At 46.3% G+C, this 62,428-nt stretch overlaps 2 protein-coding genes and 1 long non-coding RNA gene across 6 annotated transcripts in view; 2 read left to right on the top strand and 1 right to left on the bottom strand.

Annotated features, from left to right (window-relative positions):
- The first annotated feature begins 4,895 nt into the window (after positions 1 to 4,895).
- LOC138748884 (transcription factor MafK-like) lies at positions 4,896 to 34,543 on the top strand. Of its 3 annotated transcripts, none has more exons than XM_069909754.1 (4): positions 4,896 to 5,005; positions 29,498 to 29,539; positions 33,210 to 33,272; positions 33,971 to 34,543. In XM_069909754.1, the coding sequence occupies exons 3-4, from the start codon at positions 33,240 to 33,242 to the stop codon at positions 34,376 to 34,378; spliced, it is 441 nt and encodes a 146-aa protein (XP_069765855.1). In that variant the 5' UTR covers positions 4,896 to 5,005; positions 29,498 to 29,539; positions 33,210 to 33,239; the 3' UTR covers positions 34,379 to 34,543. The 3 variants fall into 3 exon arrangements, with proteins under 3 accessions (XP_069765855.1, XP_069765853.1, XP_069765854.1); XM_069909752.1 differs by lacking the exon at positions 29,498 to 29,539 and adding an exon at positions 23,365 to 23,414; XM_069909753.1 differs by lacking the exon at positions 29,498 to 29,539.
- A 6,792-nt stretch (positions 34,544 to 41,335) lies between these two features.
- Positions 41,336 to 48,896, top strand: LOC138749028 (uncharacterized). Its single transcript, XR_011348373.1, has 2 exons — positions 41,336 to 42,172; positions 42,386 to 48,896. It is a non-coding gene; the product is annotated as an uncharacterized lncRNA (long non-coding RNA).
- An 11,387-nt stretch (positions 48,897 to 60,283) lies between these two features.
- The window catches only part of LOC138747891 (transmembrane protein 184B), a 45,856-nt gene continuing 43,711 nt past the window's right edge, over positions 60,284 to 62,428 (bottom strand). For both annotated transcript variants that reach the window (XM_069907487.1, XM_069907488.1), the window contains one exon: positions 60,284 to 62,428. This exon is cut by the window's right edge and continues 1,523 nt beyond it. The gene's annotated coding sequence lies outside the window, so the exon portion shown is untranslated.

Here is a 62,428-nt window from a genome sequence, read left to right as displayed (position 1 = left end):
CTGTCTAAGAGTCTCTTAAATGCCCCTAATGTTCCAGCCTCCACCACCACCCCTGGCAAGGCATTCCAGGCACCCACCACTCTGTGTTTAAAAAAAAATTATCTCTCTAAACTTTCCTCCCTTCACTTTGTACAGATGTCCTCTGGTGTTTGCTACTCTCGCCCTGGGAGAAAGGCGCTGGTTATCCACCTTTTCTATGCCTCTATTAAGTTTCCTCTCATCCTTCTTCTCTCCAGAGGGAAAAGTTCTAGCTTCTTTATAACTGGATGTACCTAGATGCTAACTTCCCATGTTTCTCATCAGAAGGCATCCAGATACCTCCATATCTCCCTATTCTGCTTCACATTCCAGATTCTTTGGCACAATATAAAAATATTGTGGCAAGAATCTGGGCAAGCACTATTTAATTAGCTTAAACTTGTACACACCAGTCTTTGCTGCCTCCACGTGTCTGACTGTCCCTGAAGGGGCCGGCTCGAGGCTTCATACGGGTCGGTGATTGACAGCCGGCAGGTGGGGTCAGACGCCCGGGTCGCCTACCTGGAGGTACAGTGGTTTCCCCCCATGAAATTGGCCGGTAGGAAGGCAGCCAGTGTAGTGGTTGTATCACCACATTTTTCTTATTCCATATTCTGATTCTCCAGTCGTTTGCCCAGTATAATAATATTGAAGGAAGAATCTGGGCAAGCACTGGTGACACCAAGGCAGAAAAGGCTGCAGAGTTGAGAACTCAGCCAGCGCCATCGCGGGCATAATTGAGGATATCTACAAGAGGTGGTGCCTTAAAAAAGCAGCCTCTATCCTCATGGACCCCCACCACCCAGGCCATGCCCTCTTCTCAGGGAAAAGGGTCGGGATCCTGAAGACAAACACCCAGCGGCACAAGGAGAGCTTCTTCCCCCTCCGCCATCAGATTCCTGAACGACAATAGACCGCAGACTTTCTCTTCTTTTTGCACTGATTTATTTATTTTTAAATGTAATTTATAGCAATGTTTGCACCTGTAATGCTGCCTCAAAGCAACAAATTTTATGACATGTTCATGGGGTGGCAAGGTTAATGCGACACTGTTACAGCACCAGTGACCAGGGTTCGAGTCTGAAGCTGTCTGTAAGGAATTTGTACATTCTCCCCAGGTCTGCGTGGGTTTCCGCCCACCCTTCAAAAATACGTACCGTGGGTGGGTGTAATTGAGTGGTACAGGCAGGCTCGTAGGCCGAAAGGGCCTGTTTCTGTGCTGTATGTCTCAAATTTAAACTTTAAAATAAATTCTGATTCTGAGATCACAGGCTGGTGAATGAGAAGAGTAGGTAGGGGTACTTGGCTATCAGTGTGGACATGGTGGGCCAGAGCACCTCTTCCTGTACTGAGACTATGATTCTATGCCATTCAGTCTGCTTCCAACTCGTTATGATCATAATTGATCCCTGATCTCAATACCAAATGTTGGTACTGCCCTCCAATCCCTGTGTGCCTTTTGTCATAAGATGAGAGAGATACAGCATGGAAGCAGGTGATTCGATCCACTGCCACGTTTACCCATTTTCACCAATCCTGCATTAACTCCACATTTAAATTTAAATTCAATTAATTGATTCTTGCCTCATTCTGATCATCTACTCCCAGGTTCCACCACTCACCTGCACTCTCGGGAGAATGTTCAGCAGCATGTGAACCAGCCAATCCACACAACTGGAGCACCTGGGGGAATCCCAGGCCATCACAGGGAGAGCGTGCAAACTCCACCCAGATAGCAGCTGAAGCCGGAATCGAACCTGGGGTCTCTGGTGCTGTGACTATTGGTGTTACCAGCTGTGTCAACTTTTGGGGCCTAGAAATCTGCCTCCTTAAATTTATTCAGCAACTTAATCTCCGTAGCCTTTTGTAATGGCAAATTCCACACATTTGCTCTCCTTTGAGAGAAGAAATTTTATTTTCATCCCAGCGCTAAATGCCTTGCCCAATATCCTGAGGCTGTGGTCTCCTGTACACTGGAGAGACTGGACGCAGACTGGGGGATCAGATTTGTTGAACCAAAATCGGCTCTGCCTGTCTCATAGCGTGGATCTCCCAGAGGCCACCCATTTCAGTCTCTCATCCCATTCCCTTGCTGACATTTCTGTCCATGGTCTCATGCACTGCCAGACTGAGACCACCCACCATTTGGAGGAACAACATTTTATCTTTCGACTGGGTACCCTCCAACCGGATGGCATTAACATCACCTTCTCCAGTTTCTGTTAAACCATACCCTCCATCTTTGTCCTCCTGTCTCCTTTCCCCTCTTTCTCTCTCTCTCTCTCTCTCTCTCTCTCTCTCTCTCTCCCTCTCCCCCCTTACCCCTCTGTCTCCTTTCACAGAGTCAAAATCAATTCTCACTTCTCCTCTGAACATGTCCAATTAACACCTTTTGTTTGTTGGTCTGGTCTCCTCCCAGGAGGAGATTTCAAAATTTCCTTCTTAGTCTTTATTGAGATGCCCTCCTGCTTTTTGCTTAAACCTTGAGGAAGGGCTCAGGCCCGAAACATCGTTAATGTATTTTTACCTCCTACGGACACTGCGGGGCAGGCTGAGTTCCTCCAGCATTTACTGTGTGTTTTTACTACAAGCACAATGTCTGCAGACTTCTGGGTTTCGCTCCTGAGTCCATGACCCCGTTTGCAGCTCTCGGCCCCCAAATTCTGACCCCCCTCCAAGGGGAAATTCAATCCTCTGTCAGATATTAGCAGATTCAAGTGCTGATATTTACAGCGAAAATAAACACAAACAGTTGGGGGAACTCAGTCCTGGGCCTTGAGCCAAAATGTCGACCAGTCTCCTACCTCCATAGGTACTGGCTAACCTGTTGAGTTCCTCTAGCAGTTTTCTTTGTTTTGCTCCATCAGATATTTACCCTTCAACTCTAAACGCCCATGACTGTCTGGCTCAGTACCACAACACCCACAAATTTGCTGACGATACCACAAAAGTGAGTTGTACAGAAAGGGGCGATGAATCAGGAGGAAGGTTGAAAACTTGGCTGAATGGTGCACCAACAACAACCTCACACTCAACGTCAAGGATCTGACTGTTGACTTTAATGAATGGAAAACCGGAGGGGTATGAACCAGTGATCATTGGGGAACCAGAGGTGGAGAGGGTGAGCAAATTTAAGTTCTTGGGAGTCACTGTCTCAGAGGATCTTTCCTGCATCCAACACGCTAACGGCAATGTGAAGAAAGCACGTCAGTGCTTCTACTTCCTCGGGAGTTTGCGGACGTTTAGTATGACACCTGGCAAATTTCTGCAGAGATGCGGTGCAATGTGTGTTGACTGGCTGCATCCCGGCCCGGTATGGGGATAGCCTAAAGTCCTGAAAAACATAATGGACACACCTCAGGACATCACAGAAAAATCTCTCCCCACCATCAAGAACATCTACAGGGAACGCTGCCATTGGAGAGCAGCAGCGATCATCAAGGATCCACACCCCCCAGCCCACTCTCTGTTCTCGCTACTGCCGTCAGGACAGAGGTGTCGGTGCCACAAGACTCGCACCATCAGGTCCAGGAACAGCTGCTGCCCCTCCACCATCAGACTCCTCAACAACAAACTCAATCAGGGGACTCAATGAAGGACTCTAACATGCACTTTATTGATTTTTTCTCTCTTTATTTGTTTACATATGTATATTGAGTACAGTTTTTTTTGCACTACCAATAAGTAGTAATTCTGCCTCGCCCGCAGGAATAATCTCAGGGTTGTATGTGATGTTGTGTATGTATTCCGACAATAAATCTCAAAGATGGCGGCGCTCGCAGAGCCCCAGCACCTGCTGCTGGTGTGGACCTGCAGGGACTGAGGGAGTGAAGATGCAGCACTCCTGCGGTCTCCAGCTGCCTAGTCGTCTGCTGTTGGCTCTGCACGGGCTTTGACAGTGGATTTAGTTGAACTCCCGCGACTGCGGGTCTGCGCCAAAATTGGCGGCGCCTATTAATCGGCAGCAGCCACGAGGGAAGTGGAGGGACTGGAGCAGGGCACCCGAGGACGGGAAGATCACGCACCGTCCGAGAGGGAGAAGCGGAGGAGACGACCATGGCTGAGCAGCGGGCTGCTGGCGACTCGAGGCAAGGAGCCCGTGGAAGCTGTGGGCTGCTGTCGGGTGGCTGCGGACTGCTGGAGACTGGCTTGAACTGGCTGGAGAGGTAGCAGGTACCGGAACCAGGATGCGGGGAGGTACCAAGGGATTCCTGACCACGTCAGGTGTGGAGCTCGGGCCGCCAATGTTTTGGTCCGGACCACGGAAGTGCTGGAGGTGAATCTACGGACACTCGCTGACTCTGGGGGGGGGGTGGGTGGATGGACACACTCTTTTTTTGCTTCTCTCTCTGACTGTAAGAGGTGCTTGGACAATTCCTGCTGGCGGCGAATCTGGAGCAGGCAAAAAAGAAATTTAATGCAATGAATGGATCAAATCGGACAGATCCCCATCTTGGTGAGATGTTCTAGAAAAGCTCTGCAGTAAATCTTTATTATGAGCCTCTCTGGGGCCTTTGCAACCGAGAAAGCTGAGAGGCGAGTTCCTTTCTTTTTAAAATATTTTTTTATTGAGTTCAATATAATAATCTCATAGACATGTTGCATTAAGATAACATCAGAATGCATACATAATATATCACTGGTAAAAATGCTCTCATGAACAATTTCCCAAGTGGGAAAGAACTCCAAGCACCCTTGCCCCTCAGCCACAGTGGCTGCATGCAGGCCCCGCACAAGCATGGCTCCCCACCCCCACCGAAGGTTACATCATTCTTTTGACCGGATTGGCTGACGTCATGGCTTTACCAATTATGGTCATCCAGCCAGTGACGTGCGCGCCGCCTGTGTGTTTTTTTATGAATGAAAGGCATCTGCGTGTGTGAGTATCATCTGACCCTGGAATTCCAGGAACTGACTTGTTTTCAATAATAGGCAACAAGCGAAAGGCTGAAAGCAACGTAACTTGCAGAGGAGCCGTGAAAGGACAGTAAGTAACCACCGTGATCTCTCCAACTCACCTCTTTATTGTTGGGCTATTTAATCTGGCTAATGAAGATCAGGTCTGTTTCCTTGAAATAGAAATTGACAGAGCCAACGTTGTTGGGGCTGGCTGTTTTCGTGCTGAATCACCATGAGTTTACGAGCGTGCATTTTTAAGGTCGAGCTCAGGACCGAAACTAGTTCATGTCTAACGGGGGAGGGGATTGATTTAAATCCACGACCCGTGTCTCCTTTGAACGCGTAGCCCCCTCGTTTGCTTTCAGACCTCTTTTCCCCACCCCCCCCCCCTCCCACCCCACCCCACCCCACCCCACCCCGAGGAGGGAGGATTTGTTGTCCAAAAAGGAGAAGCGTTCGCTGGGATTGTTTTTTCCCCCTGTCTGGGAAGCTCTCCCTCTCTCTCCCCAATCTGATCTGAACCAGGGTGGAGAAAACGAGGAAGGATTGGGGGGGGGTGGGGAGGTGGAGGTGGGGGGGGGGGGGTGGGGGGGGGGGAGAGAGCCAATTTCACCTCGAAGGGACCAGAGATTGAAGGGACAGTGTCAGCAGGCCCGGAGAGGTTCGCTGCATTCCAACAGGTAGGTCGCGCTAATTCTACTGGAAAAGGCACGAACACAGCTTTTGGGGGGGGGGGGGGGGAGTATTAAAGTCCAACACGAGATATTGGGAAGGAGGGGTTGGAATGGGAAGTATTAAGTTCAACCCGAGATATTGGGAAGGAGGGGTTGGAATGGGAAGTATTAAGTTCAACCCGAGATATTGGGAAGGAGGGGTTGGAATGGGAAGTATTAAATTCAACACGAGATATTGGGAAGGAGGGGCTGAAATGGGAAGTATTAAGTTCAACCCGAGACATTGGGAAGGAGGGGTTGGAATGGGAAGTATTAAGTTCAACCCGAGATATTGGGAAGGAGGGGTTGGAATGGGAAGTATTAAGTTCAACCCGAGATATTGGGAAGGAGGGGTTGGAATGGGAAGTATTAAATTCAACACGAGATATTGGGAAGGAGGGGCTGAAATGGGAAGTATTAAGTTCAACCCGAGATATTGGGAAGGAGGGGTTGGAATGGGAAGTATTAAGTTCAACCCGAGATATTGGGAAGGAGGGGTTGGAATGGGAAGTATTAAGTTCAACCCGAGATATTGGGAAGGAGGGGTTGGAATGGGAAGTATTAAATTCAACACGAGATATTGGGAAGGAGGGGCTGAAATGGGAAGTATTAAGTTCAACCCGAGATATTGGGAAGGAGGGGTTGGAATGGGAAGTATTAAGTTCAACCCGAGATATTGGGAAGGAGGGGTTGGAATGGGAAGTATTAAGTTCAACCCGAGATATTGGGAAGGAGGGGTTGGAATGGGAAGTATTAAATTCAACACGAGATATTGGGAAGGAGGGGCTGAAATGGGAAGTATTAAGTTCAACCCGAGATATTGGGAAGGAGGGGTTGGAATGGGAAGTATTAAGTTCAACCCGAGATATTGGGAAGGAGGGGTTGGAATGGGAAGTATTAAGTTCAACCCGAGATATTGGGAAGGAGGGGTTGGAATGGGAAGTATTAAATTCAACACGAGATATTGGGAAGGAGGGGCTGAAATGGGAAGTATTAAGTTCAACCCGAGATATTGGGAAGGAGGGGTTGGAATGGGAAGTATTAAGTTCAACCCGAGATATTGGGAAGGAGGGGTTGGAATGGGAAGTATTAAGTTCAACCCGAGATATTGGGAAGGAGGGGTTGGAATGGGAAGTATTAAGTTCAACCCGAGATATTGGGAAGGAGGGGTTGGAATGGGAAGTATTAAATTCAACACGAGATATTGGGAAGGAGGGGCTGAAATGGGAAGTATTAAGTTCAACCCGAGATATTGGGAAGGAGGGGTTGGAATGGGAAGTATTAAGTTCAACCCGAGATATTGGGAAGGAGGGGTTGGAATGGGAAGTATTAAGTTCAACCCGAGATATTGAGAAGGAGGGGTTGGAATGGGAAGTATTAAATTCAACACGAGATATTGGGAAGGAGGGGTTGAAATGGGAAGTATTAAGTTCAACCCGAGATATTTGGAACGGGGGGGTTGAAATGGGAAGTATTAAGTTCAACAGGAGATATTGGGAAGGAGGGGTTGGAATGGGAAGTATTAAGTTCAACACGAGAAGTTGGGAGGGAGGGGTTGGAATGGGAAGTATTAAGTTCAACACGAGATATTGGGAAGGAGGGGTTGAAATGGGAAGTATTAAGTTCATCCCGAGATATTTGGAACGGGGGGGTTGAAATGGGAAGTATTAAGTTCAACCCGAGATATTGGGAAGGGGGGGAGGCTAAGTTCAACACAAGATATTGGGATGGGACGGGGAGAGGGGTTGAAATGGTAAGTGTTAACACAAGATATGGGGGGGGGGGCAAAGTTCGTTTACCGCATTGAAGCTGCGAATTGCCTGAAGCGTATGAGTTGTTTTGAGACCATGCTCTCATGCACTGCACCTTCCTTCCCCCCCCACCCCACCTCCAGCATCTGTTTAATATGCTTGTATTTTCCATTTAAAAAGGGACAGATGACCAAAAGTCAAATTTGGGAGAAGACACTATGGGTGTTGGTACTTCTGGGCTTGGCAGGGCAAAAAAAAATCCAATCCCTGGATATAATTGAAAGTTGTATTAGATAGAACAGATTTGTATTTTTGTCGTACTTTTACTGCCTCGTTTGAAGATATGTCACTGAAATAATTTGGTGGGTTTTTTTTTTGGAAATATGGCAGCCAATTTATGCATAAAAAGCTCCAGCCCGTCTGGTAATGTGATCTGTTTTCAGTGATATTGAGGGAGAAGTATTGCTCTGGACACCAAGAAGTACTCTCTAGCCAGTAGGTCTTTTCTGTCACTGACCGTACAGCCCCTCCCTCAGTACCCCCTTGGGCTGGGGCATGAATTCCGAGCCTTTGGATTCCAAGGAAAGGGCCTAGTGTCAATGTTTATCAGCTAGGCAGGGAAATGTGGTCATTCAGGACACAGAATGTGGCTTTCACATTCTACACCAGTGGTTCTCTACCGTTTTCCACTCGCGTCCCACTTTAAATAATCCCCACACCATAGGTGCTCTGTGATTAGTAAGGGATTGCTTAAGGTGGGATGTGGGTGGAAAGACAAAGTTTGAAACCCACTGCTTTAATCATCCCTGATTGGCTCGTTGTGTGCACGAACTCCAAAGGAAATGGACCAATGACAATTTTTCTCAAACAAAAAAATTCCATAACAATTGGGTCGAGAGCATTGATTCTCAACCTTCCCTTCCACCCACATCCCACCTTAAGCAATCCCTTACTAATCACAGAGCGCCGATGGCACAGGGATTACTTAAAGTGGGATGTGAGTGGAAAGAAAAAGGTTGAGAACCACTGGTGTGTACACACACACACACACACACACACTCTGTCCACCTTTGTAACTCTTAATTGATTGTTAAGAAGGTGAAAAAAATTTTTTTAGACACCATAGTAATTGAAAGGTATGGGAAAGTGGGGTGGGGGGTTGGTGGTGTGGGGTGGGGGGTTGGTGGTGTGGGGTGGGGGGTTGGTGGTGTGGGGTGGGGGGTTGGTGGTGTGGGGTGGGGGGTTGGTGGTGTGGGGTGGGGGGTTGGTGGTGTGGGGAGAGGGTTGGTGGTGTGGGGAGAGGGTTGGTGGTGTGGGGAGAGGGTTGGTGGTGTGGGGAGAGGGTTGGTGGTGTGGGGAGAGGGTTGGTGGTGTGGGGAGAGGGTTGGTGGTGTGGGGAGAGGGTTGGTGGTGTGGGGAGAGGGTTGGTGGTGTGGGGAGAGGGTTGGTGGTGTGGGGAGAGGGTTGGTGGTGTGGGGAGAGGGGGAATCTGCCATGATCCTATTGTACAGCAGCGTTGGATCACGTAAGGGAGACCTGATGTTTGTAAGTTAACGTGCGCATCAAGCTGCTTCAATGAGATACAATGATGTGAATTGCGCCATTATTCCTACTACAAGTTGTGTAACTGCCGGAAAAGCTCCACTTGCACCCAAGCATCCTCTCTCACCACCATTCGGGGCCCCAAAACAGTCCTTCCAAGTGAAACAACACTTCACTTGGTCTTGGTTCCGTGTGTCTTTGCTTCCAATGGATGTTGTGTGAACTGCCGAGTTCCTCCAGCATATTTTGTGTTATAAACATCTAGCTTTGCTATCCACACTTGCAGCTTTCATCTGCTCGATTAATGAGCCAGCGGATGGACCCAAAGGAATTCAAACCTTCTGAAGAAGGGTTTTCAACTTGAAACGTTACCCCTCTCTCAACAGTGAATGTAGGATAAGTGTGCAGATAGTTGAAGGTCAGCACGTAGTCATTGGGCTGAATTGTGCTAGCTCATTTTTCATAATTCCAGGACATAAATGATCACTTAGGTCAGAATTATAAAGAGAGAGACTTCGCAGTATGGAGAAAATGCCAGAACACGCCGACATGGTTGGCATAGCAGTTAGTGCAATGCCCTTGCAGCGATCAGGACAGTGCTGTCTATAAGGAATTTGTACGTTTTCCCTGTGACTGTGTGTGTTTTCCACGGTGGGGGGGGGGGGCGGGTGGGGGGGCTCCAGTTTCCTCTCACTGTTTGAAACCAACCGGGGGTGGGGGGGGGTGTAGGTTAATTGGGTGTAAATTGGGCGGTGCAGGTTTGTGGGCCGAAATGGCCTGCTACAGTGCTGTATGTCTAAAGTTTAAACAAAACAATAGAAGTGGTGTAAAGCTGAAGAGGGTTTTGCTTGAGATAGGGAAGATAAGAACATTCTTTCTTATCACTTTCCTGTGCTATTAGGTATAGTTTCTGTTAGTGCAAAAGGTAGTGGACACAGCTCAGGACACTACAGTCAAAACCCCACCCACATTTGCAAACATCTACAGGGAAAGCAGCAGACCCTCACCACCCTGCACGCGCTCTGTTCTCGCTGCTGCCATCAAGGAAGAGGTATCGGTGCCACAAGACTCGCACCCACCAGGTTCAGGAATAATTGCAAATCAATCCTCCACCAGTGGACTACTCAACAGCAAACTCAAGACTCATTTAAGGAATCTTGCGTTGCACATTATTTATCATTGAATATTTATTTTCTGTATTGCGCAGTTTGTTTACATGTCTTACTCTGTTTACATTTTTCTCTTTTAGTGTCTTTTCTGGAGTACAGTTTATTTTTGCACTACCAATAAGTGGAAATTCTGCCACGCCCGCAGAGTAAAAAAATCTCAGGGTTGTATGTGACGTCTGAAAATAAATCTGAACTTTGGTGCTTTAAAATTGTCTCTGGTGGACATTTGGATCTCATTTGAATGGAAACTGCTCTCAGAATCAGAATTTATTGTCAAGAACAAGTCACGAAATTCATTGTTTTACGGCATCTTGGTGCAAACGTTCACATAAACAACCGTACAAAATAAACAGTAATAGTGTATGAAAAGTCAAAGTGAGGCAGTGTCTTTGGTTCAGTGATTATTCAGGAATCTGATGGCGGCGGGGAAGAAGCTGTCCTTGTGCCGCTGAGTGCTCGTCTTTAGGCTCCTGTACCTTTTTCCCGATGGTAGCAGAGTGAAGAGAGTATGGCCTGGGTGGTGGAGGGGGGGGGGGGGTCTTTGAGGACAGAGGCTGCCTTTTTTAAGACACCACCTCTTGTCGATGACCTCAACGGAGCAAAGTCTGGTGCCCGTGATGTCGAAGGCCTAGCTAGCAACTCTCTGGAGTTTATTCTTGTCCTGAGCATTAACACCTCGGTACTAGTCAGTGAAGCAACCAGCCAGAATGCTCTCCACAGTCCACCCGTAGAAGTATTTGAGAGTCGTCAGTGATTCTTCTCAAACATCTCACAAAGTGTAGCCACTGGCTGGTCTTATTTGTGATTGCATTGACATGGAGGCTCCAGGACAGATCCTCGGAGATGTTGACACCCAGGAATTGAAGTTCTTGACCCTCTCCGCCACTGAGCCCTCGATGAGGACTGGGTCGTGTTCCCCTGACTCCCTCCTGAAGTCCACTATCATCTCCTTGGTTTTGCTAACGTTGAGCACAAGGCTGTTGATGTGACGCCACTCAACGAGCCGGTCCGTCTCCCTCCTGGAGATTTCATTATTGCCTTTCGTGATTTTGCCGACAACCGTAGAGTTATCATTCCCTCCCTTAAAACCTGCAGATGCCACATTGGGGGAAAAAAGAGGTCAAGGGATGTGATGTTTCCACCTCTGATGGAGAGGGTGAACTTGAAAACAAGGGATCTCAAATGGTTTCTAATAAATTTCAATGTCGAAGAAATATTTTATGACAGTTGGTGGCCAGAACTCATTACCATGGAGAGTAGCTGAGGTAGAGACCTAAGACGTTTGAGCAGAAGACTGACCAAGCCCAAAAGGAAGAAAGTTGTAAAAGCAAAAGGGTGGGGGGAGGATTATTTGAGATCAAGCAGCACGTACGTCTTTAATTAAATGGCCTGCTTGTGTGGTAAATTGAAAGTAGAAATGGTTTTGTTCGTCGAGGAGAACTTTATTGTGGAGTTGTAAGGTTAGGTGAGTTACAACCCAAAGAACATGGGTGAAAGGGGAGAAGTTTAGGAGAAATTTCTTCAAGCAGAGCGTGGTGGGAGTGTGGAATGAGCTGCCCGCTGAATTGGTGAATATGGGCACAATTTCAAGAAAGATGTGAACAGGTACATGGATGGTAATGATAGGGAATGGTGCAGATCAGAGGAACTAGGTAGGGTAATAGTTCGGCACAGACTAGAAGGGCTGAAGGGTCTGCTTTCCGTGCTGGAACGTTCAATGGTTAAAGTTGTGAAAGAGTAGTTGTGTCGATACTTTTAGGGCTTCCGTCGTAGAAGTGGTTAGCTATTGCAGTGCTGACATCCCGATTTCAAACCCAGCTCCGTCTGTAAGGAGTTTGTGTGTTCTCCCTATGTCTACGTAAATTTGTAGGTCAATTGGTGTATTTGGGCGGCATGGACTCATGGGCCTGTTACCATGCTGTATGTCTAAATTTTAAAATTTAATGGCATAAATGATCAAAACAGTTGGGCTTGACTTGGTCATCAATGATCTGCCAATTCGATTGTGATTTTTATTTTTAAGAGCTTCAAACTTTTGGGAAGAGTTTGCGGCAGAGGGATTCCTGTGTGTGAAGTGACAATGAGTGCATATTGCCTAACAAGTGGATTGCCCATTGTTGCTATAGTTACAAGCCTACAGCTGAAAATGGCCATTTCTATTGAGTACAAATGTACCGGTTTCCCAGGCACCTCTATCACAGTTCGGATGACCCAAGCCATCTCCCCAACTTCATCATCAGCCCCATGTTCATGGGATGCCATTCATTACACTGGGCCTGTCCAGGGCAGAAATAGAAGGGTGTTGCTCTAACTAATAACAATGGTTTGACCAGCCCTGTGCTTGCATCTGTCTTAACTTGTACAGATATTTTTCATCCCTTCAAAGGGCGGGGACTGGCCGTAAGTCCATGGGTAATATGAAAACCTGACAAAAATCATATCAGAATTTATTGTCAAGAGTCCTCATCATCATGGTCCATCCCTTCACAAGTGAAGATGAACACGGTGCCTTGTAGCTCTTCTGTCCTCATAACTTTTGTTCTGTTTTCCATGGAGCTTTAGGCACCATGTGCCGGGGCAAGGACTTGGAGTTGAGTACTTGCCCAGGACAAATGCCTCCCTCTGGGTCCCACACCACTGGGCCTGGTGGAGTGTGAGGCATGGACAGCCAGAGTGACGCGGGATTGCCCCGCAGTGGTCTGTTCCAAGACTGTGCTCGGTGGCTGTTGTATCCTTCGCCTGCCGAGTTTGCTGCTGCAGACCGCTAGGGAAACTGTTTCCCACGCTCGGTCACAGCTGCCAGCCCCTGCTGCCAGACTGAAATGTGCTTCTTGCCCATAGCTGGGGCCCTTTCCAGGTACTGACGGCTGGGCGAGTTGAGCCCAGGGATTTGAAGTCCGAGTTACCTTCTCCTAGCCTTTGCCTGAAGAGGCAAAACCTACACGTACAGGACAGGACATCACATACAACCCTGAGATTCCTTTTCCTGCGGATGAGGCAGATATATTGGTAGTGCAAAAGAATTACACAAGGTAGACATATAGACAATTTTTTTTTTAAAGTGACTGTGCAACACTCGTGAAATTTGTTAGTTTTGCGTCAGAAGTGTTGCGCAAAATTGCTATAAATTGCATTTCTGTAAATACAAGTATACCCTGCTTTATGAAACTAGAGCGTTCCTATGAAATTTTATGTAAGCTGAAATGGCGTAAAGCGAAGACCCATTCGCTCCTACTGAAAGCTATTTTCGTAAAAGCGAAAACCCATTCAAATCCTTTTGTAAAAGGGGATTTTAATATAGCGAGTGTTTGTAAATCGGGCTATACCTATACACCGTTATTTTAAAAAAATTAGTGAAAAAGTGAGGTAGTGTCTGTAGTTCATTGTCCAGTCTGATTGGTGGAGCGAAAGTTTTGGTCTTCAAGCTCCTGCACCTCCTTCCTGATGGTAGTGTGAGAAACACAGCTCACTGATTAAATAATTTTGCAGAGTCCATAGATTATATTCAACGTTCGGTGTCCTTCAGAGAAGGCACACACACTGATATTCAACATCCTTTTTTTAGACATTTCTTTGTGTTAATAACTACTCCTTTATTAATTTAATTGGTTAGTGAACTGAGTAATTGATAGGTTAGTTTAACCTATCAAAAGCTGTTCCGCTCCTCGTCTTAAAGCCCGCCCTTGTTTACTTTTCCCATTCCCGTGATTTTTGCGACCCCACCCCACCCCCCCCCCAACTTTTATTTATTCTTATTCTTATTTGGTATGATGCTTTGTCACATGTTCCCGTTCTTTTGCATTTTTTTTTAATATATAAAGTTGGCCTTGGTTGCAATCTCTTGCAGGAACTGTCCTTCCTTTATATTCTAGCAGACACTCCCGCCCCCACCCCCCCCCCCCCCCCCACTCCGCCTTCCTTCTCTTGCGTCTCATCTCTGCTTTCTCTATACAGCCATTGTTAACCCTGATTATTACCTTGAACTGCAACAGCACTTTGGATAATTCTCACCATAGCAAGCGTGACGAGGGCATGGCCTGGGTGGTGAGGATCCTCGATTTATAGAGGCTGCTTTCTCGGAGGCACCGCCTCTCGCAGAGGTCCTTAACGGAGTGGAGCTTGATGGCTGAGATCGCAACTTCGCGTCTCGAGCAGTGCTCTTTCTGCGCAAAACCAGCGATTTGGGCCCAACCCGTTCATCAAGGTATGAGTAAAAAGCAGGCAGGCTTATTGAATACGTCATGTTCACGTCATGTGAAAAGTCACTAACAACAGTGAATGTTGTTGTTTGTACCTGATGCCCCCAATAATATACCAAGCAGTATTTATTTTAGCTGTGCAACGATCGCTCAGTCTCTAGAGCCATTCTCCAAATGTAAACCCCTCTGTAGCCCCTCCACCTATCTTTGTATCATTCCGGGAATGAGAAGATGTTTCCCCCTGTTTTGCTTTAATACACCCCATTTACACACTGCTCACCTTCCCTTTTCTTTTTTTAAATACCTTGGGGCATTGTTTTTTTTAAATTTTTTATTTTTCACACCATAAACCACATTGACCATGATACATACATTTTCCTTTTCAAATATATACAGTGCCATTTTCTCTCCCCCTCCCTCCACCCATCCCACCCTCCCTACCTCCCATCCCACCCTCCCTACCTCCCCCCCCCCCATCCATTTAAAGTACAAAATCTAAGATACATTAAACCAGTCAAACAATGTTGTCATTCAATAAAAATAAACAAGAAATTCCACTGAGTCAATTCTTTTCATTTCCTTCTCCTTTCGTTAATTTAGGTAGTGAATGTCCCCGGTAGGTTTTCTCTATTGTGTTTCATGTAAGGCTCCCATATTTGTTCAAATATTTCAATATTATTTCTTAAACTATATGTTATTTTTTCTAATGGAATACATTTATTCATTTCTATATACCATTGTTGTATTTTCAAATTATCTTCCAATTTCCAGGTTGACATAATACATTTTTTTGCTACGGCTAGAGCTATCTTAACAAATCTTTTTTGTGCACCATCCAATTCAATTCCAAATTCTTTGTTTTTTATGTTACTTAGGAGGAAGATCTCTGGATTTTTTGGTATATTGTTTTCTGTAATTTTATTTAATATTTGGTTTAGATCTTCCCAAAATTTTTCTACTTTCTCATTGTCCAGATTGCATGAATTGTTGTTTCCATTTCTTTTTTACATCGAAAACATCTGTCAGATACTGTTGGGTCCCTTTTATTTAACTTTTGAGGTGTAATGTATAGCCTGTGTATCCAGTTATATTGTATCATACGTAACCTCGTATTTATTGTATTTCTCATCGTTCCAGAACATAACTTCTCCCATGTTTCCTTTTTTATCTTTATATTTAAATCTTGTTCCCATTTTTGTTTAGTTTTACCCTTTGTTTCCTCATTCTCCTTTTCTTGCAGTTTAATATACATATTTGTTATAAATCTTTTGATTATCATTGTATCTGTAATCACATATTCAAAGTTACTTCCCTCTGGTAAACTCAGACTGCTTCCTAATTTGTCCTTCAAGTAGGATCTCAATTGGTAATATGCCAGCACTGTATCTTGAGTTATATTGTATTTATCTTTCATTTGTTCAAAGGATAATAATCTATTTCCTGAAAAACAATTTTCTATTCTTTTGATCCCTTTTTTCTCCCATTCTCTAAAGGAAAGGTTATCTATTGTAAAAGGGAGTAACTTATTTTGCGTCAATATTAGTTTTGGTAATTGGTAATTTGTTTTATTCCTTTCTACATGAATCTTTTTCCAAATATTGAGTAGATGATGTAATACTGGAGAACTCCTACGTTGTACCAATTTTTCATCCCATTTATATAATATGTGTTCAGGTATCTTTTCCCCTATTTTATCTAATTCTAATCTAGTCCAATCTGGCTTTTCCCTTGTTTGATAAAAATTTGATAGGTATCTTAATTGTGCGGCTCTATAATAATTTTTAAAGTTTGGCAGTTGTAAGCCTCCTTGTTTATACCATTCTGTTAATTTATCTAGTGCTATCCTCGGTTTACCCCCCCTTTCCATAAAAATTTCCTTATTATTTTCTTTAACTCCTTGAAGAATTTCTCTGTCAAGTGTATTGGCAATGCCTGAAATAGGTATAATATCCTTGGGAAAATGTTCATTTTAATACAGTTTATCCTTCCTATTAGTGTTAATGGTAAATCTTTCCAATGCTCTAAATCGTCCTGTAATTTTTTCATTAGTGGATAATAATTGAGTTTATATAGTTGGCCGAGATTTTTATTTATTTGTATACCTAGGTATCTTATTGCTTGCATTTGCCATCTGAATGGTGATTCCTTCTTAAATTTCGAGAAATCTGCATTATTCATTGGCATTGCTTCACTTTTATTTACGTTAATCTTGTAACCCGACACTTCTCCATATTCCTTCAATTTCTTATATAATTCTTTTATTGATAGTTCTGGTTCTGTTAAGTATACTATAACATCATCTGCAAATAAACTGATTTTATATTCCTTGTCTTTTATTTTTATCCCTTTTATTTTATTTTCTGTTCTTATCAATTCTGCTAGTGGTTCTATAGCTAACGTGAACAATAAAGGTGATAGTGGGCATCCCTGCCTCGTTGACCTGCTTAAGTTAAATTGCTTTGATATATATCCATTTACTGTCACTTTCGCCAATGGCCCCTTATATAATGCTTTAATCCAATTAATATACTTCTCTGGTAAACTGAATTTTTGCAATACTTTGAATAAATAATTCCATTCTACTCTGTCAAAGGCCACCTTGGGGCATTGTTAACTCGAATTTCCATCTCCCATTCCTTCCAAAACTGGTATGTTGATTTCCCTTTTACAGTCGTTTTTTTTAAATTAGACATGCGGCACGGTAACGGGCCATTTCGGCCCACGAGTCTGTGCTGCCCAATTTACACCCTTTAACCTACACTCTGCCCCCCCCCGATACATTTTGAAGGGTGGGAGGAAACCGTTTCCTCCGGGGGAAAACCCACGCAGACACGGGGTGAGCATACAAGCTCCTTGCAGACAGCGTGGGATTTGAACCCCGGGCCCGATCACTGGCACTGTGAAGGCGTTGCGCTAACTACCACCCAATCTGTAAGTGGCTATCTACAATTATTGACCGGTTTTGTGAAGGAGCCCACTGTCTCAGCGAGATCATCTCCCACAACTCGTAATTTTTTATTTTTTAATTTTTTTTGTGAATCCTCACCTCCATCTGATTCCATCTTCTCTTTTCCTACTCCTGTATTTACTTTCCTCTCCAAAACAAGATTCCTTCATTGTCATGGAATAATAAAGAACAAGCAAAACGGTAAAGCCCCTGGTACGTGGCACCAATGGGGATTGGTAGCTCCCAGATAAGTGAATATTCCGGTTACTTGAGATTTTGCATTGCATGTATTGGTGATCTAATGGTGAGACGTGCCAATTTTAAATTTTACTGTATAGTTATTTTAGCCTATTTATTTTCTGCTTTTTTTTTATTTTGCCGGTTGCTTGATGCTGCCAGTCGCTTGAATTCCGTATAACTGGGGTTTTACGCAAAACAAAGTGTCGCCCAGATCCCCTACCAGTAAAAGGGAAAGAGAGCAAAATTCCGCCCCCCCCACAACTTTCTCTCTCACGCCTTCTGTCCAATGACCTTTTCCCTTTGCTACCCCCTCCCCAGCATCTTTCCCCCTTCATCTACACAATTTTCACCTCCTTTATTCGCGCTTTAGGCTTAGTTCAAGGGTCCTGACCCAAAACATTGATGGACCATTCCTCCCCAGGGATGCAACTTTCTGCAGCTCGTCGCTTGCTTGAGATTCCAGCTTCTGTGCTTCTCTGTTTTCCCACCGTCCACCCTCTGACACCCACCACCACCCAGGGAAATCGTCACTCCCCCTACTGGCCCATCATTGCACAATTCCTTCTGTATACGAAAATCCCACAGCCGGCCTCCACAGTAGATATTGCACAATCTCCAGGGGTTACAAACGCCCTGAAAATGGTGCTAAACTAATTTAGTAGTATACATGCTTTAAGTATCTAGATCATATATTAGCAGTAGTAGAACGTGAAAGTCTGCAGACACCATGATTGCGGTAAGTCTGGAGACTTTCAAGTAAATTTTACTGCAATCATGGTGTCTGCAGACTTTTGTGTTTTTGCTCCTGTCTAATGCAAAACTCGACAAAATCTCTTTGGGGGAGATCTCCACGGTCAGATGGAGCAAGCGGAGGCTCCTAGAACTGCTGTACCTACCCCCCTGACCCAACCTGCTTGCTACCCCTTATCCTGAGACCTGCAGATAATGCTCCAAGTCCCCTTGTTCAAGTTTATTATTGTCTGATTGTACATCTGCAACTCAAGGAAACAGTGTTTCTCCAGGCTGCAGTGCATACACATACACAGTACATGATATTCCGATATTGGACCATAAGATATAGGAGTAGCTTTAGGCCATCCAGCCCATTAAGTTCACTCTACCATTCCATCATGAGCTGATCCATTCTTTCACTCCGCCTTCTCCCCACAACCTTTGATGCCCTGACTGTTCAGATCACTGTCAATCTCTTACCTTAAATGAGGCCAACAACCTGGTCTCCAGAGCTGCCATGGTTGCAAATTCCACAGATTCACCAATCTCTGGCTTGAGAAATGGACGCTCTTCAATCCTGAAATTGTCCCTTCTTGTCCTAGATTCCCATGCCATGGGAAACAACTTTGCCACATTTTTTCAGTCCAGGCCTTTCAATATTTGAACTGCTTCTATGAGATTTCTGCGCCCCCCCCCCCCACCCCATTCTAAACTCTAGGGACTATAGTACAACAGTCATCAAACATCTTCATTCCAGGAATCATTCTTGTGAATTCTCTCTAAACCCTCTCTAACATCTTCTTAAACTTCAAAACTGTCCCCCGTACTCCAAGTGAGGCCTCACCAGTGCCTTATAAAGCCTTAACATCACATCCCTGCTTTTGTATCCCAATTCCTCTCGATGTGAAAGGCAACTTCGGTCGTGCATTTTGGTCGAGGAAATCAATGATCAGATTATTACTTGGATGGGGAGAAAATTCAAACTTCAGAAGAACAAAGGGACTTGTGGGGGGAGGGGGGGGGGGGTCCTCATTCAGATAACCTGAAAGTTGATCAGTGGTAAAGAAGGCGAATACTATGTTGGGATTCGTTTCAAAGGGGATTCTGTATCAGAATAGAGGTGTTGATGAGACTCTATGGGGCACTGGTGAGACCTCATTTGGAGAACTGTGTGCAGTTTTGGGTCCCATATCTTAGAAAGGATATTAGCAAGGTTGGAGAGGTTTACGGAATTATTCCAGGAATGAGAAGGATAACAAATGAGGAACAACTAGCGGCTCTTGGACTCTATTCATTAAAATGTAGAAGAATGAGAGAGGATCTCATAGAAACTTTTGAATAATGAATGGATTGGACAGAGTAGATGTAAATAAGTTGTTTCCCCCTGTTGGGTGATTCCAGGACAAGAGGGCAGAGTCTTTAAAAAGTACCAATTTACCACAGAGATGAGGAGAAATTTCTTTAGCCAGAGGGTCATGGATTTGTGGAGTTCGTTGCCACATGCAGCTGTGGAGGCCCGATCATTGGGGAAATTAATAGGTATCTAATTAGTCAGGGTATCATGGGATCTGGGGACGAGGCCAGAACTTGGAACCAGATGTGGGAACAGTTTAGCCTGGGGAGGTTTCACAGAGCAGACTTGATGGGCCAAATGGCCTGCTAATATTCCTTTTTCTTATGATCTTGTGAACATTACTTTTGCCTCCTTCACCCTTGGCTCAACCTGCAGGGTATCCTGCACAAGAACACCCAAGAACCTTTTGAATTTTGTCTCCGTTCAAACCTTTTACCCCTTCTACCAAAGTTCACGACTGTATGCTTTCCAACAGTGTATTTAATTTGCCACTTCCTTGCCCATTCTCCAAATCTAAACCCCTCTGCAGCCCCTCCACCTATCTTTGTATCATCTGCAAACTTAGCCACGGAGCCATTTATTCCACAATCCAAATCCGAGCCAGGTTTATTGTCGTGAAAGTATCACAAAATTTGTTGTTCAGCATTACAGTTGCAATAACAGACCCATAAATACAATATTTTAAAAATAGATAATTAATGTGAAAATATGGGGGGGGGGGGTGGGAAAAGTGAGGTTGCGTGTATAGGTTCATTGTCCATTCAGAATTCTGATGGCGGAGTAGAAGAGGCTGTTTGGTTGGGTTGCGTCTTCAGGCTCCTGGCCCTCCTTCCTGATGGGGACAGTGAGGAAAAGGGCCCTGGGTAGTGAGGGTGCTTGCTTTATTGAGGCTCTGCTTCTTAAAGATGTCCTTAGTGGAGCAAAGACTAATGTCCATGAGGGCTCTGGCCAGCATGCACCGTAAAAAGAAGTGGCCCCAACACCGAACTCTGCGGAACACCACCGATAGCCAACAAGAATGGATCCCTTTATTCCCACACTGTTTCCTGAGAAAATGCCCTTACCCATGCTGGCATCTTTCCTGTAATTCAATGGGCTCTCATCTCACAAATGTGTGGCTTTTAAAAATAAATATGTTGAAATATTTTGGGAGGATTTGCTAGGTTTCAGGATGCTGTTCATCAATCGCTTGGCCAACGGGAAGAAGCCATTCCTGAGCCTGGCGGTCCTGATTTTGGGGCTCCTGTACCACCCAAAGATGCTGTGTGTGGGATGAAAAGGATCTTCCATGATTCTTTAAGCTCTATTTAAACAATGCTCCCAGTGAATGTTGACAATGGAGAAAAGAAAGACCCCTGTGATCGTCTTGGCCGATTTGCTGATCCTCTGTTTTGATTTCCAGTCCGATGCTTTACAGCTGCCACCCCACACATTGATGCAGGACACTCTCAATTGTGTTCCTGTAAAATGTTGTCAAGATGGGGGCGGGAGGGGGGCAGTAGCCTTGCCCTCCTCAGCACAGTTCCCTCTAAGCCACCACACACTTTGCCACCAGCGCACAAAGGCAATTAGTGTGCGCACAAACGAGGAGTGACTTAAACTAATAATCATACTTATTGAAAATAATCTCTTTGCTAACTGTTTCTTAAAATGCAATCATACTTGTATTACGTGCCAGTACAGTTTTATCAGCCGTGAGAGATCAGCTGGGCCAAAATGATCTTGAAACAACTTCAAGTTTACATTTGCACAAGCATTCAGTGCACACTGACGACTTTAAAAATTGGGTAGCTGTTCAGCCTCCTGAAGGAAGTGTTGGCACTTCCTGACTAATAAGGGGTGGTGTGGGTCCAGGATCCGCCATCCTTTATACACCCACCAAGGACGTTTGTTCTCTCCACGACGGAACCCTTGATGTGTGATGGAGAATGGTCAACCTTCGTCCTCGTAAAGTCCATGATCGTAGGACGATTGAATAAAAATCAACAGCATAGGGGGATGGGAGATTAGATGGGAATTTGATGGTCACAGGGCGGCACGGTTGGTGTAGTGGTTAGCACAACGCCTTTATAGCCCCAGCGATTGGGTCCGGGGTTTGAATCCCCCGCTGTTTGCTCATCCTCCCTGTGCCTGCATGGGTTTTCCCCGGGGGCTCCAGTTGCTTCCTACCTTTCAAAATGCACCGGGGTGAAAGTTAATTAGGTGTAAATTGAGTGGCCCGAGTTCATGAGCTAAAATGGCCTGTTACTATGGTGATTTATGCTGGCATGCACATGGTAGGCCGACAGGCCTCTATCGGTGCTGCATGACACTGAGATAGAAAGTTGATAATCAAAGCGTTCGCTTGGTCTATGAATTGGGGGTGGGGGGGGGAAATGAAGTGGAGGAAGTGCAAAATGTTTAAGATAAGAAGGGTTGCTCAGCCATAGGAAGGATGTTATTAAAGTTGGAAAGGTTGCAGGCAAGATCGACAAGGAACTGAAGGCCTTGAGTTATGAGTGGTTCTCCTTGGAGTGTAGGAGGCCAAAGAGATGCATCAAATCAGGAGGAGCACAGATAACGAGAAAGGTCACATCTTTTTCCCCCCCAAGTACAGAAGTCTAGAACTAGAGGGCATAGGTTAAAGGTGAGAGGGGAGATATTTAAAAGAGACTGGAGGGGCCACACAGAGGGTGGCAGATGTATGGATGGAACAAGCTGCCGGGGGAAGTGGCAGACGCAAGTATATAGATACTATTTATTGTCATGTAATAAAAGAAATACAACAGGAAATGGTCTTTAGTTGCCATAAGGCGGACAAAGGTTCTCCATTAGCATTGCCCTGTCGCCCCTTACAGTCAGAAGAAAGAAAAGCAAAAGAGAGGCCCCCCCCCCCCCCCCCCACCAATTATCGAGCATCCGTGGATTCGCCGCCGGTGCTCCCGCAGTCTCTCAGAGTCCAGTCCAAACCTTCGGCAACCTGAGCTCCGGGTCCAAACCTCTGGCCCAATCAGGAAGCCTTCAAGGGCCTAGGGCCCTTGGGGGAGCCCTTCTTGCCCTCAGCTCCCTCTCAAATCTCCATTCTGATGCCTGGTTCTCACGCGCTGGTCTCCCACAGCCCTGTTGCGAGCCCTTTGAACTCAGCAGGCCGAGTTTCTCGGCAACTAAAAGCCATTTGGGTACTCGGATAAGAATGGGGGAGACAAAAAAAGGAGGTCTGGTGGACAACTTTGGTCAGTGTGAACGTTGGGCGCTGGGGCCTGTCTCTGTGAATCTAAATGGGAGCAGGATGGGACCAGACAACCTGCCCTGTCAGCTCAAGACTGAACCAGTCTCGGATCCATCTTGCTGCCTGCTTCACCTAACCCTTGCCTCTCCGACTGTCCTGAAAAACCCTGCTTCTGCCTTGAATTAAATGCAATGGATTCAGCACCGGCCATAGGAGCGAATCCCAAAGGTGTGCAACCCTCTGAGGAGATGCTCGTGCAAACGTGAGCGGCTGGGGGTTTGGATAATCACTGACTGTGGAACTGAATCCCAGCACAAAAGGAAGGGAAGGTGAATTGGAGAAGGTGAGGAAATAGAAACCAATGGGAAGGGGGCAGGCATCCACCCTCCAACCCACTACTTAAGAACAAAGCTGCTGAATCATTCAGCCGTTACATGTGGTTTGGGGTGAGCCTATATTAATTTCAGATAAACATATTTTGTTCTGCTTTTCTTCTCTGACAGTTAGGAATGTTCAGTTTATTTTTAGAGCACAGTGTTTCTTCTTCAGCTCTTTTGATGTTGCATCTGAAGGAATTCTCTTCACCCCTCAGGTCAACGTGGCTAGGAATAAGCTGGCAGGAGCCCGTCCATGAGCAGGGAGGTATGGTACCGTTTGTGGATTCTGGAACCACAGGACATGACGGAAAAGGGCCCTTTAGCTCATCTAGTCTGTGCCCGGCCGTCATTCTGCTGAGTCCCATCGGGATCCTAGCCCTCCACACCCCTCCCAGCCACAGACAGTAAAATCCCCATTATCCAGAATCCAAGCCACCGGCAACAAAAAAAAAAATTGGGGAGAATAAATAGACTTCAGATTTAGTGTCAGAATACGTACCCGACATCACATACAACCCTAAGATTTTTTCCTGCAGGCAAGACAGAATTACTACTAATTGGTAATGCAAATTAAAAAAGCTTACACACCATATGTAAACAAAGAGATGTAAACAGATAATGATTGTAAACAAATTGACTGTGCAATACAGAGAGAATAAAAAAGGAAACTCAATAAAGTGCACAGTAGGAGTCCTTAAATGAGTCCCTGATTGAGTTTGTCATTGAGGAGTCCGATGGTGGAGGGGGAGCAGCTGTTCCTGAACCTGGTGGTGTGAGTCTTGTGGCCCCGATACCTCTTCCCTGAAGGCAGTAGCGAGAACCAAGCGTGTGCCGGGTGATGGGGATCCTTGATGATTTCTGCTGTTCTCGGAAGGCAGCGTTGCCTGTAGATATTCTCGATGGTGGAAATGGTTTTGCCAGTAATGTCCTGGGCTGTGTCCACTCCCTTTTGGAGGGCTTTACGCTCAGGGGTATTGGTATCCCCATACCAGACTGTGATGCAGCACACTTTTCACCATAGCTTTGTAGAAATTTACCAGGGTTTCTGGTGTCATCCCAAACCTCCACAAACTCCTGAGAAAGTCGAGGCGCTGACGTGCTTTCTTCTCAATGCCATTGGAGTGTTGGGTCCAGGAAAGATCCTTCGAGATAGTGACTCCCAAGAACTTAAATTTGCTCCCGCTCTCCTCCTCTGATTTCCCCCATTGATCCTTTGTGAAGGTTTTAAATTGGTGCCCGCCCCAGCAGTCAGATTGCCGATTCATGCCATGCGCAATCTCAAGCAACTGGCAAATTCACTCATCTGGCATCTATCAATCTCCATAGGGCGCCAGTAACCGCAATGGGGGGTGCGGGGGGGGGGCGGCGGCATTAGTGGTTTACTGTACCTCTCCAAATTTTTCTTAAATATCAACATCGAATCTTCAGCTCGTTGCACGCTCTCACCACCTTCAGAGTGTAGAAATTCCCACCGAATGTTCCCTTTAAACTTTTTACCTTTAACCCAGTTCTTGTCTCACCCAATCTCAGTGGATAAAGCCTGCTTGCATTTATCCAAACTACTCACCGATAGCTCTGGCCTTGTAAACCAGGAGTCACGGTTCGTTCCTCTCTGAGGCCTCATTTCTATGGGGGGGTGGGGTTGATAAAGTGACGACCCTGTCTTCCTTGGTTAAAGAATTTCATGTAGGTTACATTCCAAAATGTAGTATTATGTGACAATAATGGAACCTTTACATTTCCACATGAAATAGAAGTAAAACAGAAGGGAGATTAAAGAGGGAAGAGAAACTTGAAAATGCTAAAAGTTCAGGCTTGAAGGTAGAATTTGTACTCAGTAAATTTAAAAAAAAGATGGTCATAGGGTTCTACAGCATTTAAACAGACCCTTCCATCCAACATGTCCATGTTAACCAAATTAATGCCATTTGCCTACGCTCAGCCCATATTCCTCAAAACCTTCCTCTCTGTGGACCTGTTTAAATGTTTTATTTAAATTTACTGTTTCATTGAAATAATCTTTTAGGCTCCGACCATAACCCTGCCCCTCTCCCCTCCATCGACTCCATTTACAACTCCCGCTGTGTTGTCAAAGCAGCTAACGTAGGAAAAGACTTGCTTGCCCCTTCCTGTCAGGAAGTATGTGATCACGCACTATGAGCTTCAATTGACTGTTTCTATTCCTGCTGTTGTCAGTCTCCTGAATGATTGTGGGGCAGGGGGGGGGGAGGGCTGGTGGGACATGGGTTGGCTTAGCAGTTCAAATCCCGCGCTGTCTGTAAGGAGTTTGTACTGTATCTGCGTGGGGTTTTCCTCGGAGGGGGGGTGCGGTTCTGGCTTCTTCCCACCGCTCAAAACTTACTGGGGCTGTAGGTCAATGGGGTGTTAATTGGGCAGCACGGACTCGTGGGCCAAAATGGCCTGTTACCTTGCTGTATGTCTAAATATAAAAAATTAATTTTAATTTTAAAAAAATTAACTTCTTGCATGGGTAAAACTTTGCTGTCTTTGCTCCATACCAACTGATCTCTCGCTTTCTCTCCTGCTTTCTCCCCCCCGCTCCCTTTTTCCCCCACTTTCCTCTCTTCCCCCCCTCACACCCCCTTTCTTTCCCCCTTCCTTCTGCACTGCATCTTACTTGTTGTACTATGTATTAGATATCTAATTGGACTAATTGCCAAATAAAAATTTTAAACTTGAAATAGATGATGTTAATAATAGTTACCAGAGATGCGGAGCAGGGCATTGACGGCGCGTGAGCTGTTTGTGTTGTTTGGAGTTGTCATTGCCTGAGCAGTCTGTTCTGCTTCCCCATTGGTCTTGGCCATCACCTGCCTGTTTTTAAATGCTTCGCGTTCCACTGGAGTCTCCTCGCCCACACAAATGGAGCCAACTCGGCTCAATAGAATCCGCGGTCTGCCAGCAGGTCACCCAGAACCAAGAACAACAAGGCAGATTTGGCCTTTACCCACATGCTCATGCGTCGAAGCAATCCAAACCACCACCCTTCCCCATCTCCCATTCCCCTCCCCGGGAAACTCTCAGGGTGAATGTGAAGTGGCCACTATTCATTTGACCATCCCCACTCACCGCAAGATAAAGGTGCCAGCTCTCCACCCTCTCCAGCATGGTCAGCGCAATGCTGTTACAGCGCCAGCGATCAAGAACAGGTTTCCAATCCCACACTGTCTATAAAGAGTTTGTACGTTCTCCCCGTGACTGCGTAGGTTTTCCCTCATGGGCTCTGGTTTCTTCCCACCGTTCAAAACGTATCAGTGGTAGGTCAATTGGGCACCACAGGCTCGTGGGCCAAAAGGGCCTGTTACATGTCTAAATTTTAAAAATATAAAATTAAGTAATCCTGTAGACCTCTAAGTCACGTCCCATTCATCACACTGCATGGAGAAAGGCCCCTAGCTCAGTCAACCTTGCCAATTGTAACTTCAGTGCAAAGCCGAAATTTCTTCTCCTCCTGAAGGTGGGATGATCAGTCGGCCTGCATTGCTTTGCCAGCTGCTAATCGTTTTTAAATGCAGATTCCTAGCTTCTTGAAGTGTTTAGTTATGGTGGAGAGGAGGATGGGTGGTGGTTGTTTAGGTGGGGGGGTGGGAAGGGAGGGGATCTTTGTGTGTTTCTGAAAGGCAGTGCAAGTCTGAAGACACCCAGCCGTTTCCAAGTGACACCATCTCCACAGCAACGTTCATGCATTTAAATGCTATTTTCTGTCCATTCACTGGTCAAGTTAGGTTTCAGCCAAACCATTCCCAATCAATTAATAACAAATCTTTCAGCTTGTGTTCTTGGGTGAAAATTCTTGCTTCTCGTTCCAAGAGCCTCCAGAAGATTCTACTTTTTGTTCAAAATTCTTTCCGCATCTTGAGATCAACTTCCCAGAAACTTTAGATTGCTTTAGCAGCCTGTAAAAGGTGTCGATGGTGGTGAGGACACTGGAATCGCGGTGGACACGACGAAATAACCACACAAGGTGTTTCTAGAAAGAATCAAACAGATTTACTCTTCATCACCTGCGCGACCTTTTAAAAGCCAGAATGATGCGCGCTGACGTCATCACGCACTGACATCACGTGGCCTCCTGGGAGTTGTAGAGCCGCAATAGCGCCGCTACAGTGGTTTATTTTACAATTCTGTAACTGCGGTGGGGGGGTGGAGTCTAGGCCCTAGATGGCGGCGCCTGTGTTCGGCAGCGGCCACGAAGGCTCACAAACTCTGGGGAACCAGGAGACTGATGCAGAAGAACCGGAGGAAACTACTTGAACCGACAGTGACCATGACGGCGAGGGGCTGTGAGGCCGAAGAACGGACAGGCGCCAGGTTGGTGGTAACTCGAGGCGAGGAACCCACGCAGGCTTGCGGTCAATGGGCTCGTACCGGACTGCTGGAGACTGGCTGAAGGGGGTGCCAGGTATCGGGACTGGGATGTGTGAGGGCACTGAAGGCTTCCTGATCACGTCGGAGATTTGGATCCGGAGCTCAGGCTGCCGATGGTTAGGACTGAAGCCTGTGCGGCCGCAGAGCCTGCAGAGTGCTGGGGGGTGGCGGGGTGTGGGGGGGGGAGGGATTTGAGTCCTCCAACACTCAGTGACTCTGTTGGGTGTCTCTTTTGCTCCTCTTTCTTCGACTCTAAGAGGCACAGGGCAATTTCTGCTGATGGCAAATCTTTGTCTGCCTTACAGCAGACAAAAGACAATTTCATGTATTATTACACCTATTTTATGGCATAACAATGAAAAAATCTTGAGAAACAAGAGCTAGAAGTGCTTTATTGTCTTCATGCATGCCTGTGTAGGTGTGACATTTCAGATTCTCCTCCAAGGTCTAAGTTCAAAAGGTAATCAAAAGGGTGTGTAACAAATACTTCCAACTGGGGTGTTGTTTGGAATTTGATCAAACATACGCTTGCTCACTTACTGACTTAGATGTTGGAATAGAAAGCAGCATCTCCAAGTTTCCAGACAACATGAAGCTGGGTGGTAGGGTTAGAGGATGCAGGGTGATTTGGACAAGTTAGGTGAGTGGGCCAAGGTATGGCAGATGCAATATAATGTGGAGAAATGTGAGGTGATCAACTTTGGAGGCAAGAACAGGAAAGAAAGATTATTACCTCAATGGAGTCCGATTAGGAAAAGGAGAGGTACCGCGAGACCTGGGTGTCACTGTGCACCAGTCGTTGAAAGTAGGCATACAGGTACAGCAGGCAGTGAGGAAAGTGAATGGCATGTTGGCATTCAAAGCAAGAGGATTCTAGTGCAGGAGCAGAGAGGTTCCACTGCAGCTGTACAGGGCCTGGGTGAAACCACACCTGGAGCATTGTGTGCAGTTTTGGCCTCCTTATCTGAGGAAAGACATCCTGGCCATAGAGGGAGTGCAGAGAAGATTCACTAGGGATGGCAGGACTTGCATATGAAGAAAGGCTGGATTGACTAGGCTTGTACTCGTTGGAATTTAGAAGATTGGGGGAGGGGGGGGAAATGTATAAATTTATAAAATTCTTAAGAGATGGACAGGCTAGATGCAGGAAGGTTGTCCCCAAGGTTGGGGAAACTAGAACCAGGGGGTCACAGTTTACGGATAAGGGGGGGAAGTTTGAGATGAGAAAAAAAAAAATTCTCTCGAGAGTGGTAAATCTTTGGAATTCTTTGCCACAGGAAGTAGCTGAAGCTGGTTCTTTATCTATATTTAAGAGGGAATTGGATTTGGCCCCTTGTGGCTAAGGGGATCAGGGGGTATGGGGAGATGATAATAATGAATGGCGATATAGGCTTGAAGGGCCAAATGGCCCTTCTATGTTTCTACACAACACAATTCCCTTTGGATTTTAGTACTTCTGTATATACTCCTGTAATCGTCAAATTTTCTAGACCACTTTTTCAGGCCCAAAAAAAAGGGGGAATGGTCGACTGGTCAAATTTTTAACCTCCTCATTACATGCGCCATTTCAAGGCGATGGGACCTTGGATGGCCGGGACCAGGTGGTAAATCTGTGGCCGGGGCATCGGGAGTTCGGGTGGGCAGGCGACTGAGGTGAGGATCCGCGGTCGGGAGTTCGGATGGGCAGGCAGCCCTGGGTGTCGGTAGCTCCGGTGGGCGGGTGGCCGGGGCCAAAAATAGGTGTCGACTTACATGGGTCATCCAAAATGGGGGTGTCGACTATTACGGGGTATCGACGATTACATGGGTATATATGGTAATTCTTGCTTGTAGGAAAGGGAAAAGGGCTATTTGTCTTGCTAACTTGAAGCATCTTGCAGTTGAACTGCACTTTAATTCCAGCAATTGTTGTGAGTATCCTTGAGTCATAAAATTCAATCGCACTCGCTCTCTCTCTAGAATTCATCTCTCTTGGACCACTCTCGAAAGGAAGTGCTGAAGGTAAAAAGAGAATGCAGATGCTCTCATTTGGAACGAACCTTTAACCCCACTGGGGGAACCAGGAGGGGGGTGGGTGGGGAGGAGGTTTCAATGAGCACCTGTGGAGGCAAAAGGTGTATGTCAAGGTTTCGGGGTCCTGTCCCCACAACCGTCCTGATGTCTTGACATACACTTTTGTTCTGGTAACGTATGACCAGTAAATGATGCCATCACAGAGAACCATACACACCCAAGTGACTTGCAACCTATCCCACAAGGGAGAGGCCCTAGACCCTATCTAATCAGTTGTTAGACTTTGCCCTTCCAATAGCTCTTAAAGTTCTACCAGATTTTACCCTAAATTTTATGTTTATACTTTATGACCTTCACAATAATTTATGGAGAATTTTGCGGCAAATGTAGGAACATTCAACAACTGTTCTATATATTTGTCACGTCAGCCTGTTAATGGATCCGACAGGGGTTCATTTTAAAATGCTGCGACTGTGGGGTCTGGCCCAAGATGAAAGCGGCCACGAGGGGTTGTAGACTCCTGGGAAGTGGACTGGCGCGAGGCACTAGAAAACAGGGAGACCACCAACACCTCCCCTTCCCCCCCCCCCACCCCCTCGGTTTGAGAAGGAGAAGCAGAGGTGATGATCCACGGGACAGTGAACTTGGCAGAGGATCAGTGAGAGGCTCTGAGGCTGCGGTCAAAAGGGTCGTACCAGGCTGTGGGTCACAGCAGATTGACTGAAGGGGTATCGGAACTGGTTAAGTGTACTTTGGCGGCGCGGTCTCATGCGCCTGTTACTATGGTGTGTGTCTAAATTTAGTCACAGTTGGTGTACCTGAGCATAGAGGTTGGCGCGACGCCATTACAGTGCCAGCGACCAAGGTTCGATTCCGGCTCTGTGTCACTCCCCCAGAGTGTTCCAGTTTCCTCTCGCCCTCCAAAACGAACGAGTTGCAGGTTAATTTGGGCGTAATTGGGCAGCACGAGTTTAAATGTCCAGAATTTGGCTTCTGTGCTGTCAATAAAATTTAAAATAGAATCTTTTTTTTAAAAAGAAAGTTACGTTGTAATAGTGTGGACCATCCTTTTGTGGTGTAACAGGGAGAGGTTCAAGAGATTCATTTACATAACGTGTTCAATTAAGCTAAACTGTCACCAAAATTGACTAAAGAGATAGGGAGGTGATGGAAAAACTCATTCAGGGTGTTGGTTTTAAGGATTACCAAAGAAGGTTTAGTATATCTAATACTGGTGTGGCTGAGATCCAATCCAATCCTCGATCTGCTGTCTGGTGTGTTCAGGGTTAGCTAATCTCAGCAAGAACGTGGATGAGGCCCACTTGAGAACATTGCTTGATTATTCTTTGGCAGTCGGATATGTCAAATATGCATTTTTTTTTTTGTGAATTGAAACCAATAATAATTCCAAGCCCAGTTAACGTTCCAAGCACTTGGTCTGTAAAGAAGCACTAGGGCAAAAAAAATTGACGTTGAACTTGGGAGGAACCCCTTTGATGTCTGGTCCAGGAACTCTTTGAACTGAGGGGGTAAGACGGGCGATATCAGCGGCCACAGCTCCTGGAGGAGGTGAACCCTCGAGATTCAAAAGTTGCCCGGGGTGGGGGGTGGTGGTGGTTCAAGCTACTAGTTTGGTATTAAATGACCTACGTCTCAGAAAAATTTCAAGCTCGTCAACTGTGAAAACGGGCAAAGCTTTACATGAGAAATACTGGACAAACATGAACTTCTGCTTCTGATTAAGGACAACCTTCTGTTTTTGATTAATCTGCACATTTTGTTTTTTGCTCTGTTTGGGACTGTGTGCTGTGTATCGGAACTCGATTGTTTCTTTGACAAACATGGCACGCTGAATGTTATTTACAGAGTAATGTGGCCACAGGTTAAATCCCCAGTTAAGGGATTTTGTTTTAAACTGCCTGGGCTTGCACTGTGAGAGATGGGCTCATTTGGAATGAGGTCTTTCCTTCTACCCCCGAAAGATCAGCAGGGAAATCTGAGTTCCCGGGGCAGGGAACAAAAGTGCTGGAGAAACTCAGCAGGTAAAAGGAAGTAAAGGGCGGTCGACATTCCGGGCATGACCCCTTAGTCAGGAGCAGTGAAAATCAGGCGAATGAAAAGATGAGAGGAGCACAGGCCGAGAGGTAACAGGTGGGAGAAGAAATGGAGGTAAGGAATATAACTCGCTGATCAAAGGGTGAAGAGATATAGATAGGAAGACAGAGAGAGACCTGGAGAGGGGTTGATGCCACCTGGTTGGAAACTGACGAGGCAGAATACAAGGTGATGTTCCTGCAATTTGCAGGTGGCCTCCACTTTTCCCTGCACGAGGCCATGGATGGAGGCAACGGGGTGTGGAAATGAAGCGATTTTTCTCTTCCCGGAGACTCCTTGTGAAGTTGAGCCTGTTTTTGTTTGTTTTTTAATGCTGGCGATGCATCAATGAACGGGGCCCAAGGTTGAGGTCACACGGTTAGCGCAACACTCCTATAGTGCCAGCGACTGGTGCCATCTGTAAAGAGTTCATGCACTCCCTCCATGTCTGTGTGGGTTTCCTCCAAGGTGCTCCTTCCGCCCTTCAGAACCTAGCAAGGGTCCTGTGGGTGTAATTGGACGGCATGAACTCGTGGGCCGAAAGGTTCCTTGGCAGTCTAACACAGGACCAGCTGGTGACTGTTCTGTCTCTTGAGCCCGCTCCATCATGTGATGATATCGTGGTTGATCTGGTGGAATGGAGATCACGTGGCACCGAAATCGGCCCTTTGGCTCAACCTGTCCCTGCAACCGCCAAAACTCCCACACGAGACCCATTTTATTCTCAATGGTCAGCCGTTTCCTCAACCCCTACCCTGAATGCCAGGTGAAATAGAGTGAAGAACATTAGAAATAGGAGCAGGAGTCGGGCATCTGGCCCGTCGAGCCTGCTCCGCCATTCAATGAGAGCATGGCTGATCTGATCTCCACCTACCTGCCTCTTTCCCACATATCCTTTAATTTCCATGACTATGTAGCAATCCAACCATGTCTTAAATGTATTTACTACTTCAACGGGCAGATTCACCATCCTCTGGGAAAAGCAATTCCTCCTCATCTCCTTCCTAAATCTACTCCTCTGAATTTTGAGGCTATGTCTCCTCTAGTTCTAGTCTTCCCCCACCAATGGGAACAACTTACTCAACAACTCTGCCTTTCATAATTTTATGTTTCTATAAGATCTCCTCTCGTTCTTCTAAATTCTAATGAGTACGGTTCCAGAGACTCTATCTCTCCTCATAGGCCAACCCCCTCATCCCTGCAATCAACCTGGTGAACCTCCTCTGCACCATCTCCAAAGCCAGTACTTCCTTCCTCAAGCCAGGAGACCAGGACTCCAGATGTGGCCTCACCAGTACCAGCACCACCTCTCTTCTCCTAAATTCCATTGCTCTAGCACTGGAATGTTCCATTTGCTTTCGTGATAGCTGGCTGCCCCTGCAAACCAACCTTTAGCGATTCTCCGTACTGACCATTGGCAGTAGGCAATCCCTCTGCTGTGGGGGGGTTTGGAAATAGAGGGGTGACTGGTGACCTCAGTTGGTGGAGGGGCTGGGGTCGCAATGCAAGTGTCATGTTGCCCAGAAGTTCTCACTGACCTTTTGCCTTCTTTTCTCTGAACTAGGGAGCGTTTTCTGGTGGAGTTCAACACAGTATGAACAGCAGTCGTGGAAATAAAGCACTGAAGGTAAAAGAGCTGCTTGTTTTACTCCCATGTAACGATCTATCAGAGAGAAACACTGCCATACTCAACCCATGGTCTAACACATTTTCTGGACTATCGACAGCTCGTGCACCAATGCTTTTTTTAAAAGGTGTTGCATGGTGGAATTCAGATACAATATAATTTCCCCCCTCCCCCCCGTGAACCCAGGGGGAGTTAAAAGGGAATGTGGGGGAACCGGGTCCTGAAGAGTTTATAGGGAGGGTTAGGAACGGGGTCCCCAGGTTTAAAGGTAGTGTGGGGAATGGGGTCCCTGAGGGTTTAAAGGGACTGTGGGGGAAAGAGGTCCATGGGAGTTTAAAGGGAATGTGGGGGAAAAGGGGTCCCTTGGGGGTTTAAAGGGAGGGTGGGGGAAGGGTGTATGGGGAATGGGGTCCTGGATGGGTGGGTGGGGGGGAGTGTGGGGGAAATTACGTTCCTGAGGGATTTAAAGAGAGTGTTGGGAATGGGTTCCTGGGGAGTGTGGGGAACAGGGTCTCGTGGTGGGAGATTAAAGGGAGTGTGGGGAATGGGGACCTGGGGAGGTTGGGGTGGGATTTAAAGGGAGTGTGGAGAATGGTGTCAACCCCCTCTCCCAGAATGCAGACTCGTGTTTTACTACTTCCAACACCCCATGGCGCCAACCCCCAGACTGTGCTCACCATCTCTCTTGTGCCTTACAGATCAAGAGGGAGACGGGAGAGAACACCCCAGTGCTGATGGACCAGGATCTGGTGTCGATGTCGGTGCGGGAACTGAACCACCATCTCCGTGGCCTCTCCAAGGATGAGATCCTCAACCTGAAGCAGCGGAGGAGGACGCTGAAGAACCGGGGCTACGCGGCCAGCTGCCGAGTGAAGCGGGTGACCCAGAAGGAGGAGCTGGAGCGGCAGAAGGCGGAGCTGGAGCAGGAGGTGGAGAAACTGGCGGCGGAGAACGCGGACATGAAGACTGAGCTGGACGCCCTGCGCTCCAAGTACGAGGCACTTCAGAGCTTTGCCCGGACGGTGGCCTGTGGACCCATCACCCCCACCAAAGTTAACACGACCAGTGTGATCACCATCGTCAAGTCTTCCAACTTCACCCGCTAGCATCCTGGCCCGTCCTCGGTGGGGGAGGGAGGGGAAAATTACGAGCCGCAAGGTAAGGCCTCTGGCATTCCAACAACATCCAAGGTTTACGCAGCACAGAAGAGCTCCTCCTCCCCTCCAGGAGTGGACATTGTCACGGGAAACCTTTCGCTGACTTTTTGCGTCCAGGGGTGGGGGTTGGGGGTGGGATGTTGGTGAGGGGAGAGTTGTTACTGGGGTGAGTAGAGTGACAACCCTTCTCGGGTTGAGGGGCTGATTTGCTTCCTCCCCTCCCCACAAATCAATCTGTCCGGGCAGTTCCTGCCAAGTTGGGCCTCAAATGCCCGAAAAATCCAGAGCAAACTGCAGGGGGGGGGGGGGGGGGGGGGGGGGGGGGGGTGGGGGGAGGGAGGGGAAGAAAGGCCGGACCTATCCAGTGGAGTTTTACAGAATAGAAACTGACCTTTGGGCCCAACATGTCTCTGCCAACCCAAGCTAAGCCCATCTCCCTCTAAATCTACCCTGCGCCCACCCCTGGCTCAATGTCTTCTGAAGATTACCATTGCCCCCATTTCCTCTGGCGGCTCGTTCCACACACCCACCACCCTCTGTGTGAACAAGCTGCCCCTTGGGTTCCTTTTTAAATCCTTTCCCTTTCACTTTTAGTTTAGATTCCTCCGACCCTGGGGGGAAAAGGACTGCGACTGTTCACCTTCTCCATGCCTCTCATGATGTTAAAAAGTTCTGAAAAGTCACCCCAATTGACCTCCAGGGAAAAAGGTCTAAGCTATTCAGCATCTCAAGGGTTCTGGTCCTTGTAATATTCCTGTCAATTTTTTCTGCCCCCTTTTCCAGATGAATGATTAATTTAAATTTAGACCCTTCCGGCCCACAATTATCACTGGGTGACCAGAACTTCGCAAAATACTCTCGAGAGTGGTCTCCCCGGTGTCTCGTACAGATGCGATGTGACATCCCTGCTCCTGTACTCCGTTCTGCATGCCTGGCTCTCCCCCAATAACTATTTGGTTCACCGTTCTCCATCCCCAACAGAAGCACAGTCCCTTGCTCTTCAAGGTGTCTGCCCCAGCTGCTCTGTCTTCCATCACGTCCCACCAAAAAAAAACCTGACGACAAGAACTGCCTTTCGGAACTGAACACCATTTCAATACCAGGACATCTGGATTGCAAACCGTGACAATTTCTCACCGCAATTGCTGTATTAACGGGAAAGCAAGTCAGAATTGTAATTTGATGAAGTTGAATAGTCACTTCTGCTTACTGATTGTGTTTTAAAGTTTTATTTTAATAACAGTGGGGGTTTTCTTTCGTTGTTGACAGATGGGTGGTTACCATTGGAAACTTCCCTACTAGCTGGACAATTGCACAGGGAACGTTTTGATGCAAAGTGATCTTGCCGTTGAATGTCTTTTTACTGTTTTCTCATGTGATACCTTTCTTTGTCTTAATTAACGGAACTCTATTTACAGAGTTGTATGTAAAACAGAAAAATCTATATCGTGGCTGCTCATGGTGCAAGAGTATTTATGACAGGAAATGACATCATCAGTTCTTTAGAGAGTAGAACCAGAGATGAACGTGTCGCCCTGGGTCACACCACAGTAATTTGAATCCACCTCTGGTTTGCATCTTCAGAATAGTTGCCAGGAATCTGTGATGGAAATGGCTAACTTTAGGAGGCCACTGTGTGTATTGCTTTGAGATTCGATTTGTACTTGCCTTGCAAGGAGGGATTTAGGTTTGGCTTCACAAGGCTGGGGTGGGGGAGGAAACAGATTTATTTCCCCCACCCTCCTGTTTGTTCAGGGAGAGCTATGGGCTCCTGAGCCCAGAGCTGGTGGAAAGAGAGAGAAAGAGAGAGAAAAAGGAGGGACGAATGTAAAAATTGGACAATAGGTCGAAGCGAGCCTTGAGAAAAATTAATCCTTTTGACTGAAGTCAGATGGCTCAAACGAAGAGAGGCAGGTGGATTCGCATTGCCAGCGCGTCTCTTCACATGATTATTGGTGCAGTTGCAACGTTAATTTGGAGACTCAATAAACACGGTGGGGTAAAAACACAAAATGCTGGAGAAACTTAGCAGGTCACAAACGGGGTACTTTATGTCACAAAGATACGTCACCGACGTTTCGGGCTTGAGCCCTTCATCAAAATATGGGGAAAATGCTGGCAGGCATCCAAACTAAAGAGTGGTGGGGGGGGGGGTGGCAAAGGTAGATGATAGGCAGAGAAAGGAGGGAGGGGGACAGCAGCAATGATGGGGCGGAGGGATGGCTGGGTGGGTAAGGAGGGAGGGAGAATTGGAACTGGGGAAGGGGAATGAAAAAGCAAGCAGGTTCAGTAGAAAGCAGTGAAGTTAACGTTCATGCAATCTGGCTGGAGGGTGCCCAGACGGAGAATAAGGCGTTGTTCCTCCAAATTGCAGGTGGTCAGGGTGGGACAGTTCATAAAGCCAAGGACCGATAGGAGTCTGGGACTGTGACCTAGAATTGAAATGGTTGGCTACTGGAAGGTCGCTGTGGATACGGATGGAGAGGAGCGATCTCCCGATCTGCGACCAGTCTGTGCGATGTAGCTTCACTTGTAGCCCCGGACTGTGGTGAGGGAGGGTCCTCCCCTTACCAAAAGTTCTGGTAATCTGAGACAATGTCCAACTCCAGAATCAGAATTTATGGTCACGAGCAAGTCTCAAAGTCCATTGTTTTGTGGCAGCATCACAGTTCTCCGATGCATCACCATCACTTAGTATCACCACGTGTGTCCAGATAAATGGAAAACGACTCTGTGCCGGATACAAAGTTGGCTGTAATTTCTTAGATTTTGTGCGACCTTCGGAGTAGGTCATTCAGCCCGTCAAATCCGCTCCACCATTCCGTCATGAGCTGATCCATTCTCCAATTCCCCTGCCTTCTCCACATAACCTATTGCAATGAAAGAAGCTGTTCCCCAAAATGCCAGCCCATAAAAACAATGTTAATTTGTTGTGGATTTCATTTTTTTGCTTTTTATGGTTTAATTTTTATTTACTCCAGGTGCCCCAGTTTCCTCCCATCCTCCCAAACTCACCAGGGTTGCTGGTAAGGGGCTCGCGGGCCAAAAGGGCCAAAACATGTCTAAACGTGTTTTTTAAAAATTAAACCATTTGCAGATCAAGTGCTTGACACGGGACATTCATGTTTGGGGGGGGTAAAACGAGGTAAAACATCTGAACATTGCTACTTTTTAAATCTCTCTCTCTGGTGACTCCTTTTGCAAGTTCCTTGTGCATTTTTGATTTAAGAAAAGCACGAGGGACTGAGAAATTGTAAACTGAGCTTCAAAGAGAATTCCCTAACCATTAGGAATGCAGTGGCACATCGGGAGGGTAAACAGTCCTCCATGTCAAAGGCTAGCTCTCTCAGAGAGAGCACTTAACCGAGCAAACAAAGTGCTGCTGACCTGATAACCCAGTGATGTCAGAAGCCTGTGACAAATATAGTTTTTAGACTGCAGGCATGTAACAGCACAATCAACGAAATTTGCCGTTACGCGGGGCAGTCTAAAAAGGAAAGTGCAGGAATTTTTAGTCAATTCCCACACCGCGATTTATCCTGCATGTCCCCCCTACTGCTTTTCCGATGGGGTGGAGAGCCCGCAGCCTAAATTGCCCCACAAAACTCTCCTCTGACGTCCAGCTGATGACGCAGGCCTCGCGTAAAAGCACCGGGGCTAAACGCACACGGGCGCACGGTGTAAACGGCCACAAAGGTGAGGAACGATGTTAATTTATGTTCGGTTTTTCCGAGATATTTCTGACCTTTCTGACTGGTAAATGATGGTGAAACGCAAAGGTATACAAATAATACTTAGCCTTTTGTTCTGAGGCGACTGGCCAACTCGAACAGTCCACTACTCATAATAAATGTAAAGGAAGGTAAACGTTGGGACCAAAAATTATTAATCTTACAAATTTTGAAAATAATGAAGGAAGGGACCCCCTAGGGAAACAAGTTTAGATTCATTTCGTAGAACATTTAATTTTTCCAAAGTCAGACATATTGGACAACCACTGAGTGTGAGCAGAGGGACGGCATCTTTCCATCCTCTTAAATGGCTCTTCTAGCGATAAGGGAGGCATGGGATTGTGAAGCAGTCAGTATCAAACCCATTGGCCCAATTATTCCAAAGAGTGCAAGAAAAAGATTTGGAGTCAATGTTAGGAACTAAAGACAAGGTACGAAATACCCCTTCACAAAGATTGGAAAGAGAAGGATATAATGAGAACATATGACACAGTGAACCTTCTTCAGTTACACATTATCCCATTTGGATCAGAATAGAATTTAGCCAATTGAACTTTGGAATAGTGGGCCCGGTGTACGACCTTAAACGGTAATAATGAATGTTGAGCACAAAGGGATAATGAATGCATTTGTTTCCGATCAGAATCCCATGTAGTTTCAGAAAATAACTGTTGAAAATCTTGTTCCCATCATTTTTGTTTTTTTAAATTCTGTCCAGGGAACTGTCCCTAGATCTTAAAAATAGTTCAGAAAGACCACTCCCACTCCTTTATAATTAGGTTTGAAATTATAAATCATTCCCTATCATTTTAGGTTCTAGGGCTTCAGGAAGCTTCAAAATTAAAGAATTTAAAAATCTCCTAACCTGTAAATAGCAAGGCAGAGGGTTTGGGGGGGGGGGGGGGGGGGGATGGTCCAGGTAAATTTGGTGCATAATTGTTCAAAAGAAGCAAGGTTTTGGTCAGTAAAAATATCTGAAAAAGATTGGATACCTACATTTAACCACTGATGACTGGATATAATAAGAGGAAAGGTGAAAATTAATTTTGGCTCTGTGGAGAGAGAGAGAGGAGGCAGGAGCAGAAGATGAGGGAGAGTGTTTATCACAGAGAAATTGATGTTAATGTCACCTGGTACGAGGGGGCTCAGACAGAAGATGAGGTTTTGTTCCTCCAATTTCCAGGCAGATGAGGCAATTGCCTCTCTCTGTGAAGTAAGTGCCTCTCCAAGAGGAGGGTTTACTCTGAATGATGAATTGTGTGATTGGGAAGTGTATATTTATGGAAGGTATGGGTATGTGTTGCAAAACGTGCAAGAGGAGGCACTGATTTGTGGTGTTTGACGGGATGGTGAGGGTGCACGCAGTAGAAGCAAATGTGAAGGTATCTGGCATCAACCTGGCAATAAGCTCCAGTTACGGTTGGTTTGAGGAGTCAGCCTGTGGATGTGGGATCTGTGGGGGTGGACACAGTGAAGTTCCAGTTTATTGCATGTGGTCTGTTGCACCCAGATTTCAAAGATCCAGTTCCAAACCCCATCCAGATGAAAAATACAGTAAAACCCCTGGCATCTGGCATCTATGGGGATTGGTAGAGGCCAGAGAGGTGTATTTTCTGGTTGTTTGAGACTTACTCGTACAATATCTAACTAATGCACCTGAATTAAGAATGAACACTTTAAAAGACAAAAAATACTGTACTTACACTGAACAAACTTCATATTTTACTTTATTTTCAGTTACGTTCTTTGAAAGCATTTAACCGTCGCTGCATCTGCAGGTTCCTCCCCCTCCACAGAGCCGCCCGAAAGACAAACAATAACATTATAGATAATTATCCCCCCCTCCCCAGGTTTACAAGTAAAGCCTCTGACCGGGGCTAAGCAGGGATAAGGAGACCCTTTAAGAGAGTCGCCCCAATGGTGAGCAGCATCGACCAGTTCTTCGTCCCGGGCGACGCCCTCGCAGTTTCATACAACTTCATTCCAACAGCTGCTACGGGCAAAGCCCGACCAAGGCCCTCCGCTGGCTGAATATTGGCTCCCATCTTCACCAAATATTTGTGATACTTCGGAAAACATTTACTTTTACAATTTGCATATTTTTTTACCTATTATTCTTTAAATTTTTATTTATTTTCCTTGATTTGTTAGTTGCACGAGGCTGCCAGTCGCTTGAATTCCAATTACCAGGGGTTTTGCTGTATTTTTATTCTCATGGATTCTGTACAAAATAGGTGCCAATCCACGTCACAGAGAAGGTTGAGATGGGAGGGGGTGGATAGACTCCAGCCTACAACAACATTAAATCTCCAGAAAAAGGCCACTCACCCTTTCGAGTTTATGATTATTTTATGCCCCACATCTGCCTCTGACTTTCCTGCATTCCATCCTTCCAATTCCCTCGTGGAACCATTTTCTCCACCCCCACCACCATTCATCTCTCCATCTGTGGTTCAAAGGAGCAGACAGCTTATTGCCACAATTTGGAGTTAATCCTGCTCCTTCCTGCCCCCACCCCCTTCAATCTGATGTCCCTTCTCTCTCCCCCACCCCTCACCCCCCCAGGAAACATCATCAGTGGGAGAGAAGAGACGAGGCAGACAAGACTCACGGTTTGCCAGCGACTCTGCTGCTGTAAGGAGTTTGGAAGTTTTCCTCGTGTTCGCGTGCGTTTCGTCCCGCATTCCAAAGACGTGCAGGGTGAGTAGGTCACATCGGTGTATTTGGGCAGTGCAGGTTCCTGGGCTGAAGGAATGTGCTGAATATCCACATTCAAAAACCCCAAACTGACACTTCAGAACAGTGCTGAGGGAGCTCGGCGGTAGCAGAGTTGCTCTCTGTGAGACGAGATCCTAAACAAAGGTTCTGTTTGGCCAAACCACCGATTCACTGTCCCACCTCACTGAAAATCAAAATCAACTGCGGGGAGGGGCAGGAAAAATGAGATTGGATGTTGCCTTTTGAGGGTCTCTTAAATAGTTGGCTTCTATGAATGAAATTTGTCCTTGATCTGGGTCAGCTGGGACAGATCAGAAAGGTGTAAAGGAGGGAGGGCACACCAGCAAACAGGGGTAGAGGCGAGGTGGCTCTGTGAATGGAGAGGGGGGGGGGGAGAGAGCAGAGGAACTAAGACGGAGGGGAAGGGAGGGAGCAGGAGGTATGGGGGTGAATGGAGAGGGAAGGGGGTGGAGGAAAGAAGGGAGGATCTTTATCTTTGCTGTATAAAGTACACTGAGTTTCTCCAGCATTGTGTTTTACTTCAATCACTGTGTTTGCAGTCTTTTGTGTTTTACTTGCATGTTGCACTCACCTCTGAAGTTCAGTGTAGATGATTAACAACCTTTATATTAAAAAAAACGGTAAATCTCTGGGACAAAAGAGATGACAATGTTGCTCCTTGCCGTGGCCGCCGGACCAACCAGTTTGAATCTTGCTATCCTGATCAAAGACTAAGAGGGATTTGGTGAAATCTGAATAATGAAATCATTTAAAACAACTCCGACCAGCATTTTAAAGAAAGAACCACCAGAGAACTCGAAACTCTGCAGACCCTGCATTTGAAGATTTTTTTAAAATCAGTGCTGGAGAAACTCAGCTGGTCAAACAGTGTCCTTTATATAGCAAAAATAAAGATCATTTCAGGTTTGAGGCCTTCAAATCTTGGATGAAGGGCTCAAGCCCAAAATGTTGGTTACGCATCTTAATCTTTTCTAAATCGTACCCTGTTCGACCAGCTGAGTTTCTCCAGCATTGCGTTTTTATTTAAAAACATCGACTGGTCTGATATTTTTTTAGTTTCTCTTTGGTAGTGGATCGTGGAGCGGTGGATTTGACTGAAACAGGATGAACTGGGCAAAATATTATCTTTGGATCAGGATCATACATCTGAAGTTTTGGCCTGGCGAAGAGGTTGTGGATAAATATGTGGAATTAAGCAGGAAGGATTTTGCTCGTTGGAACTGTTACGTGCATATCAACAATTCCGGAATCGTTGAGTGCATATTTCAAAGAGGTGTGTGGGGAGTTCTGCTGATTAAGGAGGAAATAATGCAATTGGGTGCGGCCACTGGCGGGAGTGGACAGTGGGTGGTGATGGCTGAGAAAATCAATGCAGCACTGAAATGGGCCCTTCAGCCCACTGTACTTGTACCAGCCCCAGGCAAACATTTACGTAAAACTCGTTCTCTGCATGTTCTCCCCCACCCCCCACCCCCCACCCCCCCAGATTTACCACTCACACAGGAGGCAACTTTCAGCGGCCCGAGTGATCTGGGTGTCTTTTGTGATGCGGGAGGAAACCAGAGCACCCGGCGGGGACCCACTCGCTCACAAGGGAGAATGCGCAAATGCCACACGGACTGCGGCCGAGGTCAGGGCTGAACCAAGATGGCTGGAGCTGAAGAGGCTCCCCTTAGCTGGGCTTGGTGGGATAGATGTTGAGCGAACGTTTCCACTGATATGGGAAGCCTGAACCAAGGATCAGGCTTTAGCAGTTTAAAAAAAGAGGAGATATCGAACCATTGGGGCTCTGAAAGAGAGAGAATTGGAGAGCAAGCCATTTGTAGACAACCAGAGATGTTACAACTGCAGATGAAGAAGTGGAAGGATGGGTCAGTGTGGATGATACGAAGGTTGGAGGAGTTGAGGATAGTACTGAGGTGTGTCGTAGGTTACAAAAGGATGGAGACAGGATGCAGAGTTGGGTGGAAAGTGGCAGATGAAGTTCAATCTGGGTAAGTGTGAGGCGATGCATTTTGGAAGGTCAAACCTGAAAGCTGAGTACAGGGTTAATTTTCAGATACTTAGCTGTGTGGAGGAACAGATTGATAGGATAGTTAAGAAGGCTGATGGGATGCAGGGCTTCATTAGTCGGGGGATTGAGTTCAGGAGTCGAGAGGTCATGTTGCAACTCTACAAATCTCTGGGGAGACCCCACTTGGAGAATTATGTTCAGTTCTGGTCACCTTGTTACAGGAAGGATGTGGAGACGGAGCAAAGGGGATTTACCAGGATGTTGCCTGGTTTGGGAAAAATTTGAGGCAAAGTTATCAGAGCTGGGACTTTTCTCTCTGGAGCAAAGAAGGATGAGAGGAGACTTGATAGAGGTTGACAAGAAACTGAGAGGCTGAGATAAGGTGGACAACCAGCACCTTTCTCCCAGGGAAAGAATAGCAAAAGGTTAAGTGAATAGAAGAAGGTTTAGGGAGATGCCAGGGGTAAGTTTAAAAAAACACACACACACACACACACACACACACACAGAGTTGTGGTTAACTGGAGTGCCTTGCCAGGGGTGGTGGTCGAGGCTAGAACATTGCAGGTGTGGTCAACCTTTTTAATTTTTTATTTGGACGTACAGCACAGTAAGAGGGTATTTCTGCCCACGAGTACATACTAGGGGTGTAGGTTAATTGGGCAGCACAGACTTGTAGGCCGTGATGGCCTGTTACCATGCTGTATGTCAAAATTTAACATTAAAAGGTTGGCCACCCCTGCAATGTTCCAGCCTCGACCACCACCCCTGACAAGGGATTCCAATTAACCACAACTGTATGTTTGTGTACGTGTATTTTTTTTTTTTAAAAACTTACCCCTGACGTCTCCCTAAACCTTCATTAGAACATTTAAGAGACTCTTACACAAGCACATGGATGAAAGAGGTAGGAAGGATTTTTTTGGTCAGAATATATAGGTTGGCACAACATCGAAGGGGCTGTACTGTAGAGTTCTATGGTGTTCAAGCAGGAGCTTCAGCTGAGAGATCTTGCAGATTGGTGGGTGAGGTTCAAGATGGTCCACTTTTGTACAGCTTGTCCCCGCACATTTCTGTCAGTCTACCTAGGGCCATTAGCGTGGATCTGGCTCACAGCAAAGTCCAAATGGGAGGGGCTCCTCACCAACACTAAGGCACCTCTGAGTATCCTTCCCCCGCCCCCACAAGGAATTCACCCTGGAATTGAAAGAGCTCAGAGAGGTGGGCTGGCTCGCGTGGAGATGGGAGGGTGTAAACAAGCAGAGGTTGGCGGAAGGACTCGGAAGCGTAGGTGTTTGAAATCGATATAGTGCTGGACGGGGTAATGGAGGCTTGATTCTCTGAAGTGAGAAAGAGCTGAGCTTTAGTTTTGAGGAGCAGGGCTCAGAGTCGGTCATAGTGAGAGAAAAATCAAAAGCCTGGCTGTGGAGTAAGCGAGCCCAATGTTGTACCCCTCCCTCCCAATTGTGTGCATCAGACGAGATAAATCAGAGCAACTCACTGCTGGAGATGACGGAAACAGCCCATCAGTCTCAAGGTTTAACAAAAAATGCTGAAGGAACTTGGGCGGTCTCGCAGCATCCATAGGAGGTAAAGATCTATTATCGACGTTTCGGGCCTGAGCCCTTCTTCAAGGTATAAAGCAAAAAACAGGAAGGCGTCTGACTAAAGACCAGAGACAGAAAGGAGGAGTCCAGACCAAAAGCCAAATGGTGTTAATTGGATATGAGGAACGGTGAGAAATGAATTTGGCTCTGTGGAAGGAGACAGAGGGAAAAGGGGTGTGTGCATGAGAGAGAGAGAGAGTAGTAGTAGTCAACCCCTGCAGATTCACAAGTGCCTCAATACTTGGAAGGACTGTTCGGAGCCTCGAATGGTGGTGAGGGAGGACGTGTGGGCACAGATGGAGCATCTCCTGTAGTTAGAGGGGTAGGGGGAGATTGGAGGGGAAGAAGGAGCGGATGAGAGAGTCACGGAGAGAGCAGTCTCTGCAGAAAACGGAGGGGGAAGGTGTGTCTGGTAATGAGATCACGTAGTAAATGGAGGAAATTGTGTTCATCCAATTTGCGGGTGGTCTCGGTCTGGCAGTGCATGAGACCGTGGACAGACATGGCAGCAAGGGAATCAGTTGGTGCTGAAGGGAAACCCAACTGACTAGGTTCTATATGGACTGAATGGTCCAAGGTTTGCATTTGTTTGTGTAATTTGTACAAGATCGGTCTGTGATTCAATGATGTTCGTACTGTTGAGGTTAATGTTGCTTGTGCTTTTCCCATTGCCTTGGGGAGTTGGATCTCACACTTCTGAGGGAGGTGGAACAATCCTGCGGGGCAGAAGGATAAGAAACAGAAATAAGTTTCTGAGGAGAATGACAGTGATTGTTTCAGCCCCACTCACATCCTTCACTCCATCCAACAATCCCACTCACAACTTTGACATCCCTGGCCAAAGATGCTACCTACTAGTCAGTTCAGGGAAACAAAAAAAATGAGAGAGCTCCACTCCAAGCACTTCAGTGAAAATTTTATCAACTTTGACCAAGCCATTTCTTCCCCCCCCCCCCCTACACCCCCATGTTCCCTGAAAACATCTAATCTTTCACCCCAAACTTGTGTCCCCTCTAGATCTTGTCTCCCCTCTCCTCATAGTCAGCAGAATATTTGCCAATTCTCCTCCTCCTTCCAGCTCTCCATCCTGTAGGACGATGATGGTTCATTTCAGTCCGTTTGTGGGATTTGATATGTACGTCCTGGAGTGGCTGTACAGGCCAATCCTCGACAGGCACTGCAAAGCTATCCCACCCCTCAGAAAGGAACAGCATGTGCATGAATGGATTTTAAGGGGTTTCATGGGTCCAGGCCTACCCTCTTGATGTCCCCTCCCAGATCCAGAGGCATGGCGAGGTCCAAGACAGCTGGGTGGGGGGAGTTTTGTTTCAGTGAATGGCCGGACCAAACTTCGCTTTACAGAACGCTTTTGCTGGATGGTTGTCGACCCCCATGAGAGGGGTCATCTGTCCTATGACAGGCCTTGTTTTTCCATCCTGCAGGGTGTCAAGCCACCCTCCTCACCAGGCAAGCCAACCATGTGACCGGTAATCCTGGGTTACAGTACCAGTAGCACTCATCTGACCAGTAATCCTCAGTGGCTGTGATTTCACCTTTCCTTGGGTTTTTTTCCCTCTTCTGTCCTTTTGGTGGGGGGAGAGGGGGTGTGAAGGAGAAGACAAACAGCCTGGCATTTCCCCTACAGGCCAGGAAAAACAGGAAACTCTTGTCCAAAGGTTGCAAGTTATCTATGCCAGGCAGCCGTGCCACGCTGCTCAGTGCAACGCTTGGGTTTCTGGTGATTTTTAAAGTCTGTCCCACTTCCTACAAAATCTGGGTGGGACGTGTGGTTTAACAGTAACATCCACCTGCCTATTTTTCTTTAACAATTGTGGTCATCATCTTGCAACACACACACACCTGCCCTTCCCACCACAGCACAGACCTTCAGCCCTCGATGTGGTGCCAAGCTCTACCTACCTCGTAACCCTCTATTCTTCTTTCGTCCATGTGCCTGTCTAAGAGCGTTTTAAATGCCCCTAATGCAGAGATGGCCAACCTTTTTAAATTTGGATATATAGCATGGTAACAGGCCACGAGTCTGTGCCGCCCAATTAACTTGCACCCCCTGGTATGTACTCGTGGGCTAAAATGGCCTGTTACCGTATGTCTATATTAAAAGGTTGGCCACCCCATCCCTCATGTTTCAGCCTCCACCACCATCCCGGGCAATGTATTCCAGGTACCCACAACACTGTTTTAAAACAAAATAATCTTACCCCTGATGTCTCGCATAAACGTTCCAATCAACTCCATTTCCAACGCACCAAACTTTCGGAGAAATTATTCCATCAGTATATTATCAGGACTGGGAGGACTCTGATTCCAAGGGGCTTCTTTCTCTGGAACATGGGGAAACTTTGAAAGTCGTGAGGGGCATAGATAAGGTCACTGTCTTTTTTTCCCCAGGATCGGGGAGCTGAAAACCAGAGGACACGGGGCTAAGGTGAGAGGGGAAGGAAAGGTTTAAAGGGGAGGCCTCCGGGGCAACTTCTTCATAGAGGGTGGTGGGTGGTGAAGAACGAGCTGCAAGAGAAAGTGGGTGGGGAAGATTTGGAGGGCCAAGAAAGTCTGTAGACACTGTGGCTGAAGTAAAAACACAACCCTGGAGAAACTCAGCAGGGCAAGAGATGTATCTTATGCAGCAAGGATAACGAGAGATACCTCGATGAAGGGCTCAATCCCGAAACATTGGCTATCTATCTTTGCTACATAGAGTACACTAATTGACCTGCTGGGTTCCTCCAGTGTTTTTTTTTAAAAGAGGGCTTGAAAACGGGACGAGCTCAGGTAGGTAACAAGGTTTGTGCAGATGAGTTGAACCATAAGGTTTATTTCCATGCTGAATGGCTCTGCAAACACATTTTACTTAAACTTTCGAGAGTTGTTTTGGAGTGTAAGGTCAGTACGTTTGATGCTCGATTGCTAAATAATAAAGTAAAATGTGAAAGAGTGCAGTTTCGGTGGTTGAAGTAAAATTACAAATGCTGGGTAAAGTCAATAGGCCAAACCAATGCATTTTATGGACTTGTTCAGGGCCTGCCTATATTTTGCTGGCACCTTGAAAAAGGCTTTAGGCCCAAACTGTTAGTTATGTATCTTTATCTTTGTTCTATAAAACACCTGCTGAGTTTCTCCAGGATTGTTTTTGCTTTGTTAAATAATGGTTGTTTAACAAATTATGCAATTTACCCAGGCTGGTTATACACCCAGAATGGTTGCTTGTTACCCCCTGCGCCTTGAGGCAATTTTTTCATTCGCAAGTCAAGGAGAGTCTTTGCCGAGTCCAGTGGTATTTGCCTGTGCTCTTCCACAGAAGAGGGGCACTGAGGCACAGCAAATCTTGACCTCCAATTACATTAACGAGTGTCACCAGCCCCCCTCCTCCAAAGCAATGCCTTTACTCCTATCCCCCGCCCCCCCGCCAATTAAGAACAATGATGTCGCAGTTGGACCCAGTGCCCCGCAACGTCCTCTTCCGGGGACTGCCCCGCAACGCCCTCTTCCGGGGACTCCCCTGCTCCCTCAGATTTCTCCCCACACGCAAAGGATGTGTTGCAGGGGTTCACTGGCTACTTGGAAACATTGTGAGTGATGCCAAAAACAAAAGGTAAGAGGGGTGGGGGGGGGGGTTAATGTAGGCATACAGCACGATAACCAGTCCTTCCCGCCCACGAGCCCAAATCCACTAATGAGCCGACAACCCCACAATGTTTTGAGGGAAGGAGGAAATCCACGCACGGGGAGAACATGCAAACGCCTTGCAGGCAGCGGCAGATTCGAGCCTGGGTCACTGGTGCGGCAGTAGCGTTAACTGCTAACGACAGGGAGGTCAGAGAGAACAAGTTGAGGAGGAGGGAGAATGGAACCGATCGGGTGGCACGGCCCGGACATAGCATGGTCACAAAACCGCAGCTTGCCACATTGTTACAGGGGGATAAACCCGGCCACTTCCCTGCTCGAAGATGCATAATATTTATCAAAGGAGATGATGTACAAAATATATTTAACCATAAGACTAACATACTCATGCCTGCCTTCTTTGAGGAAGGGGTAATGGGACTAAGTAGCCTTTTCAGAAAATGTTAGGACCAGGTGGGGATCTTTTGGACTCCGATGCACACAGTGGTGGTTAGAACAAGTTGTCAACTCTGGTAATCTGAGGCGCTGCTCTGAGAACTGATTCAATTATTTATTGCATAAATTATTTCATTTTTCTGTCCTATAAAAACTTGTTTGTAGATATTAAAGATGTACTTTTTATATTATATGACCGTGTCTCTTCAAAACAAATCCACATATTTATTGCTTTGTGAAATTAATGTACCTTGATGCATTTATTTTGTATACTGTACCAATAAAGACATTTTTCCATACTCACTGCGCTCGCTTGGTGTTCCTGAAACAAATTGACAGATGACTGTGAACAGTTACTTTCGAGAACCACAGTGGCACCTTCCACAGTTAAATAGTTCATGCCCCGAGGAATGGCTCTGGTGAGGCCTGTCGAACTTTACCCTCAAAAGTTGGTCAGGGAAGCAGCGGCCAGCCAGTGAGGGCGGTGACCACGTTTGAAAGCTAGAAATTAATCTTGGAAGTTCAAACATGGTGCTAGTTTTGAGGTTCTTGGCCCACGCAGTCCACCTTTCTGTTGCAATATTGACATCGGTTTGAGCCCTGTCCTTTTTTTTTCCTCTTGTACTTTAACCTGTTGCAAGGCTATACCTTGACCAAGAAACACGAAAGTCTGCAGATGCACAGTAAAAACAGACTGAAATGCTGGAGGCACCAGTCTCGCAGCACCCATTGGAGGTAAAGGTACATTGCCAATGTTTCGGGCCTGAGCCCTTCCAGGCAAAGAATTGGAAGGTGTCAGGACAGAGACTGAATAACAACTGAAGACTGGCAGGGGGAGGAGTCCAGACCAACAAAAGGTATTAATTGGATCTGAGTGAGAATTGATTTTGGCTCTGTGAAAGGAGAGAGGGAGCTGGAGAAAGGTGACAAGGCAAAAACAGGGGATTAAAGGAAACCAGAGTTAAAGGAAACCAGAGCAGTCAACGTTAATGACACCCAGTTGGAGGGTGCCCAGATGATGTGCTGTTTCTCCAATTTGCGGGTTTGGCAGTGAACGAGACCGTGGCCAGACACGTCAGCAAGGGAATGGGACGGGGATTTGAAATGGGTGGCCACTGGGAGATCCACGCTATTGTGGCAGACAGATCCGAGATGCTCAATAAAGTGATCTCCCAGTCTGCGCCCAGCCTCTCTGACGTAGAACAGATCACCACTGGAGCCCCAGGTGCAGTAGATGACCCCTGCCCAAGACTCCTCCTCCCTTACCACCATTCGGGGGCTCCAAACAGTCCTTCCAAAGTGAGGCAACACTTGAATCTGCAGGGGTCTTCTACCGCATCTGACGTTCCCATTGTGGTTTCTACACTGGAGAGGGAGCAGAGTTCGCTTTGTCAAGTGCCTCTACTCGGTTTGCCGCAATAGCATAGATCTCCCAGGGGCCCCTGTTACGAGCCCAGAGGACCCATAAACCCATTTCAGTTCCCTGTCCCATTCCCTCGCCAACATGTCTGTCCATAGTTTCACGAATTGCCAAATTGAGGCTACATACAACACCTCAACTTCGGACTGGACACCTGGAACAGGATGGCATTAACGTCAACTTGTCTAGTTTCTGTTAAACCCCCTTACCCCTGTCACATTTCCTCCAGCTCTCTATCTCTCTTCCCCCCCCCACCCCACCTTTCTCTCTGTCTCACAGAGCCAAAATCAATTCTCACCTTTCTTCTTATCATATCCAATTAACACCTTTTGTTGGTCTGGATTTTTTTCCTTCAGCCAGCCTTCCTTGCTTATTCCTTGTCAAAATGTCAGTAATATATCTTTACCTCTTATGGAGGCTGCGAGACCGGCTGAGTTCCTTCGGCATTGCCATCTGTTTTTACTACATCTTTCCCAAGAGATACTGCCTTACCATATGCGCCTCGGAGTGCAGGTGGCTCCTCAGGGATGTCACCTCTGACTGGGCGCGATAAAGTTTGTTTTGCATGCGACAGACAATCTGCATCAGTGGGGGAGAAAATATGGTCGGAAAACCCTTCAAGACTGCGGGTGCAGGGAAGGGGACATGGCCGGTGTTCTGAGGATAGGATGGGAGTGGTTGGCCAGGGGGTTGGTGAACCAGGGAGAGAGAGGCAAAGGGTGATGGACAGATGAAATTGGACAAAGGGAGAGAAGAGAGACAAGACTGCAAAGTGGGAGTGATGGTGTAGAACATGACAACACATTGCAGGCCCTTCAGCCCTCGATGTTGTTATGACCTGTATATTCCTACTAAGATCTCTTAAATGCCCCTAATCTTCCAGCCTCCACCACCACCTCTGGCAAAGCATTCCAGGCACCCACTACTCTGTGTAGTAAACTTACCCATGTTGTCTTCCCTAAACTTTCTTCCTTTCCCTTTGCAAAATACCCTCTGGTGTTTGCTACTCCAACCCTGAGAAAAAGGTCCTGGCTGTCTACCTTATCGATGCCTCTCATAAACTTGTAGGCCTCTCTTAAGTCACTTCCCCAAAAAGAAAAGCCCCAGCTCTGTTAACCTTGTTTCGTAAGACACATTTTCCAATCTAGGCCACATCCTAGTAAATCTCATCTGCACCTTCTTCACCTCCTTCCTGTAATGAGGTGACCAGAACTGAACACAATACTCTTAAGTGTGGTCTCACCAGAGGTTTGTAGAGATGCGACATGATCTCTCAACTCTTGAACTCAATCCTCCTATTAATGAAGCCCAGCATCCCATAAGCCTTCTTACCTATCAACCTGCGCAGCGACCTTGAAAGATGTATGGATTTGGACCCCATGGTCCATCTATTCTTTCACAGTGTTAAATATCCTACCATTAACCATGTACTCAGCTTTCAGGTTTGTCCTTACAAATTTCACACTTACCCAGATTGAACTCCAGATGAGGTGACAGCTGCCTGAGCTGGACTCTGCTGAGAAGGCGATGAGACACCACCTGGGTGGGTGGGAAAGAGGCGGGAGAATACAGTGGGGTGCAAGAGGGTGGAGCCAACAAAGGGGATGGGAAATGGGACAAAAAGGACAGAAGTGGAGGGGAAAATAGAGAGGGGATATTAACTAAAATTGGAAAATCCCAAAGTTCACTAGGCTACAGTCTGCTCAGATGGAATACAAGGTATCGCTCCAGTTTACATTGGGCCTCGCTCTTGCAGGTCAGCATGGGAATGAAAAGGGAATAAAGTTTAGAAGCAGAGAGGTTATGCTGCACAGGCTGCATCTGGAGTTCTGGTCTCCCTACTTGAGGAAGGATGTACTGGCTTTGGAGATAGTGCAGAGGTTCACCAGGTTGATTCCAGAGATGAGGGGTTTAGCTTATGAGGAGAGATTGAGTCGTTTGGGACTATACTCGCTGGAGTTTAGAAAAACGAGAGGGGATCTTTAGAAACATATAAAATTACGAAAGGCATAGATAAGATTATAACCATATAATAATTAGAGCATAGAAACAGGTCAATTCAGCCCTTCAAACACCTTCTCCCATCTAGTCCCAATGACCCATATCCACCCCATAACCTTCCACACCCCTCTCGTCCATATACCTATCCAACTTTTCCTTAAATATTAAAATATTGCCTGCATCTACCACTTCAGCCAGAAGTTCATTCCACACTCCCACCATCCTCTGAATGAAGAAATTACCCCTCATGTTTCCCCTATATTTTTCCCCCTTTGATCTCAATCCATGTCCTCTTGTTTGAATCTTCCCCCACTCTCAATGGAAAAAGTCTATCCACATTTACTCTTATCATCTATTCCCTTCATGATTTTAAATACCTCTATCAAATCACCCCTCAATCTTCTACACTCCGGGGAACAAAGTGCCAGCCTGTGTAAGTAACCCTTCCCTGTAACTCAAACCCTGAAATCCAACCAACATTCTTGTAAATCTCCTCTGCACTCTCTCTGTTTTGTTGATATCCTTCCTATGATTCGGCAACCAAAGCTGCTCACAATATTCCAAATTTGGTCTTGCCAATGCTTTAAATAACTTCAACATGACATCCCAACTCCTGTACTCAATACTCTCTGATTTATGAAGGCCAACGTACCAAAAGTTTTCTACGTGGGACTCCACTTTTAGGGAATTATGCACCAGAATTCCTGAATCCCTTTGTTCTACTGCACTCCTCAATTGTCAACCATTTAACGTGTTGGACCTTGGCTGATTGTAGCACCTCACACTTATCTGTATTAAACTCCATCTGCCATCTGTCAGAGCCCCCACTATTTCTAACTGGCCTACTACAAGCTTTGAAAACCTTCCTTGCTATCTAGACCACCACCAATCTAATCCAATTTGGCATAATCATCAATGGACCGAGGACTGATCCCTAAGTCACTCAACTAGTCACCGGCCTCCCAGTTGACCAACAATTTTCCACCACTACTCTCTGGAATCTCCTATTCAACCATTGTTGAATCCATTTCGCTACTTCGATATTATTACCAAGTGATTGAACCTTCCTAACTAACCTCTTATGTGGACCCTTGTCATAGGCCTTAGTAAAGTCCATATGAGGTCGTTTGATTGGATGTAATATCTCCAAATGTGCAGACGACACTAAGCTAGGCGGGGTTGTGTGCACGGAAGAGGGGGTCAGGAAGCTCCAGTGTGATTTGGATAAATTGGGGGACTGGGCAGATACATGGCAAATGCACTACAATGTGGATAAATGTGAGGTTATCCACTTTGGTAATACAAACTGGAGGGCAGATTACTATTTGAATGGCAATAGATTGGGAGATGGGGAAGTGCAGAGAGACCTAGGGGTACTTGTAAACCAGTCTCTGAAGGCAAGCATGCAGGTACAGCAGGTGGCTAAAAAGGCAAATGGTATGTTGGCCTTCATATCGAGGGTTTGAGTATAGGAACAAGGATACCTTACTGCAGCTGTACAGGGCCTTGGTGAGACCCCACCTGGAATATTATGTGCAGTTTTGGTCACCTTATCTAAGGAAGGATGTTCTTGCATTGGAGGGAGTGCAGAGGCAATTCACCAGGCTGATACCTGGAATGGCAGGAATGACATGAGGAAAGATTGCGCAAATTGGGATTGTACTTGCTGGAGTTCAGAAGATTGAGAGGGGATCTCATAGAGACATATAAAATTCTGGCAGGACTGGACAGAATGGATGCGGAAGGGATGTTTCGAATGGTGGGGGAGTCCAGAACCCAGGGCCATGGTTCGAGGATAATAGGCAAACCATTTAGGACCGAGATGAGGAGGAATTTCTTTACCCAGAGGGTGGTGAATCTGTGGAATTCATTGCCACAGAGGGCAGTAGAGGCAGGTTCATTGAATATATTTAGGAAGGAATTAGATATATTTCTTCAGTGTAAGGGAATTTGCGGTTACAGAGAGAAGGTGGGGACGGGGTACTGAACTTTAAGATCAGCCATGATTTCATTGAATGGCAGAGCAGGCTCGAAGGGCCGAATGACCTACTCCTGTTCCTATCTTCTATGTTTGGCTGCAACAGGTTCAAGCACTAACTCACACAAGAACATTAGAAATAGGAGCAGCTCCATATCCCTTTATTCCCCTACTATGTAAAAACCTATCCAACCTCTTTTAAACATATTTACAGAGGTCATCTCCACTGCTTCAATGGGCAGCAAATTCCACAGATTCACCCCCTGGGCAAAGCAGTTCCTCCTCATCCCTATCCTAAATCTACTCCCCTGAATCTTGAGACCATGTCCCCTTGTTCTGGTCTCCCCACCAATGGAAACAACTTACCTACCTAAATCTTATTGAGACCTTTCATAATTTTACACATTTCTATAAGATCCCCTCTCATTCTTCAGCGAGTATAGTCCCAGATGACTTAATCTCTCCTCATAGGCCAACCCCTTCATCCCTTTGCACCGCCTCCAAAGCCAGAACAGCCATATCGCCACTTACATCCGATCGGAGTAACTTCTGATCACAGATATATCCGAGGTCACCATAAGGGCTTAATAAAAATTTTAAAATTTGCACCGGGTCCGACGTTGGCGGGTGTTAGTGGACGTTAGGTCACGCACCACCATGGCTCAAAAGCCAAAACATCATTTCACTCCCAGCCGTATAATGATACAGTATACATCTAGCTCATAGTACAGAACATGTATGTAATAGAAATCTAATATATGTATGTATTTTATATTGTTATTAACTATAATACTTAGATATGTATGATCAATATAGAGATTTAGGCAAATTGGTATGTGTGTTACGGTATCTTGTTGTACAGTATATTTCACTATTGATTGACCCATGCCCAAATCGTCTTGCGTCCCCACTTCCAGAATGTAACCCAGATGCAAATCAATGCATGTACATCCTTCCTCGAGTCAGGAGACCAGAACTGCCCGCAGTGCTCCAGATGAGGCCTCACCAGGACCTTGTACAGTTGCAGCATCAGATTCCTGCTCCTGAATTCAATCCCTCTGGCAATATTCCATTTGCTTTCTTGCTCACCTGCGAACCAACCTTTTTGCGATTCACAGGGTGACAGACTGCCTCCGAGTTCGGCAGTTTGGTCGAGTTCCATCTAAAGGGTGTGAACATTAACACTCGGTGAGTGGCGGAATCTCCAGGGAGTCGAGAGGTCAAGTACAGGTGCTCCACAACGTTCTGGCAAACCCATCGTAAGTCAGAAAAATCACAAATCGAATATAATCACATTTTGAATACCTTGATTCCACACCATTAATGTTCACAGCTGAAAGCACACTGCCTTTGAAGAATGTTTGAAGCCTTGAACTAAATTTAATTGCTGGATGGTGTAACACGAATATTTGTTTTTACCTAATGATGTTTTTACCTAACAATGGTGAGGAGACACATTTCAGACTTATTGTCAGAGAACATGCATGACATCACATACAACCCTGAGATTTCTTTTTCTCTGCAGGCGTGGTGTTAGGTCTGCTTTGTTCATGAATGAGTGAGACAAACACCAGACTGAGTCGAAATCAGGGTTCTTTGTTCTTTATTACCGGATTGTAACACTTGCGACTAACAAAGTTAGTCGGAGAATGCATTCTGCCGTTATCAGCAAAATGGTGATTTTTTATACCCTTGGATATGTGCTTAGAACATCATCATATCATTACTTGTCCAATGACTAAAACTGTTGCTATCCTTTCCCTGCTAGCTTCCTGCCTCTCAATCCATCAATGTCTCTCTTATCTTGTAAGTACAAGGATGCATTCACATCTTGTTACTGCCCCGTACATTCCCATCTCATGATGTTTTACCAAACAGGAGTACAAGGACACCTCCCCTTCTTGTTACTGCCCTGTACAGGGTAACTCCCTACACATTCCCATCTCATGATGTTTTACCTTACAATGGCAGAATTACCACTAATTGGTAGTGCAAAATAAACTGTACACAGCACAAAACATGTAAACAAACCAAGAACTGTAAACAGATAACAAATGTAAACAAAATGCACTCGTTCGCTTAATCACTAGAGACTGAGTGTGATTGAATAAGCATCGCGAGAGAGTAGCGTACCCAGGAACTGATTAGAATTCGGAGTTGAAAGCATGGATGCAAACCATCGTGTTGGGTCATCATGGTTGGGGGGGGGGGCGAGGGATGTGCACCTAAACACAGTCAGGTAAATGGGACTCGTCTACTCAGTGGGCAGGTTCTCCATGAAAATATCATTGAGGTAGATGATCATCCATGTTGAAACGAGTGGCCCACAAGGTCTACTGCTCCCATTTCTCCAACATAGATCATCGAGGAAATGATCCACCCTTCAGAGACCGTCACCTGGAAATTCTCCAACCCAGTGCAATGTGTTGTTACATAATCCGAATCACAACCCAGCTTCCACAAAAAAGCTGCAGAAACTCGGCAAGGCATGTAGCAAAAATTAAGATAAATAACCAATATTTTGAGTCAAGGCTGGGGCTAAAAGCAGGCAGGTGCCTGAAATAAAATGGTGAGGGGGGCACAAGGAGAGGAGCACAGGAAAGAGACCATAGGTGGATATGGGTGGAAGGGAAGATGAGAAATAAAAGCTGGGGTGATTGAGGGTGGGTGGCTCGCTGAATGGAGAACAAGTGGGTGGCGAGCTGGAGAAAAGGCGACAGAAGGATGGATGGAGAGCTGGGGGAAAGGCGACATGGGAGTGGTCTAACAGAAACCAGAGAGGTCGATGTTAATGGCATCCAGTTGGAGAGTGCCCAGACACCTAATAATCTACTTCTCTGGTTTCCATTAGACCACTCCCCTGTCTCCTTTCCCCCAGCTCTCAAACCCTCTTCCCCCTCCAATCACAGAGCTATCCCCTCAGCTATTCCATGCCCTCCCACCCATATCCACCTCTTGCCTGTGGACTGTGCTCCTCCACCCTGTCCACAACCCCCCACCCTTTTATATTCAGGCACCTGCCTGCTTTTTTTGCTCGCACCTTGATGAAGGACTCAGGCCCAAAACGTTGGTTTACGTATCTTTGTCTTTGATAGATAAAGTACACGGTTTGACCTGCTGAGTTTCTCCAGCAAACTGCAATCACAGAATCCATAGACTTTCTCCAATGCAACTGAGCTTCCATGGCTTTTGGCTAGAGAATTCTGACTCACTTCGAGGCGATAGAAGTTTCTTCTCATCCCAGATACAAATTTGGGGAGGGTTAAAGCAGAGTTTGGTTCACTCTTGATTAGTATGGTGGCGTGGTTAGCACAACGCTGTTACTGCGCCAGCGATCCTGTTTTTGAATCCTGCGCTGTAAGGAGTTTGTACATTCTCCCCGTGTCTGTGTGGGTTTCCTCTGGGTGCTCTGGCTTCCTCTCACCCTTCTAGACGTACTGGGGTTGAAGGTTTATTGGAGAATCTTAGCAGCACGGGTTCATAGGGCCAGTTAATGTCTAAATTAAAAATCAAATGTGATAAGGCAGGAGAATGGGGTGGAGAAGAAAGCATCAGCCGTGATTCAAATGGGAATGCAGAACTCGATGGGCCGAATGATCTAATTCTGCTACTACCTCTTATAGTCTCCAATGTCCAGGCCCTGTTTTTTATTGTTCTAAACAAGAGAACCAGCAGCACAAGCTCTTCAATCTTCCAAATTTGAGGTGCAGCCTCATCATGGATCCCCACCCTTGTCTTGAGAAACATCTGCTAGCACTCCCTCTGTCGCAAGCATCTTCTAACTGCAGGGGAAACACATACTGCTGCCGTTTCTCTTTCACTTTCCTCACGATGACTCATTCTTTCTTGTCCTCCCAATCTGGGCAACGAAATGCAGCCTGGAACTGCATTTTAGTCAGAAGGGGGATGCAAACACTGGGCTCAGGATCTAGGAGGAGTGACCCACACGTATACTTCCCAAATCAAATGACTGTGGTTTGAACCACAGGAGCAAGCCTCTTACATGGGCTCAGTCGTTTAATTGGTACATCGTTTACATACACCCTCAAATATTTTGCCATTAATCAGGCCCTGAAATTCCTAACTTCTTGGGAGAGTGCCAACCACATTTCCCTCATTTTCAAAATGTCAAATTTCCTGATTTAACCCCTGCATTGTCATTCCCGACATTGTTCCTCCTCCAGTCCCTATCCTATCTCCCCGATTTCCAGACCCACCGCAACCGTTCCATCCTACAGGGCATTGATAATGCAATAGGCCAACTGAAGATAATTAAAATCCATCTGGAATAAAAATGCATCAGCAACACTTAATGCAAGTAGAAGTCGGCTCCTACCACAGTCCGAGGTACATCAGGAACGAGAGTTTTAGCAAGTGAAAAGCAGCAAGAGACAAATAATGTGTACAATTGCCTCATTTTAAAAAAATTTAGACATACCGCATGGTTACAGGCCCTTCCGGCCCATGTGCCCCATTACACCCAATTGACCTACAACCCTTGTATGTTTTGAATGGTGGGAGGAAACCAGAGCACCGGGGAGAAACCATGCAAACACGGGGAGAACATATAAACGCCTTATGGACAGCGCCGGATTTGAACCCACTGGCGCTGTAAAGTTTTGTTTGTATAGTGAGAAACAGTGCCATAAATAGGCCTTTCAGAGCCTGCTCATCGCTAAGCAACCACCTCACCCTTAGTCCATTTCACTCGCCATATTCTCCCACTCACCTGCTCACGAGGGACCAATTTCCAGCAGTTGATTAACGGACCAAGTGGCGCACCTTGGTCCAATGGAAACCCAGGTGGTCCCAGAGAGAGCGGGCAAACTCCTCGCGGGCAGTTCCGCAAGCCAGGGTCGTTGGGGGCTGTGCTGCCAAATGTTTCATTAAGGTCCATTCCTCAAGGGCAGCCAATGTCCTGAAGTCCTCCACCAGCTTTGCCGCTGCCTTCAGCGGAAGGTGCAGAAGCCTCAAGTCCAGCACCTCATACTTCAAATCTCTCCTCCCACCACCACACCCCACCCCCCCCCCCCACCACCCCGACTGGGGTCATTCAACTGACAACATTCACCAGGAGCGTCACTTAAATTATTTGTTTAGACATACAGCCCTTTCAAGCTGGTGCCGCCAAAATGCACCCAATTAACCTACAACCCCCGTATGTTTTTGGAGGGTGGGACAAAATTGGAGGATCCCCACACAGTATAAACTCATTACAGACAGCACTGGATTCCCCAGTCGCTGCCACTGTAATAATGACTTGCTAGCCACTAATCTAACTGTGTTGCCCAAATAAGGCTCAAAGAATTATTGAGGAACCTTTCCATCCAGCACACAGTGTCTTTGATCCACTACCATCAAGAAGGAGGTACAGAAGCATCAAAATCAGGACCGCCAGACTGGGGAATAGCTTCTTCCCACAGGCCGTGAGATTGTAACTGAATTAATCATCCCAAAATATTTATATACAGTAAAAAAAACCTGGTGTCCAGTTCCTATGGGGATTGTTAGATGCCGGATAAATGAATTTAATAAACTTGAACCACCAGACGCTTGAACCAAAGACACTGCCTTACTTCTCGTGCATTATTATTTAAATTTTTCTGAAGTAGTAATGTAAGATAGTTTCATATGAATGTTTGCACTGGTGATGCTCCCTCAAAATTACCGAATTTCGTGACAATAAAATTCTGATTCTCCGATTCTGAATTGATTGTAGACTTCAAGAAGGAGAAAACAAAACAGTCCTCACTGAGGGGTCAGCAGTGGAGAGGGTAAAGAACTTCAAAGACTCCTGCAAATTTCTACAGGTGTACCGTGGAGAGCATTCGGACCAGTTGCATTACTTTCAGGCATGGGGTGCCAATGCACACAACAGGAAATGTTACAGATGGCCAGCGCCATCATGGGCATTAGTCTTCACTCCATTAAGGACATCTTAAAGAGGCAGAGCTTATTTAAAAAAAGCAGCCTCCATCATCAAGAAACCTCACCACCCTTTTCTCACTGCTACCATCAGGAAGGAGGTACAGGTACAGGAGCCTAAAGATGTTACAAATACAGTTTCTTCCCCCTCTGCCATCAAGATTTCTGAATGGACAATGAACACGACCTCACCCCTTGCACTTTTTATTTAAATACTGGGTTTACGGAAGCTCGAATGTCAAACAGGGCTGACATGTCCATGACAACGAACTCGATTCTGACTTTTACTGCATCTGAAAACAATAAACGTGGTCGCTTAAAATCTCAAATCTTCCTTTAAAAGATTAGAAGAGCAATCACGAATCAGTACAAGATCTTTTATTAACTTCTGTCGAGGAGAAACGTCGAAAGGGCGAAAATAGAAGCAGATTCCTTGAGCTCATATACACAAATGACAGCTAAAGATACAAAACTAGGTGTTTCTGTCATTTTTATATCATACATTTCAATATATATATATATATTATGTACAATATCACATCACAATCCCTTAAATACTTGTTGCCATTCCTCCCTTCCCCCCACCTCTCCAGACCCCATCCACACAACTCCTGCAGACCCCAGCCTCCAGCCCACCCTGCAGAAAACTCTGCTCAGTTACCCGCTGGGGCGGGCAACTAGAGGTGAGGGGGAAGGGGCGGGAGCCTCACCACTTGACGCTTGAAAAATGTACGAAACACAACAAATTCCTCCCCTCTCCCGCCCCCTCCCATCGTTGAGTTGCTCCACAGTGAACTGGTGACTGGAGACCACTGCTTGTTTGGGGAGGCACCAAAGGGTAGACGCCATGCAAAATCCAATGTCCCAACAGACGCAGATGTGCCAGACCAGTTCGCCAACAGTTTGCATCCCGTCAGGGGCAGGACTTTCTTTTAAAGGTGCCTCATCTCTCAGATTCGCATAGGACCGTCGTTAGAGACCACTGCAGCGAGGAGCCCAACGGGCAGAGAGTTTCCTCAAGCAATTACCTTATTCAATCCAGGAAGATTGACAGGAATAAGGCTTCCCCAAGAAGGCAAAAGAAAAGGAACTCCCTGGGGTCAGGTGGCACCTGCGAAGGGGAAAGGGGATAGGCCAAGATGAAGTGTTACATCGACTGTTCACTTACCTCCACTGATATGGCCTGATCTGCCGAGTTCCGCCAGTGGCTTAAAAAGAACACACACAGGAATGCTGGAGGAACTCAGCCAGTCTCGCCGAGTCCATCAGACGTAAAGATATATTACCGACTGTTCAGGCTTTGAGGTATTAGCGAAGAACAGGAAGGCATCAGAAATAAAGACTGAAGACAATAAAGACCGCAGGCCAACAAATAGGGTTAATTGGATGTGTGTGTGAGAGAGACACACACATTCACACAGAGTTTAGGGAAAGGTGATGGGTGGGGGGGTTTAAACAGTAAGAAAAAAAAAAAAAAAAATCGATGTTAACACCATCCGATTGGAGGGTGCCCAGACGGAAGATGATGTGTATGTAGTTCCTCCAATGTGCAGCTGGTATTAGTCCATGGGACCAAGGAGAAACATGCCAGCTAGGCCTTCAGTCTTTATTCTAATGCCTTCCTGGTCTTTGCTTACACCTTGAGAGGGACTCACAGTACAAGCACAGAACGTCGGCGATGTATCTTTACCTCCTATGGATGCTGTGAGACCGGCTGAGATCTTCCAGCATTTCTGTATGTTTTTACTACAATCGTAGTCTCTCCAGACGTTCGTGTTTCACTCCTGACACCTGGAATCTCTCCAGATTCCAGCTTCTGCAGTTTGTCTCCTGGGTGAAGGCAGTGAGGAGATGGAAGGGGAGCAGCGGAGGGACGCAAAAGGTACAAAAGCGAGCAAAGCAAGAAACTGGATGGTGGGGAGGAGGGGAAAAAACCCAGTGATCACAAAAGATCATTGTAATTTTAAAAAAAAGAAAATTGGGGGAAATTTTGACAATTCGGCAATGGGGGGTGGGGTGGGAAGTGTTTCAGGTTCGGAGTGGGGACACGTTGGGAAACTGGAAGGCTCAAGAGATGGACTGAGGACCTCGAGTTTTTGTGTTCAATAGCTCGCCCTGCTTGGTGCAGATCGCACACAAACTGGATAACTGTGTCTCTGCAGATTCAACAGGAACATTTAGTCCACAAACCATTCAAGATTTATCTACTCCTTTCTAAACAGAAAAAGCACGATAGCAGTGAATGGGTTAATATAATCCCACCAAAGAAAAATCTAGGCAAATAAATTGGTTCAATTTTTCCCTTCATTTACAGAGGAGATATTTCACTACCCCCCACACCCCGCCATCCCCACTAAATATCAACCAATATGTATATTGCTGGTTTCTAATTTTAATTTAGACACACAGCACGGTAACAGGCCCTTCTGGCCCAAGAGCCCGTGCCGCCCAATTGACCTACAACGCCCCCCCCCCCCTTCCAGTGGTAGGAAACCAGAGCACCCAGA

This window comes from Narcine bancroftii, chromosome 13, assembly GCF_036971445.1.
Source record: "Narcine bancroftii isolate sNarBan1 chromosome 13, sNarBan1.hap1, whole genome shotgun sequence".
Taxonomy (NCBI): Eukaryota; Metazoa; Chordata; class Chondrichthyes; order Torpediniformes; family Narcinidae; genus Narcine; species Narcine bancroftii.
The sequence above is the reverse complement of the archived record's forward strand: the minus strand, read 5'-3'. Positions and strand labels throughout refer to the sequence as shown.

What these genes read in the sequence shown, in the direction of transcription:
- LOC138748884 (XM_069909752.1), top strand. An exon ending in GTGGAAATAAAGCACTGAAG is followed by an intron (nt 33,273 to 33,970) that starts GTAAAAGAGCTG and finishes TGTGCCTTACAG; the next exon opens with ATCAAGAGGGAGACGGGAGA.